This window comes from Diospyros lotus, chromosome 9 (assembly GCF_014633365.1).
Source record: "Diospyros lotus cultivar Yz01 chromosome 9, ASM1463336v1, whole genome shotgun sequence".
Classification (NCBI taxonomy): Eukaryota; Viridiplantae; Streptophyta; class Magnoliopsida; order Ericales; family Ebenaceae; genus Diospyros; species Diospyros lotus.
This window is the reverse complement of record NC_068346.1, coordinates 13,160,996-13,221,943: the sequence shown is the minus strand read 5'-3', so window position 1 is coordinate 13,221,943 and position 60,948 is coordinate 13,160,996. Positions and strand designations below refer to the sequence as shown.

The 60,948-nt window shown below is 35.4% G+C and overlaps 1 protein-coding gene across 6 annotated transcripts; it reads right to left on the bottom strand.

Annotated features, from left to right (window-relative positions):
- Window positions 1-1,674: 1,674 nt before the first annotated feature.
- LOC127809959 (uncharacterized) lies at window positions 1,675-41,102 on the bottom strand. 6 transcript variants are annotated; one of them, XM_052349164.1, is made up of 22 exons: window positions 40,956-41,102; window positions 40,600-40,857; window positions 39,513-39,598; window positions 39,320-39,421; window positions 30,133-30,239; window positions 29,948-30,048; window positions 29,571-29,658; window positions 28,477-28,565; window positions 28,023-28,162; window positions 27,754-27,919; window positions 27,545-27,680; window positions 27,345-27,441; window positions 26,850-26,979; window positions 21,467-21,526; window positions 21,205-21,323; window positions 20,986-21,116; window positions 9,585-9,809; window positions 8,279-8,439; window positions 7,509-7,672; window positions 2,719-2,801; window positions 2,545-2,630; window positions 1,675-2,029 (listed from the first exon to the last, which is right to left on the bottom strand). In XM_052349164.1, exons 2-22 carry the CDS (start codon window positions 40,813-40,815, stop codon window positions 1,886-1,888), a joined length of 2,631 nt encoding a protein of 876 aa, XP_052205124.1. In that variant the 5' UTR covers window positions 40,816-40,857; window positions 40,956-41,102; the 3' UTR covers window positions 1,675-1,885. The 6 variants fall into 6 exon arrangements, with proteins under 6 accessions (XP_052205124.1, XP_052205120.1, XP_052205121.1 ...); XM_052349160.1 differs by having other exon boundaries at window positions 40,600-40,852; window positions 40,956-41,095; XM_052349161.1 differs by having other exon boundaries at window positions 20,986-21,110; window positions 40,600-40,852; window positions 40,956-41,095.
- Window positions 41,103-60,948: the final 19,846 nt, after the last annotated feature.

Below are 60,948 nucleotides of genomic sequence, written 5' to 3'. Positions count from 1 at the left end.
ACTTTTATCCATTCTTTATATATTTCTTTTTCAACAACAATCAATTTGTCTTTATCATTCTAGCCAAATCCACTAGGCCGCTAATATATATAAAACAGAGCATTACATATGCACATGCACAAAACATTACATATGTATATGCATAATACGTAAAAATATATATAAAACAAAGCATTACATATGTTCATGCATAATACGTAAAATATATATATAATAGAACATTGCAAGTGCTTAATATGGCCAATTGATTGATGCAGCAGTAATATAAAATCTAAAAAAATTAAATAAATAATTTAATGGATATGACATAACATATTTATTGAATATATTATATATCATATACAAGTTACACTATTAACAAAATTGAGATGAAAGAATATATTATATACATGTAATATATTATATCTATTGAATATATTATATACATATAATGGTTAACTTTCACTGTGTTTGATTCTTTAACTCACTCAAACGGAGGAAGAATAAATGGCTGATAGGTTAAGATGGAAAGACGGAAGGAAAATTGCAGGGGAAACGCCCATGTCGTAGCGTCGCAACAAAGGAAACGTAGAAGGAAAACACAGATTATAATAGTGGCCGATTAGGGTAGAAGAAGAACGTAAATGGGGGCATATATATGCGTGGGGGAGAGGGTTATAAGAGGGTGGGTGTTTTAGTTTTTTTATTTGTTAAAATTTTTTTCTTGTCCATGAGAATCTAAGATTTTCAACCCCTTATGAAAATCTTTTTATAGCAAAGTTGATTAAAAATAATTCTTAAAAATGCTATTTTCTCAAAATTCTTTTTTAAAAAAATTATACCTGGGAATATAGATTCCCAATCCAACATTCCCAAGAATGTAAAAATTTCTCCCATACCCAACACCTCCTAAATTCTGAATTATACTCCTCACCTTTAAAATCTAGCAAAAAGATATTCTTGACATTTGAAAAATGACAATTTTTCCTCTTAACTTTAAAACTTTAATTACAGTTTTCTCTGATCATTGTTTAACTAGTTAGTATAATGAACATATCATCGTGTTTCTCTTTCCTCTTTCTATCTTTATCTCTTGTTTAGCAAATTGGCCAAATTTTGACAATTTTTCAATTTCTTCATCTAGTTTAACGAGGACTAAATCATTATTAAACTAAAAAGAGAAAAACCACATATAATTGAATTTTAACTAATTCATGAGAGAGAGAGAGAGAGAGAGATGTAAAAATATTTTAGTCATATAAGGTTTATATCATTTCTAAAATATTAAAAAAGTCTTTATCTTTTTATTAAACTTCAAAAATATTAAATGTAATTTACCATTTAAATTATGTAACTTAAAAACTCTTTGGAATAACCAAACATATAACAACTTTTGTGGGGCCTTTTGTCTAGTTTGGTTAGATAATCAAACAAGTTCTAAATTAACGATAAAATGTAGTAGTCCTATTTTATGTTCAACATTCCAAATTTAAATGAGATATAATCTTAAAATAATGCTTATCTTATGGTTAACTTCAACTTCGCCCCCAACAAACTTGACTTCAAACTCCTTAAGGATTGCTAATAGCACTCCAACACAAAATGTGTTGTGTTGAGTCCCAGCCTCCCAGGCTGGCTAATGGCCCATGCTTAGCAGAGCCCATGGGCCGAACAAGCACGGACTATCTGAATATATTAGATAAAAATATATTTTTTTATTAATTATCATGTAAGGCACAATATAATTCTTACACCTTATTCTATCAAAATAACATTACTAAAAGCATTAAGCATGTATCCATCTCATCAAAATGGTTAATACAAAAAGGAAACGAAAAAGTTTTCTTCTATTTTTCTTTTTCCCCCAATCTTTAGTCTTTACAAAATGGAAAACTGTAGAAGAGTATTAAAAGACGTAACTTGACATAAAACTCGTATAGGCAATGACATCCATCCACTCTGGAAAAAGACCCTTCAACTTACTTGCTGACTCCCACAAATACTGGTCTAACACAGCAACTTCAATCCTTATAGCTTCTGAACTGCTTGCCTGAAATTTCCCAATAAAACTAGCCGAGTTATTTGTCCACAAGTCCAGAAAATAATATCCAAGATGTTACATGTCTAGGCCATATTTTGTTGAACTGAAACCTGGTTTGGAGAAGATGGGCGTTTTCTTGTTATTTGAGATTATGTGCAGTTCAGTGTTGGGTGACTAGAATGTGGATTTACCAGTTTTACGTTGTTTGGCTTTTTTAATGAGCCCTAGTCGATAATTTGATTGCAAATCCCATCATTTTTAAGAACTCTTTCCGTGAAAAGGGTGACCTTTATTCAAGTGCTTTTATCCCACTAGCAATAATGCAAATATATTTTGGACTCGATTAAGCATTTTCCCAATCACTTAGGTCTGCCATGTGTGCTCCTTTCCTTGGGACGACAATGCAAAAGATCAAATTGGTATTGTGAGGCTAGGAAGTGAGCACACGAATTAATACGGAATGATGCTTAGGAGGGAAAAGAAAAGAAGAGCATTTTGATATCTGGAAGCAAAGGTCTCTTTACCTCTAACCAAAAGGTCCAATTATCCTGGCTTGCTCCACTAAGTCTACACATATACGAAGGAGGACCGCCATTCAATCTTTCAGGGGCTGTAAAACAATTTCAGAAGGCATTCATTATACAAGGATAAAATACTTAAAACTTGTACCAGGAGAGAAATGAAGCTGTATTTGTCACCTGGAAGCACATTGTTTGCTAGTGACCAATTAGATAGAGGGCCAGTAATGTTGAGGACTGCCACCCAAACCTCCTTTAAAGACCTGGAAGGGAAGTAAAGAACATAAAACATCATCTTTTGATTTTTTAGAGTAGACGGGATAAATGTGATACATCTTGCTGCTAATCAGCTATGATGGCATTTTCACATGCTGAGCTAATCATCATCTATTCTGTGAAAGGAATTGTTTTCAACCTAGAGGCTGTTGCAATAAATGCTTCCAAGCTTGATATGACCAGTTTCAGAAATTCCTATCAAGACTCCCTGCCTCTCTTACCAAGCTTGAATATGAGCAGTTCAGAATTTCCTCATCCAGACTCTCTCTCTCTCTCTCTGTGATTTTCATTGGTCGGGCGAACCAATTCTAGCCTTTTTTAGTCATGATATCCTATAGTGGTATTGCATCATTATAAGAACATCACAATGTTGTCTACGTTTAGTTGATACATATTTAAAGCAGAGATACTCATTCTGCATGAGGAAACATACAACAATAGTTGTGAATAGAGGTAAATAAACCAAGAGACCATCAACCTGCTCAGAGACAAAGTAAACAAGTTCTGCATTTTTAATGTAAGAATTTTAGATCAAATTGTCACGACCAACAACAACAACAACAATATATCCAGTCTTTATCCCACTACGTGGGATCGGCTACATAAATTCTAGACTTCCATACATTTCTATCTTTTGTCATATCTTCATTTAGGCCCATACACTTCATATCAAACTCTAATGTCTCTCCCAAAATATTCTTGGATCTGCCTCTATCTTTTTTTTTTTTTACTAATTATTCTATTTCATCAACTCTTCTCACAGGGGCATCTCTTGGTCTCTTTCTCACATGACCAAACCATCTTAGTCTAGTCTCTCTCATCTTCTCCTCGATTGACACTACTCCTACCTTATTACGAATAACCTCATTTCTAATTTTATCTTTTCTTGTATGGCCGCACATTCATCTTAATATCCTCATCTCCGCTACGCTTGTCTTTTACTCATACTGGTATTTAACTGTCCAACATTCTGAGCCATACAACAAAACTGGTCTTATAACTATCTGTTGACTTATCAGAATGTTAAGAGATCTGCTTAGATTATGAAAGATTTCTAATTATCATTTAAGAATCTTTCTTGATTATGTCCATATGTATCTTAGTGTATATTTTCTTCTTTGTGTTTTAATTTGTTCCTTAGAGATAGTTTCCATTTTTTATGGAATCTCTCCCTCTATAAGAAGACTGTTGTATCCATCAGAATTTATTATGAAAGTATAATTCTGAATTCCTACATTGTTCTATAGAATTTTCCTTTCAATTTTAATGGAATTTTACCATCACATAGCACCCCTGATACATTTATCCATTTTAGCCAACCTGCCTTAATTCTATGCGTGATATTCTCATGAATTTCTTCATCTTTTTGAATTATTGATCCCAAATATCGAAAATGATCTTTTCTTTGTAAGATTTGGTCTTCCAATTTTATTATAACATTCTCCACACTTGCATTCTTATTAAATTTACACTCCATATATTTTGTTTTCCTTCTACTTAATTTAAATCTCTTAGATTTTCCTTAGATTTTAAATTGTTTCTCTACAACTCAAGCTTAGTGTTTACTTCCTCCTTTGTTTCATCCACCAATACTATATCATCTGCAAATAGCATACATCATGGCACCTCTATCTAAATGTGTTTAGTGAGTTCATCAATTACTAAAGCAAATAAATATGGACTTAGTGCAAAACCTTGATATAATCCCATTATAATTTTAAACGGTTCAGTACTCTCTCCGCATGTTCTAACATTTGTCTCTGCATCGTAATACATGTCCTTAAGAGCTTGTATATAGGCTATTCAGACTTTTTTCTTTTCTAAAACCCTCCATAATACTTCTCTAGGGACCCTATCATAGGCCTTTTCTAAATCTATAAACACCATATGCAGGTCCTTCTGATGATTCCGATACCTTTCCATTAGGCGCCTCAGTAGGTATATAGCTTCCATTGTTGACCTACCAGGTATGAAACCAAACTGATTTTCCGAGACATCTGTTTCTTTTTTGAGCCTCAGCTCTATTACTCTCTCTCAGAGTTTCATAGTATGACCCATTAACTTAATTCCTCTGTAATTTTCACAGTTTTGAATATCTTCTTTGTTCTTGTATATAAGAATCAAAGTACTCTTCTTCTACTCATTTGGCATCTTTTTATGTTTGCCTTATTTCATTTGAACTTATGCGTCGATAAAATGTATAGCTCACGTTCCCTTTAAAGTTATTAAGATGTCCCAACCTAACTCTTGTGTCCCCACCATCATTGAATAATTTTGTGAAATACTCCTTCCATCTCTCCTTAATCGCTCCCTCATTCACTAATACATTTTAGTTTTCATCTTTTATGCATTTCACTTGGTTTAGATCCCTTGTTTTTTTTTTTTTTTCTCTTGCTTTAGCTAATTTATATATATCCTTTTATCTATCTCTTATATCAAGTCGTTTATATAGATTCTCATATGCTTTTGACCTTGCTTCACTAACAGCTCTTTTTACTATCTTTTTCGCTTATTTATAATTTTTTAGATTTTCTTTATTGTTGCACTTATATAAAGCCTTATAGCAAGTTTTCTTATTTCTAATTTTCAATTGTATCTCTTCATTCCACCACCAAGACTCTTTAAGGTTTGGAGCTCTACCATTTGTCTCTCCAAAAACTGCCTTTGCCGTGCTTCTCAGGGCAGTAGTCATTTCCCTCCACACTTGGTTTGCCTGTCCTTCTCCATTCCTTTCCCTTTTACCCCTTAATTTTTCTTTGAAGATTAGTTGTTTCTCCCTTTTTAAATCTCACCATCTAATTTTTGGATTTTATTTTATGTGATTTTTTCTCTTCCAATTTCTTACTTGGACGTCAAGTATCAAAAGTCTATGTTGAGTAGTCAAACACTCCCCCGGTATCACCTTACAATCCTTACAACATAACTGATCCTCTTGTCTCATGAGAAAGTAATCTATTTGGGTGCTTGATGCGACATTTTTATATGTGATTAAGTGTTTATCCCATTTTTTGAACCTAGTATTGGTTATGATGAGCCCATATGCTATAGCAAAATCTAGAATAGACTTACCCTCATTATTAATTTCCCCGAATCCATACCTTCCATGTACCTCTCTATAGCTGCTTCCGTCTCTACCCACGTGACCATTTAAGTCACCTCCTATAATCACTCTCTCTCCTCTTGGTATCATTTGTATGAGTCCCTCTAGATCTTTCTAGAATTTTGTTTTTATCTCCTCACCTAACCCCGCTTGTGGTGCATATTTACTAAATATATTCATAGTCATTCTTTCTAGACCAACCTTCATCATAATAATCATATCCCCTATTCTCTTTACATCCACTACCTCATATACTAAGCTTTTATCCATAATAATTATCACACCATTTTTTGCTCGATCATTTCCTATATACCATATTTTATATCCAGTTTCTGATAAAATTTTTGTTTTTTTCCCTACCCATCTCGTCTCTTGAATGCACATAATATTAATCTTTATCCTAATCATCACATCTACCACTTCCATAGCTTTGCCTGTTAATATTCTTATGTTCCATAACCCAATCCTTGATCTATGATTTTGGTTTTGGCTTTGAATTTGATTTTGTTTTTTATTTTGATTTTGGTTTTGATTTTGGACTAGCTTTTTTATCCACATCCGTCCAAGCAAATGCGGGGACCTTTGTTCATTTGTCACTACATCCGAGCGCCGATACAGCGGCCCTAGCTCACTTGACACTACACGCGGGCAGTGTAGCGCATCGCTATGAAGGGTTGCGCTCCAACGATTTTTCATAGTTTGTCTAAAAAAACCAGGACAATTAATTTATTTTTACAACAAATTAATTTATTTTACAGAAAAAGTTAGTTATTGCTTTTATTTTAAGATTATTATTGGTTATGGGTAATTTAGGAGTAGTTACATGTAGTGAATGAGTGGTAACCACTTTGTACTATGGATAGCTTATATATAAAGCTATACACTTCATTGCCGAGATTATGGTGGTTGCTGTGAATTAAAAGTCTTCTTTTTCTCTACAATTCTCCTACTTTCTCTCGATTTCTCCTTACTTTATGTCTATTGCTCCTTCATCTCTCTCAATTTCCCTCTTATTATGTCTGATTCTCCCCCATTTCTCCCTATTGCTCCTACTCTTTCAATTCTATCTCAAGAAAATCAGAAGTTAGGACCAGGTCCTGACACAGATGTACTAATGCATAAGAGAGGTCAACAATAGCAGTAAAAGGGCATCCCAATGCACCAGGCTCTAATAGGTCAATAATAGTAGTAGCTCAAGGAATCTAAGAGGGAAAATAGAGCAAACATGTAATAAGATGATGCATTTTACTAGGATCCTTTTACAATTGAAACATGGCTATGAAGCAGTGCTAATAACAATGTTCCTAGGGTTATTTGAAACCATCATGAAAAGCTCTCAAATTTAATCTTGAGATCAATGCCAAAACCACTAGTTAATTCCTGAAAAATCCTTTTAATTTGAAATCCATAAACCTGAACACAACCTCACATTTAGTTTTAGCTATAATTCAACGGAAATGACATGTTTAAAAAAGCATATTTTCAATGTATGAATTCACTGTTATCATTTCATTGTTTTCTGAAATGGATGTGTTAATAAGGAACCACTATGGAGAATGATCTACTAATAGGGCATGCATTACTTTGTACTCACCCCAAGGATAACTCCAGGTTTAGTTTCCGAGGTCCCTGATCAGAAATAATTTGAGGCGTATAACTTGACAAATGGGGGAAGTATTTGTATTGTTTCAAGGTATCATCATGTTTTGCAGGGAATTTCAAGCTTCTTGAAAACAAGTAAGACACTGGGTAAATTACCTGCAGAAGGAACATGCTAACCCATTCAATTTCATTAAAAGAAGCAAACAAAAAAACTAAAAGCAATTGAATATAAAGAATATGATAAATTCCAAGCAGAAAATAGCTTAGAAAGAAAACGAAGTTTTTTTTTTTTTCTTGGGGGGGCGGGGTGGCACAACATGATTTAAGCATCTTGATGACTAAGCTGTTATCACAATGCAATAATCCACAAATTCAAGCATCAGGGTAGGTGGGTCAATTACAAGAATGAACAGTATCAGGGATAGAGTAACAGACATCAGCTTCCCCAGTCAATTTAATTGAGAGTCTCTTTCTCATCAGATCATTATCCAACACATTTTCAGAATATTTCCAAAATTGGATCTAGGTTATAGAAGATGACTGCTTTTCTTCCACTTTCATTAGACATAAAAGGGCCCTACTGCCAGAGTCAAAACTAGCTTGCATGACCACATGTTGATCCCACTATTAATATACAGATTTCATTATTATAAGATGAAAATAGTTTTTATGTCCTAAACAATGAGTAATAATTTCTCAATAAAGCAAGAAAACAACAGCTCAATACATGACAATAGAATAGCATTGGCTTAAATCGCTTACCATCCATTTCTCTTGGTGAGATAAATTAGCAGTTTCCAAAGCTAGGTGCAAATCAATACCCAATTCCTTTGCCACTTCAGGTGCATGCTTGAAAACAAAATGTAAAGAGTTTGAATCGACTACAGAAAAATCATGACTGGAATCCTCTATACGACTTGCATCTGTCAATTCCAGAATAAAAAGACTGGCATAAGATACAAGAATGAGGGACATTTTAAGCTCCAAATCTAAAACTAAGATCGAGCTCAACAACATGAAAAGACTGTGCAGGAAGATAGAAACAAAATATTTCCCACAAAATAGACTTCAGAAATAGAAAAAAAAAAAGAGGTGGATGGAGGAGGCAGCTTCACCGTGCAGCAAAAGGTTAGAAATATATGAATTTTTAAATTATTCGATGAAGTCTAGTGATGCAGCAGAGTAACAAAGTCATTGACAATTGTCAATAATGTCCGGAGAGTCGCAACAACTCCACAAAAGTATACCACAGCCTACTTTAGTTGATCCATGGGCAATAATATATAAATGTGCTTACTTAAAGTGCAGAGAATGACAATGGAAAGAGAAGAAACTCTCAGAAAAGCTGAAATTAACTCAAAATTTAATCAATATGATCTATTGCCTCTATGACGAATGAAAATCACATAAAGTAAGAATCTCAAGTCTATTGAAACCTCCAGCTTGTGCAGGTTGTAAAATTCTTCTATTTGATCACTTCAACATTGTGAACTCACATTATGACTTTAATACCACAACTATACTCAAATTAACTGCAATAAGACTTATCAAATTTACCTACCCCTTTCTGTTGTGACCTAAGGCAATAAGGCCATCAAGAAAAATTCAGTAAACATGAATACCAAAAACAAGATGTCTCCTAGGGCATCACATAAGCTAATTTTGATACAATTAACAATCATTAGAAGAAGAACAGTTTTCACACCAATTTGTATCAGAATCCAAAAGAGATCAAATATGAAATAGTGGAAACCATCATGACACAAAAAACATCCCAAGGTGTTATTTAATGAATACTCTAAAGAGGCACCACCTAATAAGCTAGAAATGAAATATTAATGGAATTTAGACTTCAGAAGATTCTCATAAACCTCTCAAACAAGACTTTACAATTTAGCAAATGAAACCAAGGTTGTGACTGCAAGATTATCACTCATCAAATAGGAGTTAAAGCTTTAAAAATGTCAATTGACACAAGATCAATCTTAATCTTCAGACTAGGCCAGAAACAACAATATATAGCACCAAAATAGCAATGGAAGCATTTAAAGAGTTCTTTCTTCAATACCTGCAGTCAAAATTGTATGCTGGAAAACAATCCTTTTAGGAGCATCAATGCTATAGGGAAAGAATTGCGATGACAGTGCCAAAGCAAGCACAGTAAGATGCAACAAGAATAGCATAATGGATGATCTGGCTAACCAATTGCCAAGGACAGGTATAAGAGGTCCAACGCACCAACCAGTTACAACTCCAACAACTGCTGCTACAACAATGTCAGGAATGAAATACCCTGCAACATACAAAATGGTGATGCCATATCTTGTAAAGATATATATTGAAAAAATGGTATTTGGGCAATATTATGGCCTTTTAATATTGAATAAATACAATGGGAGGATCACAAATTATATATGAGTGGAATAAAATATAACTTGATAGCGCACAAACACATTTTTCAAAACTGAATATAAGGAGAATTACCATGGAGATTTGCAACTAGATCAAACAAGTATTACAAAAAAATATATCAGATACAAAAGGCTTACAATCCATTCCCAATCGCTAGATATCACAACCTAAGAGATTTTCCTTCTTTTTCACTAGAACTTGTAATACTAAACCAAGTGCCTTGTTAAACATAATCACCATCTTGCTAGAACCCACAAAAGCAAGAGTAAATCTCCAGAACATTTTAACCCTCACAATGAAGCACTCTCTTGGAAATTGAGAGCACCCTTACAAAAGTCTGTCTTCTTCTCTTGGACATGTATCTTTGTATCTCTCTATATATTGAGCTCTAGTGGCTCATTCTTTCATGATTTACATTTTCCACAAATGGATCAAGTGTTGGAACAAAGAGCAAGCTGTTTAGAGGCTTGGTGCATGATTCCTGGGCATTTGTGTTGTATTGTTGAAAAGCATGCTATATTTGTCATAGAGGGAGTTGAAGACTTGATTTACATATGATGTTGTTGTTGTGGTACGCTGTTTAATGATTGTTTTTAAGGCCTATGATGTCAGGCAAAGATGATTGGGGGTTGGTATTTATGATTTTTCATACACTAAAATGTGTTTTGGTGATATTTGGGTCAACGTATGCATGAAATGTGACTGGGTAGGTGAGTGTGTGTGTGAAATAAACCGAGAAACCAAATAAAAAACGAGTACAAGCATGCCTAAAGATGGTAAATGAACCCCAATATGCTAGCATGGAAGATAGAAAAATATGAGAAATAAGCCTAAGCAAAATGGGCTAAACCATTAGAGTGACAGTGTAGGATACTCAAGGAAGATAGTCAAGTGTCAGGTCAACTAAAAGCTTGGACCTCCAGGTTAACAATCGACTATTGGGTCAACTGAAGGAGGTCTAGGTGTTCAAGGAGTTGACTAAAGATGGTCAAGTTGTTGAGGGGTTGCTAGATCATCGATTGTGTGAGGGTGATAATCAGTTGTATGCCGATTATTCGAAACAATATGTCTAGATCATTGTTGACAAACTCGCAAGTCAAGTCATACGAATTTACGAGTCATGTAAACTTGCTTTTAAACTTGGATTTTCATAGAATTGGAGTTGACTCACGATTCAATATTGTAAATTCAGTGGTAAACTCGATAAATTTTAAACAAGTGATAGCAAAGCCCCAACTTTATTCCCCATATGAGCTACCAAATCTGCCAGACTGCCCCATCAACTTCCAGTATAGGGGTTGACTCACTCTTATGGTCTTCCTTGTCGATTTAATGAAATCATATTCTCCTATGTTAAAAGGATGAAAAAATAATCTCCAATCTTATTCCTTAAGGCTAAAGCACCAGTCGATATATACACATACACGCCTATCATAATAGGCAACATTCCTAAGTCTAATTAGGAATTTTCCTAATTAGATGATATCTAGATTACATTGGGAAATATATACAAAAGGAAAAGAATATACAATTGAACAAAGCAATCAAACAAATAAGGAAAGAGCACCTAAGGAAATCAATCACATTGATCGTGCATAATATCAATGTGCACTAAATTAGGAAAGAAGAATAAATAGGAACCAATAGGAAAGAAGTAGTTGTCCGCCAACACTCCCCCTCAAGCTAGTGAGTGTATGTCATACATTCCCAACTTGCTCAAAAGTTTGTGAAACGCTTGGCTTGATAATCCTTTGGTCAAAATGTCAGCTAGTTGTTCGCCTGTAGGGACAAAGGGAGTACATGTCATACCACTTTCAAGCTTTTCTTTGATGAAATGCCGATTTACTTCCACATGTTTGGTCCGGTCATGATGAACCAAGTTATGGGCTATGCTGATTGCAGACTTATTGTCATAATAAAGCCGCATAGGAATTGTCCACTTAACCTGCAAATCATTCAACACAATTTTTAACCACAATAGCTCACAAACACCAGGAGCCGTAGCTCTAAACTCAGCCTCAGCACTTGATCTTGCAACCACATTTTGTTTTTTACTTCTCCAAGTGATAAGATTCCCCCTTAAGAATGTGCAATAACCAGAAGTGGATCTTCTATCCATAAAAGACCCAGCATAATCTGCATCAATGTAGGCTTCCAAAGTTAAGGTTTCTTGCTTCTTAAACAAAATTCCTTTACCTGGTGTGTCCTTTAGATAGTGAAGGATCCTTTGTACTACCTTTAGATGACTATCCCTAGGATCATGCATGAATTGGTTGGCCACACTTACAACATAGGCAATGTTCGGCCTAGTATGTGACAAATAGATAAGACTCCCAACCAGCCTTTGATAAGAGCCCTTGTCAACTATACTTGTGTCAAGATTAGCCCCAATCCTATGGTTTTGTTCAATAGGAGTATTAGCAGTCCTTCCTCCAAGTAAGCCGGTTCCTTTCAATAGGTCAAGTACATATTTGTACTGAGAAATAAAGATCCCCTCCTTAGATCTTGCTACTTCAATACCTAAGTACTTTAATTTTCCTAGCTCCTTGATTTCAAACTCCTTTGCCAAACACACTCTTAACCGATCCATCCCTTCTAGGTTGTTTCCGGTTACAATAATGTCATCAACATACACAAGAAGCAATGTTATCATACTTGTAACCGAGTGATAGATAAACAAGGTATGGTCACCTTGACTTTGTTTGAAGCCTAACCCAAGCATGACCTTGGTAAATCTCCCAAACCAGGCCCTAGGTGACCGCTTTAGCCCGTGAAGGGCCTTTTTTAATCTGCATACAACATTTTCCCCTTCAATTTGTAGCCCAAACCCCAGGGGAACCTCCATATATATCTCTTCCTCTAACTCCTCATGTAGGAAGGCATTTTTTACATCAAATTGATGTAATGACCAGTCATAGTGAGCTGCTAAGGACAATAGTACCCTGATAGTATTTATTTTTGCTACTGGGGCAAAAGTTTCTAAGTAGTCCACCCCATAGGTTCGAGTATACCCCTTAGCCACCAACCTAGCCTTAGACCTCTCTAAAGACCCATCAGATTTGTATTTGATTGTGAATACCCATTTGCATCCTACCAACCACTTTTCATTTGGAAAATCCACCAACTCCCAGGTTTGATTTTTCTCAAGAGCTTCCATCTCCACTTTCATGGCATCCTTCCAATTCTCACTACTTAAAGCTTCAGACAGATTCTTTGGAATAGGTATGGCATCAAGGCTGGTTAAGAAGGCTTTATCTTTAGGAGATAAATGAGAATATGTCATAAACAAATGGAGAGGATGCTTGGTAAAATTCCGGGTCCCTTTTCTAAAGGCAATAGGGATATCTAGCTCATTAAACTCAGTTTCAGATTGAGAGTTAATACTTGAGTTAGAATCTACCATGGCTGCATTAGAAGGCTGCACTTGTTGAGTTGGTTCATCATTAGAATTCTAGGATTCAGAACTCAGTTCTAGTGATTTAGCATGTGTAGGTTGAGTATTTGGAGTCTTTCTTCTTGAATAAACCTTTAACGGACAAGGCAGAGATTGATGTTGTTCTCCATGTAACTTTTCTAGTGACCTGTGAGGAATATCCCGAGGGGAAGCAGGAGAATGATTTGAGGAAGAGGGAAAAATAGGAAGAGACAAATCCCTATTTTCCTCTTCTAAGAAATCAGTCTCCCCTTGAGGATAAGACTCTCCAAAATAGGATTTTTCTTCCATAAAACTTACATCCGCTGAGATAAAAAAACATTTAGATGGAGGATGGAAACATTTATAGCTCTTTTGAGTAGAGGAATATCCAACAAACATGCACTTAAGGGCTCTAGGATCTAATTTTCCTCGAGTAGGTGAGTGATTGTGAACAAAACTCACACATCCAAACACTCTAGGACAAAGACCATTATAAGTCATGAAATATGTAAAAACTTTAGAAAGAAACTGAATTGGGCTATTTGATTCAAGATTTCTAGATGGCAGCCTACTAATTAAATAGGTTGTTGTTAAGGCTGTTTCTCCCCAATATTGTTTATGAACATTATTGTGGAATATCAATGCCCTTGTGACAGCAAGAATATGCCCATTTTTCCTCTCAACAATCCTATTTTGCTGAGGAGTATATGCACACAAAGATTCATGAATTATTCCCTTTTGAAGAAAGAAATGAGAAAAGGTATGACTAAAGAACTCCTTAGCATTATCAGCTCTAACCCTCTTAATTTCAACCCCAGATTGAGTTTTAATCATGTTGCAAAAATTGAGAAAAATGGAACATATTTCAGATTTAGCTTTTAGAAGATAAAGCCAAACTACTCTTGTACAATCATCCACAAATAACACAAACCATCTAGCCCCAGACAGATTAGGGATTGGAGATGGGCCCCATATATCATAGTGAACAAGGTCAAAAAGAAGGGAACTTCTCTTATTAATAAGAGGGAATGAAGCCCTTTTAAGTTTAGCAAGTTCACATACATCACATCTCAAATTTCAAACATCAAATCCCTTGAACAAAGAGGGAAACATAAACTGAAGTATTCTAAAAGAAGGATGCCCTAACCGGAGATGATGAAACCAAATTAGGTCTTTATTAGGTTTAACTAAAGAAGATGCAGGAGAGAACTTTCCTTTTCCTGAAATTCACAAAACAAGGGATAAAAGACAACTCAGCAATTAGTATCCTTGGTTAGCTTTTGGATGGAAATTAAATTGGTGAACAACTTAGGAACATGTAAGACATCTGTTAAGATTAGGTAGGGATTGATCAATATATCCCCTTGTCCAGCCACCGTTGTTAAAGATCCATCAGCAAGAATAATTTTCCTGGTACTAGGCCAGGGTTTGTAGGACAAAAATTGGTTGGTAAGGGTGTCATGTGGTGTGTAGCACCGGAATCAAGAATCCAAGTTTTCCTAAAAAATAAATCTGAAGCATGAAAGTTAAATGAGTTGGAGGTAATACCTGTGAAAGCCAAATTTGAACTACCTGTCCCTGGGATTTTTTCAAGAGATCTCAACAAGTTTCTTAATTTTTCAATTTCCTCTTGATTTAGCCCCATTGAATCAGGCTGTTTAGAGCCTTTCTCTTCCTCACTCTGATGGTTGCTGGCTGCAAAAACTTGGCCTTTGGACTATCCTCCAAGCTGTCCTCCTCTAGCTGGCTTGCCATGAAGCTTCCAGCACTTGTCCACTGTATGTCTAGGCTTCTTGCAGAAAGAGCACCGTAAGTTGTCTCTGGTAGATGGTTTCATTGGATCCAAGGGCCTCCTTTCTTCTCGAACCCCTCTCGCCTTACCAAGCCCCTTCGAAGTCAGCAGTGCTGAACTTTCCGTAGAGTTTGGTTCCAGCATCACTCCTCTTCTACCTTCCTCTGCTCGGACTATTGAAATGGCTTCATTTAATGATGGCAACCTAGATTTACCAAGTATTTGAACCCTAATAGCATCATATTCTACATTGAGGTCTGCAAGGAAATCATAGGTCCTCTCCTTTTCCACAAATTTCTTTTGGATAGCAGCATTCTCACTACACTTCATTTGGATATACTAATAGTGATCCAATTCTTGCCATAAGGTTTGCAAAATACTTGCATACTTAGTTATAGATCGAGTACCTTGTTTAGTGGCTGCTACCTTAGTCCTAATTTCATAGATTTGGGTAGCAGCATTTACCTTAAAATATCTCATCTTTACAGTATCCCAGATTTCCTTGGCCATGGAAAGGAACATAATTGTGTCACTGATCTCTAGAATTATTAAGTTCCAGAGCCAGGACATCACAAGGGAGTCTTCATCATCCCAAGACATGTATAATGAGTCTACTATTTTTGGTCATGTTCCAAGCAAGTGGATGATCTTCCCCTTGCCTTTCAGAAAAGTCTTGATTAGTTGTGACCAATTCTTCCCATTTAATCAGTAGGCAGCTTGAACATTCTGCAACTCGTAACTGGATATAGTCCCTCCATTGGTACTGCTTGTAGCAAAAGCCTCGCTAGAACTTCCGGACTCTAGGGTTTCAGACATGACTCAAGTTGAATGAAGGAGATTGGATCAATAGAAGACAAGTCAGGGCATAGGTTTTGGTTTCAAACGCTAGGAGATCGAACCCAGCTCTGATACCATGTTAAAAGGATGAAAAAATAATCTCCAATCTTATTCCTTAAGGCTAAAGCACTAGTCGATATACACATATACACGCCTATCATAATAGGCAACATTCCTAAGTTTAATTAGGAATTTTCCTAATTAGATGATATCTAGATTACATTAGGAAATATATACAAAAGTAAAAGAATATACAATTGAACAAAGCAATCAAGCAAATAAGGAAAGAGCACCTAAGGAAATCAATCACACTGATCGTGGATAATATTAGTGTGCACTAAATTAGGAAAGAAGAATAAATAGGTAAGAAGAACCAATAGGAAAGAAGTAGTTGTCCGCTAACATCCTACATTAATCAATTTCCACTCCACATTGTCACACACTAGGTTAAGCTATGGTGTGAAAGGGGATTTTGGAAGAATAATAGAAAAGACCATATGGGAGGGAGAGAAACAATAGACGAGATAAGGAAGGGAAGATACCGAGATAGAAGAAATATTAAGAGCGAACAGCAGCAAGAAGAAGAGGAGACGGAAAAGAATTAGAGAGAATTTAGAACATTCATCAATTCCATTCCTCCTCCAACGTAGGTTGTGGCTTCTACTATATATAAGCTCACAATCACAGCTCCCCTCCTTAGCTACAAGACAAGGCATTGTTACTGCCTTAGGCCCTTAGCTATAGGACAAAAGGGAAAAGGACGAGGGAAAAATATCTTAACAACCACTAGCTATAGGACAATTAACCCTAACAGAAATGGAAATTAAAAAACAGAAAACCAAAATTACAAAAAACCAAAAATACCCTTGGAATGTGACACACATGAAGTTAGATGTTTAACAATGTGTGTTGTTTTTATTTATATTATGTTATGATTGACTTATGAGAATTTACATTATATATAAATTAATATTTGAAATTTTAATTATGGCTAAATGATAGACTTAATATTTAGACATTTCATATTATTTGGTATTTTTGAAATCAATAGATGAAGTTATTTTGAAATAGGTACACACATGTATTTTATTCATAAGGAATACAGTTGCAAATTGCAAAAATCATGTTATTAAGCAATATTAATTACTTTTTTATAAAATTATGTTATTCTGAAAATATATTTACATACATTAAAAGGTATTTTTAATTGTTTCTAAAATCTTACGATTTTACGATCCAAGTTTACGATACAATTTTATGGACCATTCTTCGATCCCATCGTAAAATCTCAAGTTTAATAACCTTGGTCTATGTAAAACTTAGAGAGATTGGAAAATATTTTCATATCTTAACTAATAGAATGTACACCTATTTATGCAAAATCATTCATATGTCATGACATAAACCATGACATAAGCATGACATAAGTCATAACATAGGGCTAACCCTGAGTCTAGAATACACACATAAGTGTTATCTTTATATACAACTCAACACTCCCCCTTAAACTAGTGCATATATATCATATGCACTAAACTTGTTATATATATACCCAATTCGAGGACCTCTAAGGGATTTAGTAAAGAAATCTTCTAACTGGCCATTTGAATTGACAAAAACTGTGGTAATACAATCAGATAAAATCTTCTCTCGAATAAAATGACAATCTATCTCGATGTGTTTGGTCCTCTCATGAAAGACTGGATTGGAGGGAATTGCCAGATCCTCAAGGATCTGGCAATGATCAATTCAGAAATCCTCCAAATTGATGATGAGAACGGGAGATTCGGGAGAGTTCCTTTGAAAGTAAGAACGATTAGAGTGAGAGGGAGATCAGAAAGATAAGAAAAAGAGAGAGAGAGAACAAAAAGTTGGAGAGGAATGTAGAAAATGTTCTATTGAATATTTGGATGCTTCTCGTTGTGGGATGGGTTTCAATTTATACCCATGCCCGAGTACAAGTTGTCTTTCCCACCCAAGGCTAATTACAAATAGCCTAACTACCTTCTATTATTTACTTTCTACTACTCTACCACTTGCCTTATTACATTTTACTTAAGTGCCCTCCTAGCATGTAACATGAACCTAGTATCTTGGAAAAGCAAAAGGCAGGATGTTGTTAGGTCAAATGCAAAAGCAGAATATCGCATTATGGCCTTGGCAACAAGTGAACTTATCTGGTTAAAACAATTGCTTTAGGAACTCAAGTTTGGAGAAATATCACAGATGAGATTAATTTGCAATAATCAAGCTGCGTTACACTGGATAACTATGTGAAATAAGACAATAAAATGTAAGGTCAAGCGTCCGAGATAGTGTTGTCGTAATGTTGATTGGAGTGAAGATGAGGGCTGAAATAGAGATATAATGGAAAGGAAATAATGAGTAAAGGTCCGAGGTGATTGAATATAACTTATGGATAATTCAAAAACCAATATAAGGTTTGTCAAAATATTAACTTTATATTAAAATTTACTGTAACCTTACAAAAACCTACTTGGACCATTTTTAACCTAACAGAAACCTACTTAAGGTCTAAATCTTCATGGAAGAAAATTCTGCAAATGTAGCCAGCATAGTTTCCAAGAGTAGCGAAAAGTGTTGATAAAGTTGCAAGTCCAAAAAAAAAAACATTTGAGGATTTCTAGGTATAAAAAGTCAATTATGAGAGAGAGTTTAGAATCGTTTCAAATGGAAAAAGGTCAAAAACCAAAAAATTGGTCTCAAAGGCTTAGGAAAAATCTGTGGAAATAATCTATAAAAACAGTACAAGACTCAAATGTCATTTAAGAGCTACTAACAAGGTTTCATATGAGAAAGAATGAGGATCTAAATCTATAAAGCGTGGACTTAAGTTTCTGTAAGGTAACAATAAGGCCCTGTTTGATAGCCATTTTTTTCCAAGGAAATAGCATATTTTCCACCCAATTTTCTAGTTGTGCAGTGTTTGATAGCTATTTTTTTCCAGGGAACCCATTTTCCCACTTTTGCTCACGTGATGGGTTTTTCCTTCAAATCAAGGAAATCAAATTCCTTGGGAGGGAGGAGCTCTGATTTTTCAGGCAATTGAAGCAGCAAGCGAGAGAGTCGGGTCGAGACCAAGAGAAAGGAGAAGTTGTGCGCCTTGCTGCTTTACATATATATATATATATATCGCATATATATTTGCAATGGATTTAACAGACAATAGAAGAAGAAGGAAAGAGAAGGACGAAACAGAGGGCGTGCAAAATCGGGAAGAAGGACGAACGACGCTTACAGGGCATTGAAAATTAACGTAAGGGAGAGAGAGAAGATGAGGAGAAAGCTATTCACCATCTGTGCATCCAACGCACTGGAGAAAATTGGGAGGAAGAAGACCACCCATGTGCATGAAATCCAATCAAAAATTGGAATGAATAAATCGCTCAAGTCCAGCTGCCAAACTGCCTTGCTGCTTTTTCAATTTCATCCTTTGCAATAATGCTAGATGCACAATTCCCTTGACAATCTACGGTGAATGTTTTTTTTTTAATAGGATTTAATGTTTTTTAATATATTTTTAGTATTAAATTTTATAAAAAAATGTGTTATTTTTTATGAAAAATAATATCTATCAAACACGAAATGCCAAAAAAATAACCAAATTCTATAGAAAATATTACCAATCAAACACCAAAAGATAGAAAATAACATCATTTTCCAAGTAGAAAATTATACCAATCAAACAGCTTAAATTTCTAATTTTCAGGAATTCATTTTCCCTGCAATTCAATTCCCTGGAATTCATTTTCTTTCCACCTAAATTCCACCCTTGCAATCAAACGCACCCTAAGTTCAATGGAAAGCTATTATTATGGCAAATCTTAGGTAGGTTCTTGTAATTATCCCTATAACCTTAATGAGTTACAAGGTACTACCTATAAGAACCAAATGAGTAAGAAGACCACATTTTCCATTATGCCACCATCCATGGAGGATGATATCCAGCCGAAACATGAATTAAAATTTGAATGGCATCAGAGCAATGGATGAGAACTAATTTAAAGAAACCTGAACAAGATTGGGTGTTTATTTGATTAACAAGGCACGAGCCTGACATATAGCACTTCACTTTTCAATTTTCCTTCATAAATCTGCTTTGCAACCCTTACAGGTCACAAGATATATATTTAGAGACCAAGTTTTCTTCATAAATCTGCCAACACCAAAAATCCTTACAAGCATATGCACACACGCATATATAGTGCTAGCCTATGTCATTTCACAACCACCTTTGTGTTTTAAACATAAACCTCCTCACAGACACCAAAAGAGAAGTATAAAAAATACACACGCAAATACTGCTTAAGATAGGCCAATTTGAAGTTTCATCGTGCTAAAGGCAAACTGGTGGTGGTCCAGGTGGATTAAAAAGTCAATTGCCTGTTTAACAGATTAAAATATTTCTGATAAATATTAGAAAATTAAGCACATAACTGATGTTTCCATTTATGAAGATAGGGTTTTTCAATAAACGGAGCTTAGATCTAACAATCTAGTTTTAAACAAACACAAAAAAATTTCAATCCTGATGATCAATAGTCCAATAAAACTTGCTGAGTTCAATAAAAGACAATTATTTTAGTAAGTAATTGCCTGCTATTTCTTTTCTTATTCCCAAAGATGGGGAAAAATACCACACGCATTTGCCATGAATGACCAAAGGAAAACAAAATTCTAGGACAAGAATAAACCACTAGAGAAAAAAAAAAACATTTCAATTATAGAGAAGTAATAATGATGAAGAGGGTGAGCCTTGGTAGTATTAGTATGGTTGATCCTCTCCTCTATGACTGGAAGGTTACAGGTTCAAGTTGTGGAAATAGCCTCCTTGCAAAGCAAGGGCAACTTGACAAAGCTGTGTACAAGAACAACCTTCTGATCCTTATAAACCAAGGAGTCACGTGCAATAGGGGCCCCATTTGGTAGTAGTAGTGATGAACTAAAACCTCATAACATTAAAGTAGTTTTAGAAAATTTCCAGAAACTCACCATAAGGTGGTGGCAGAGAACCCATCATGCCCATTTTCTCAATTAAGAACTGTGCAAGAAATCCACCAAAGTAGACGGAGTACAAAAGGCAAGGTAATAGAGGAACCACATAACATGCTATTGACCTGAAACTAATGACACATCATGTTAGGATATATATTATCCATCAGGAAAAATACACATAATACTGGGCAAAAGAAGAATCTTTACAACTGGTACCTGAGTGATTGATGACCAAAAGAGTTGAATGATAGGCAGAAGCAGATCCATGCAGGAAGCATAAATACTGACACGGAAAGAGTCAAGAAACCTCCACTCAAACCAGCTACATGATAAGCCTGGTTCCATAAATTTTGACTTTAGCCTTTTCTAATAGTCTTTTGAAATACTTTAGAATACTTTAAAAAAAATACAAATAACTTGGAACACTTGTTGATTAATTTGTTAAAAAATATGAGTAAGTATAGGATCAAAAACATACAAAAGTCAAGAGGGCATAAAAGCCATATGCTCCCCAAAACCTAGCTTCAACAGCCAGTTCCTGCAAGATGCTCAGTTTGAAAGTAAAAAGTACAATCAGTATATAGATCTATTGTGATGTTTTTGGGGTTTAAATATCAATCTAGTGACTTTGCAAAGTGCAAATGCCTCTACCATGATCATGATTATCGTCAACAAAAAGACAGGAGTCTAGAAACAAAAGCCTAGAACACTTCAGCAATTAAGAAACTATTAGAATTATTAGTATAATTGTACATATTTTATGTGTGTTTTATTTATAATTATTAGGCCTTGTAATTAGCCATACGTTAAGCCCGTAGATTAAGGCTCATTATTATGCTTATTATAAATAGTAAGCTAAGAGAGTCTAATCTCTTAGATTTTTCTCTCATAATTATTTTCTCACATGGTATCAGAGCAACCGATGAGAAAAACCCTAAGCTATCACTGTGTATTTTTTCCAGCGGTCTCCAAACCCTAAAAAAATCCTCTTTTTCTCTCTCCTTGTCACCACTGTCAAGGCCAAAACTCCACTATCTGGCCACCGATTGTCAGCACCGCCACCACCATAGGGTTCGCAGTCGTCAAATCTGCCGACCATTGGAGACCCATCGCCGTTGAAGCTGCCACGGGCCAGTTGCCACGCGCTGGCACGTGAGAGCACGTGCATCACTGGAATTTTGTCATCTTCTCACCAGAATTTCGACAGAACCTCCTGAACCCATCCTCGATGTTTGTTTTCCCAAAAACCATCCCAATCTGTGTGTATCAATTACCCAACAGCTTTTTAAACACCAGAGTTTCAGTCTATTCACATGAACCCCATCATGTTGTCCTTGAGTGATTCCAACTCTATTCTTGGTGCCTCATCTACATCTCAGCCCTTCACCCTTTCCAACATAGGGACCCATGTTATCACCTCTAACAAGTTGATAGGTTCTACCAACTATCTCTCATGGGCAGCCTCTGTCAAGATGTGGTTTAAGGGGCAAGGACAAGCAAACCATCTCACCAAGAAGGTAGAGGATGTTAACGCAACCAACCAGGCTAAATGGGAATAGGTTGAGGCTCAATTGTGTAATATTTTATGAAATTCCATTGACTAATCTGTTTTGCAGCTCTTTCGGCCGTTTGAAACTTGTTATGAGGTTTGGAAGAAAGCCGCTAAGTGTTATACCAACAACATTCAACGTCTCTATATTGTTGTCCACTCTATCAAGAACATCTAGCAAGGTCAATCTATGGAATATTATCTAGGCTAAGTGCATTCTCTCATGCAGGAGTTTGAAGCTTTTCTTCCATACGCTGCTTCCAAAGCTGCTCATGATTCTCAACGGGAAAAATTGTTCATGGTCCTTACTTTATCTAGTCTCAAGCCCGAGTACGAGGTTGTCTGCCATCAAATCTTGATTGGGTCCACTAACCCTACTATGAAAGATACATACAAAAGATTACTTAATATGGTTGGCAGTTCTTCCTCTACTGGTGCTTTTACAGGTACCTCCCGAGGCCTCTACTCTTATATCTCAAACTTCAGGTGGTAATCAGAGTCGGTCTAGCAACCACTCTCACCCTCAGTGCAACTTTTGCAAAAAAGAAAGGGCATGAGGAAGACAAGTGTTGGAAGAAGCATGGTAGACCAGTTGCCCCTCTTGCATATCAGACATCCTGGGTGGCTCACATTGCATAGAGTGACCCTAGTCCAGCATCAGGCCCTCTGACGGTAACCCTGCCTGCTACTGACTATGAGGCTTTCTTGAAATTCCAGGCATCTTAGCAATCTACTAGTAATCCCATGGCTTGTGTTACTCAAAGCCCTTCTATTGGGCCTTGGATTTTGGACTCTGACGCCACCAATCACATGTGTGGTAATAAAAATATTTTCTCTACCATTACCTTTTTCGAACATTTACCAACAATCACTTTTACAGATGGTACCAAAACATCAGTTAAAGGGATAGGGAAAACCTCTTCTACCTCCTCTTTCTCTTTGAATTATGTCATTTATGTCTCACGTAGTCCTTTCAATTTGCTTTCTGTTAGTCAGCTTACTAGAGAACTAGACTGCTCAGTAATCTTTACTTTCACTTCTATTTGTGTGCAGGATCGAGGTACGAGGCAGATGATTGGCGTCGGGTGTAAGTCACGAGGCTACTATCATCTTGTTGTGCCTAGTTAGACGGTAGCTTGCACCAGTGAGGCTTCCCCAAACCTTCTCCACTCTCATCTCAATAATCTCAGGCTATCTAAACTGAAAAAATTAGTTCCTAGTTTGTCGTCATTATCCACTTTTGTGAGTCATGTCTGTTCTTTTTCTAATCGCGTCAATAATAGAGTTGAGGCTCCATTTTCCCTTATGCACTCTAATATATGGGGGCCCAGTTGAGTTAACTCTACTCTTAAGTTTTTCATATTTAATTACTTTTATTGATGATTTCTCTCATTGTACTTGGTTGTTTCTCATGAAGAGTCGGTCTGAATTGTTTTCTGCCTTTCAAACATTTACTGCTGAAATAACAACACAATTTGGAGTTTTTATCCGTGCTTTATGTTGTGATAATGCCCTAGAGTACTTTTTCTCTCAATTTACTGCTTTCATGACTGGTAATGGCATCTTGAATCAATCTTCATGTCCTTACACACCTCAATAAAATGATGTTGCTGAGCGTAAAAATCGCCATCTCAATGAAACTGCACGAACACTATTTTTACATACCAATCTTCCCACCAAATTTTCGGGAGATGTTGTCCTTACTACATGTTATCTGATAAATTGCATGCCATCTTTAGTGTTACAGGATAAAGTTCCACATTCTCTTTTGTTCCCTACACAACCACTTTATTTTGTTTCCCTTCATATATTTGGATGTATATGTTTTGTGCATTCTTTTTCACTTGGACAAGATAAACTTACTGCCAAATCTCTCAAGTGTATCTTTCTCGACTACTCCCAATTGCAAAAAGGCTATAAGTGTTACTCTCCTGAGCTGAATCGCTATCTTATGTCTGTTGATGTCACCTTCTTTGAACAACCATCTTTCTTCTCGGTTGATCAAACTGATTCATAGAGTCTTGACCAGGTATTGCCTATTCATTTTTCTTCTCTTCCGCTACCCTCTTCAAGTCCGTTTGTCTCCTCCTCTGTGGACCCCCCCCCCCCCCCCCCCAACTACCATCTTCAGGTCCACGTTCCACAAATCCTCCACTTCTTACATATCATCGTCGTCCTCAGCCCACTTTGGCGCCAGCATTCCTCCCGAACAAGACTCTCCTGACTCACTCTCTCCGTCAATGGTTCCTCCCACCACGGATCCTGAGCTAAATAGCTTTCCTGTTGCTCTCCGCAAAGGTACAGAGTCTACTCATAATCCATACCCTCTTTATAACTTTTTATGCTATAACCATCGTTTGTCACCTGCTTATAGTGCCTTTGTTTAGAGTCTTTCCTCTATTTCTGTTTCTAAAACCACAGGTGAAGCCATGTCACATCCTGGTTGACCCCAAGTTATGTTAGATGAGATTGCAGCCTTACATTCAAATAGTACTTGGGATTTAGTGTCTTTACCATCAGGAAAGATTCCCGTTGATTGCTGGTGGGTGTTCACTCCTAAAGTGGGCCCCGATGGATAGGTGGATTATCTTAAGGCTCGTTTGGTTGCCAAAGGCTTTATTATATCTATGGGCTAGATTACAATGATACATTCTCTCATGTTGCAAAGATGGCCTATGTTCGTCTATTTCTTTCTATGGCTGCCATGCGTCATTGACCACTCTATCAACTGGATATTAAAAATGCATTTCTCCATGGTGAGTTGTAGCAGGAGATTTATATGGAGCAACCACCTAGTTTTGTGACTCAAGGGGAGTCCAATCTAGTCTACAAACTCAAGAGGTCACTATATGGTCTGAAACAATCTCCACAAACGTGGTTCGGCAAGTTCAACACTGTGGTTCAAGCATTTGGTGTCACCTGGAGTGAATCAGATCATTTAGTTTTCTTTCAACACTCCTCTTCTTTATGCATCTACCTTATTGTTTATGTGGATGACACTATTATCACAAGGAGTGAACAAGTTGGCATACAGAAGCTGAAGGAACATCTACATCAGCACTTTCAGAACAAAGACTTGACATCTTAGAAGAAACTAGTATGGTAAACTACTAACCGATTGATGTAGAAGAAAATTAAAAATGTAGAAGAAAATTGAAAACTTGGTATCCACTTAATTACAATATATATAAGAGAAAGAAATCAATCAAATCCCTGTAACTAAGGAAAAAAGAAGTAATCCTAATTACATCAATTACTAATTTACATCAATCAATCAGTCCCAACAATTAAAAATGATTGTAATCAATCCCATAGATTGTGGGACTATTACAACCTTTAAACCTACAAAATATTTGACCAATCACACATAATCACAGCCTTGATTCATGATAGTTGACACTCCAATGGACCCAAATGTCAAATTCTTGCCAGGACAAGGGGAGCTCTTTTTAGATCTTGAAAGGTATCGAAGACTAGTAGGCAAGTTGAACCATCTTACAATCACTCGTCCTAACATTACTTTTGTTGCGAGGGTAGTTAGTCAGTTTCTCAGTTCTCCATGTGATTTTCACTGAGATGTTATCCGAATTCTGAGATACATCAAAAGAACATCGGGTAAAGGGCTACTCTATGAGGATAAGGGACACACACATATGTGTTGTTATGTAGATGCAGATTGAACAAGATCTCCTTCTGATCATAGGTCAATCTCTGGGTATTGTGTTCTTGTGGGAGAAAATCTAGTTTCTTGGAAAAGTAAGAAACAAAATTTTGTAGCTAGATCTAGTGCTTAAACTTATGATCTCATCTAGTTTAAGCAACTTCTACAGGAACTCAAGTTTTGTGAAGTGTCCCCTATGAAGTTTGTTTGTGATAATCAGATTGCCTTGCACATTGCTTCCAATCTAGTGTTCCATGAGCAGATCAAGCATATTGAAATCAACTATCACTTTATTAGAGAGAAGTTGGATGAAAGTGTTATTATTACAGAGTTTGTTAACTCCAATGATCAACTTACAAATGTCTTTATTAAGTCTCTAAAGGGTCATCGAGTAGAATATATTTGTAACAAGCTTAGTGTATATGATATTTATGCTCCCGCTTGAGGGGGAGTATTAGAATTATTAATATAATTGTACATATTTTATGTGTATTTTATTTGTAATTATTAAGCTTTGTAATTAGCTATAGGTTAAGTCCGTAGATTAAGACCCATTATGCTTATTATAAATATTAAGCTAAGAGAGTCTAAATCTCTTAGGTTTTCTCTCCTAATTATTTTCTCACAGAAACACTTAAATCAAACTTGTACCTCTTTTGATGTTTTAAGAGCTGAAACATCTTGAGATAGAGGAAAGCCTCTCCAAATAATCCTTGGGATCAGAAGACCGAGAAGTGAGCATGGTATAAACATCATGAAAGCCAAGAATGGATGAGCAAACCTGCATTTACAAGTAGGCAACTTGTGGAACAACTGGATGGATTCAATGAAGACAGGAAATCACAAATAGAAAAAAGAAAAAAAAAAATTAAAGCAAAGAAATGGTCAAAGCAATCATCTTCAACTTCAGACAAAGGTCAACTTTTGGCCAATCCCTAGGTCTCAATTATTGGATGGTGGTCTTTTGCTATTCAAAGTTTGAGAAATTGTTCAAGAGATCTGTATAATTGCTATTAGCATGCAAAGTCAATACAAGTACATGCTATTTGTAACAGAGAGTCCCTGGGACAAATTCATATCCATTCATATAAAAATCTAGATTAATGCCTAGTCAATATAATTTACTAGAAAGAAATGAACCCCCACCAATTCATGGAATGCTCAGAGAATAGCAATCTGAAGACAGAAAACATCATTGGAAGAGCAATTGCAAGTATGATTCCGATAGCGTGGAGCAAAGTTCCTGCAAAATTTATTGAACTGACTATGTTACACCAATACAAGAAGAAAACTTTAATATACAGCAATGAGAACAATTTTCCAATTACTCAGGCAGTACCATTTACCTTTAATGAAGTCATAGAATGTTGCAATCCAGCAAGAAAACCCAATATTTGTTAAGCGCAATAAAAAGGGCATAAAGAGATAGATAGAAACAGGAATGCTGTGAAGTACCACAGCTTGCCTTCTGGAGTAGAATATCTGAAAGGTTTCGGACATTAGGAGCAATATCTGTTATCATCATACATTTTGTTCTCTAATGGACAATGCATACCAAGAACCATGATAAATAATCAAAGAAGACAGCCTGTTCATCATTGGATACATCAGCAACAGCTCTAAGAGATTCTCGTTCAAAAGTATTCTGTAACATAGAAGAATTGGTAAAGGCTTTAATTATACTGAACAAATTGTCCCCACGGGTTTGGATACTTCCAGGTCTTGATTTACAGAGTTGTACATGCACATGAGAAAGAGAAGAAGTGAATGAAATGGCCATAAGCTTCCAATTAACTTAATGATAATAGCAGTACTAATGCTTACATTAACCTATCAATTGTATCATAAGAGGTGTGATAAAAATAACCGCCAAGGAGAAAGATCATATCCAGACCAGGAATCTTGCCATAATCATTGGCAAACATTCTGTAATCTGTATCTCCAGGAAAAACAGGAAAAACATCCTGCATATAAAGAGATATATACTCACTAGTTAAACGGTTGCAAGTCTAATAGTAAAATATATTGATGTAAATGATGAGATAATTAATTTGTGGCAGTTCCAACACGTTAGTCGTTGCAAAGGATAAAAAATCCCTGACAAGAACAATAATGATATAAACATGTTTAACTGAAAACTTTAAATTAAGAAATCTTAAGATTAGCAATAAAGCCTGGGCAGCAGTATTTGGTAAGGAATTTAGAGGAGTTGACCCTTCCATTGTAAAATGATATAAAGGAGTTCAGAAGAAATAAGAATTGAGGAAAATCCAAAAACCTGAGCTGCGCTATTTGCCATAGGGTATAAAGCTGATTGAGCATAGATAAGCGAAGGCCAGGACCCAGGTCCAGATTGGCAGATTACATCTGTTCAATGGAACAATAAACGTTACCAAAGCTTTCTGCTATACAAAAAAATCCAAGCACAACATGGAAAGAAAGTTGAAGTTTTAAACTCTTCAATAGAGAATACAGTTACAATACTGTTATCAGTTAGGATTGCCCACTCTTATTTTTTCTATTAAAGTTAAGGGAAAATTTGTAATCTACAATGTTTAGGCCCCCCTATCAATGCATCCATTCATCTGTACATTAAATGAAAATAAGAGGTTTAAACCTCATGGTCTCATGCAGAAAGCAAAAACAAAAACCTACCTATCAGAATGGTGTAATGCTAATACAGCTAATGACATGTCAGAAGTTGTTATAGTTAGCAATCAATTAACCATTTCAGAATCCTACCATATATTCATTACAAGTAAAAAAAAAAAATATTATTGCAGAGGGAGATCTCATTGTAGAAGACCTGTGACTAATTGCATTCTTCCTATATATTGTAGTAACCCACTAAAAGTGTAAAGAACTAGCCATAGAAAAATGCTCAAATCCATTACATGTTTGATTCTTATAAATAGCAACAATAATGCTATAGAAACCACCCAAATTCCCCATTCCCGTATATATTAATTTATGCCAGTTAGTGTGAAAATCTAACAGAAGCATACAATTAATTTTGGGCAATTACTTGTTTTTTTTATTCAGGCTGGAATGCATTTTCATAGAGCTTACCAACTATGAGTTAACAATCCATAAAGGTGGTTTTAACATAATTGGTATGAGACTATGAGTGTAATCAAAATAAGATGTAAAACAAAGAGACGTGCAGGCTCCTAGTATCACTGGTTTCTGGAACATATTCTCTATTTTTATTTAGTGCAATTATTTTTTATGAACTTTTTATTTACATTTAATGGAAGCTTGGTCATCATTTACTCCCTATGAATCAGGAAAAGGACAAGGTACATGACTACTACGGATAAGAAATTTAAGAACATGGGTAAGAGAATATGTAGGCTGCATACAGAATCCTACCAAGGCCTCCTGTTCCAGATGCTTCAACATTTACGAAAGCTCCAATTCTATCATGCCATTTGTGTGTTGTCATGAAACCATGTGAACCCTGAAACATTGGAAATCATCAAAAAAATCCAATGAGCTATAGCTGGAGTAACTGGGATTTCATTAACTTGTAACAGGTAACTATGCAAAATTATATGTTATCATTCACAGGTTAGAAATAGTTTGAATGTTCTAAATTAAAATTTGTGCTGATCCAGATAAACTAATGGACACAGCGAAAATTAATGGTCATAGCTATTGAGGGCTACAAGCCATAACTATTTGACATATAGAAATAACCACCAAACCATAATCATGCCTCCACCATAAATACTAGAAAAATTCCTTACCAACATAAAAAGTTCTTCCGCACCATTAAACAAAAATATAAGTGGTCGAGGAGGAACCCAGCCCGAATCAACTGTAAGCCTTGCAACTTCCAGCATGGATGCTTTCAAGGAGAAAGAGAACGATAATAGGAAATCTGACTTAGCAAATATCACTGGAAGGATAAAATATCATCTATAAAACCTACCAACACATGAAGCACAATCACCAGCGCCTGGAGAACCCAGTGGACTATCAAAATGGCCATTCACTAGAACTGATGGGTCTGTGTCGCTTGAACTTACAGCTGATATCCTGTAACTCAACTCAAGTTAGTTCAACTTGGATTCTAGACACCACAACTACATTCCATAACTGCATGGCAAGTAGAACAACAAAACATCTCAAGCTCAGATAAAAGAATAGTGTTGCATTAGATGGTTAGAACAAAAAAAACTATAAGAACTTTTAAGCATGGATTCTAGATACCATATTCTTTTGTTGAGGCATAAACCTCTATCGCTGCTAGTGACAATGGCTATCTCACTGACTTAGTATAAATCAGTGAATAGCAATATAAGAGAGAAAAGTTAAGCAGAAAAGAGGGAAGAAAGAACAGAGAGGAAGAGGAACAACGAGAGAGAGAGATATTAAATTTCAATGATATTCTCGATATCCTTCCTGGAAGGTCTAGGAGGGATATATATTACCTTCTAGCATGGGTGTTGCCATAGCAGATTCTCCCTTACAAGCGGTTATAACAATTGGTTTTGTCCTATTCTAGCCCATACATGTGGGCTCTCCCTAGAATATTCTCCTAGTAACAAACTATTACAGCTGGAAATTAAAACAACAACTACAATAAGCAATAAAAGTAATAAAGGAAATAACAATTACAACATTAAGGAAAAATTTTAAAAATAATAGATAATAAGTCGCCGCATGTGAGAATTCCCTCCCCCTTAAATCATTTCTTGTTCTCAAGAAATGCTAAGGAGGCTGGCAGACCTGGAAAATCGCTGGAGAAGACTTGGCAGGTATTCCCAAGTGTTGCTTCCCGTGTTTCCTTATTGCCATTTCACCAGCACTTGGATCAGGGGTACCCCTTAGTGGTAGATCACCCTTTTGTCCATAATGGCTTCCAGCTCCTCCAAATTTTCCTTCTCCTTAGGAATAGTGGGCAATGTTGGGTTGATCGGCTCAGCTCCAGTTGACTTCTTTAATAGGGAGACATGGAAGACTGGATGAATCTAGGATTCCTCAGGGAGTTGTAGACAATAAGCCACTTTCCCTACCCAGGCCACTATGAAATATGACCCAAAATACTTGGGACTGAGTTTGGACACCAGCCCTTGGGTGAGGGATTTCAGGTGGGGGTACCTCAATCGTAAATATACCTTCTCTCCAACTTCCAATTCCCTCTCACTCCTCTTCTTGTTTGCATATTGCTTCATCCTATTCTGGGCTGAAGTCAGTTCTTGCTTAAGTTGTTGTAGTACCACCCTCCTCTCCTGCATATACTCCTCAACAGCAGCAGTTGTGACATATCCCTCTAAAGCTAGTAGGATGGGAGGTTTGTAACCGTAGTTGGCCTCAAAGGGTGACATTTTCAGGGATGTGTGGTGGTTAGAGTTATCCACCACCGGGCCAATGCTAACCACGGGTGCCAACTCTTAGGTTGTAGAATGCATACACACCTTAAGTAGGTCTCCAAGCTTTGATTGACTCTTTCAATTTACTTGTCCGATTAGGGATGATAGGCTGACATATTAAGCTTGGTTCCCATAGACTTCATCAATTCCTGCTAGAACACACTCATGAAGATCTTATCACGATCTGATACAATGGTGCTTGGGACCCCATGCAACGCCACAATCCATGAATGCCCTTGCCACCTTTTGGGTTGTGTAAGGGTGAGCCAACCCTATGAAGTGGGCAAATTTAGATAGCTTGTCAACCACAACCAGTATACTATCATTCCCTTCAAATTTAGGCAACCCTTCAATAAAGTCCATTGACATGCTGGTCCAGCCTTGGTCAGGTATAGGAAGGGGTTGAAGGAGACCGGGGTAGGCCACATTTTCATGTTTACACCTCTTGTAAGTGTCGCAGGTCATAACAAACTCCTTAACATCAGCCTTTAGTTTGGGCCAATGAAATAACTGCCTTACCCTAAGGTAAGTATTTTGGATTCTCAAATGTCCTCCTACAGGAGATTCATGCAAGGACTGCAGAATCTTTCTCTTGAGGTTCCCACTGCTGCTAATGACAATCTGGCCATTAAACCTTATCGGCCCTTAACTTGAAGTGTAACCCTTAACCTCCTTAGATCCCATTGCTGGTCTTTCCAATATCTTCTTTACTTGTTCATCCGCCTCATAGTTGTCTACGACTTCTTGACACCACTCAGGTATTACAGTGGTGATTACTAACACATTTCCCTCCTCTTGGCACCTCGAAAGTGCATCAGCTACCACATTTTCTTTACCCTTCCAATACTGAATTATGCAATATAATCACATCAATTTTGCAATCCCTTTCTTCTAAAGTTGTGTTTGCAATTTTTATTGCAATAGATACTTCAAACTCTCATGATTTGTTTTGATTATGAATCTCCCATCTTCCAAATAATGGCATCATTTTTCTACAGCCATCAATACTGCCAAGTACTCCTTCTTGTAGATGCTCAATCCTAAATGCCTTGGGCTTAATGCCTAGCTTAGAAATGTCAATGACCTCCCTCCTTGTAACAGCACAGCCCCAATGCCTATGCCACAAGTGTTTGTCTCCAGTACAAAGGATTTGCTAAAGTCTGGCAAACCCAAAACAAGTACCCTGCTCATTTCCACCTTCAACCTTTCAAAGGCTTCTTCAGCGAGCGCCCAGCTAAAATTTTCTTTCTTCAGTGGGTCGGTTAAAGTTTTACTAATGACTCCATACCCTCTAACAAACCGGCAATAATACTCGATAAGGCTAAGGAACCCCCTTAGAGCCTTCACTGTTGTGGGTTTGGGCCAAGCTAACATAGCTTCCACCTTTCTATGATCAGTTCTAACACCCTCTCCTAATATTAGATAACCCAAATACTCGACCTAATCTTGACCAAAGGAACACTTAGACCTTTTGATGAAGAGCTGATTAGACCTAAGGACTTCTAGGGTAGTCTTTAGGTGATGTAGATGTTGGTTCAAAGTTAGGCTATAGACAAGGATGTCATCAAAAAATACAAGTATGAATTTTCTTAGGTAAGGTTCAAAGATTTGGTTCATTAGGGATTAAAAAGTAGTCAATGCATTGGTGAGCCCAAATGATATCACCAAGAACTCAAAATGTTCATGATGGGTTCTAAAGGCCGTTTTGTGGATATCATTAGGGTTCATTTTTTATTTGATGGTATCCTGAATGAAGGTCAAGCTTTGAGAAAAAATTGGCATTATGCAACTCATCCATTAGGTCTTCTACAAGGGGTATTGGGTATTTGTATTTGTCTTTGATGGTTAAGGCATTTAATTGGCGGTAATCCACACAAAAACACCAAGATCCATCTTTCTTTTTTACAAGAAGGATTGGTGAGGCAAATGGGCTCCGGCTAGGTCTTGATCAAGAATAAGAGGGATAGAGAAATGATTCCTATCAGGTAGGTCATTTTCCTGAGTATTGGGGTGTTTAAAATAAGGCTCATTTTAAGAAAAAGTCACATCTGCTGACACAAAATGTCTCTTTGAAGGAGGATGATAGCAATGGTACCCTTTTTGAGTAGTAGAGTATTCAATGAACACACATTTCAATGCTCGAGAATCTAATTTTCCTCTATTGATTGTAGGAATGTGAACATAGGCTACACATCCGAACACTTTGGGATTCCAATTGATAGTCATATGGAAATCAAGGAAATGTTTGGTTAGCAGTTGAATTGGACTTCGGGATTCAAGAGATTTTGATAGTAGTCTATTGATAAGAAAGGTGGTTGTCAAAGCAACTTCCCCCTAATAGCTTTTAGGAACATTCTGGTGAAATAGAAGAGCCCTAATAATAGCTAGAAGATGACCATTCTTCCTCTCGACTACCCCATTCTGTTGGGAGGTGTAAGGGCAAGAAGACTCATGAATAACACCCTTCTGTTGAAAGAAATCAGAGAGGGATTGGTTGAAAAAATCTCTAGCATTATCAAACCTAAAACGTTTTATTTCTACCCCAAATTGATTCCTAATCATGTTGTAGTATACAGGGAATACAATGCTGACTTCTGACTTTGATTTTAATAAGTATAGCCACACTGCTCTAGTGCAATCATCTACAAAGATAACAAACCACCGTGCCCCAAAAATGTTGGGAACACTTGATGGCCCCCAAACATCACTATGTATTAAAGAAAAAGAAAGATCAGCTCTTTTATTAGATAGAGGAAAAGACACCCTTTTGTGCTTTCCAAACTCACACATAGCACAATTGAAATTCCTAACATCTAGATCTTTAAACAATTCTAGAAATATCACCCTAAGAGTTAAGAAGGATGGATGACCAAGCCGGTGATAATGTAACTTGGTCTTTATTAGAATAAGCTAAGTATGATACAAGAGAATGGTTCTTCCTGTTGTCCTGCCCACTCGGTTCTTCAAGATGATAGAGACCATCTCTAACCCTAACAAGCCCAATCATCCTCTTCATGCCTTGTTCCTGCAACTCACAAACATTTGAATGAAAAATGACACTGCAATTAGTGTCCTCAATGAGTTTCTGAATAGATAGAAGGTTAGTACACAATTTAGGAACATGTAGGACATTTCTGAGAGTGAGATGCTTATCAAGAAGAACAACTCCTTAGCCGGCAATGGTGATTAGAGAACCATCTGCCATTTTAATCTTTCTGGAGCTTGGACAAGGATTATACTTGATGAAGAATTGAGAAAAAGGGGTCATATGGTCTGAGGCCCCTGAGTCTAATACCCAAGAGTTGTGGTTCATGATTTCTGAAGCATGTAAGGAAAAAGAATATGAATGAGTACCTGTGAGGACAAGAGAGCAGTTACCTTTCTCGGTCTTCTTGTCAAGGGACCCCAGAAGACCTTTTAGCCTTTCAATTTCCACCTTGTAAGGTTCAAGAGCTTCTCCTTGATCTTGATTTTTTGACCCAAGTGCAAGTTGCTGATAACTATTGGACATATGTACCTGCCCCTGTCCTTGATTCCTTGTTGGTGGTCCTCCTTTGGGTGGCCTTCGATGCAGTTTCTAGCACCTCTTTATGGTGTGCCTAGGCTTTTTATAGAAGGTACACCATAGAGACTCTCTATCCATAGCCTTCTTCTCATCTTTGGGTGGCCCTCTATTCTGATTGTGAGCCTTCAAGATCAAAAGGGCAGAGCTGTCTACTGGTGTAGATTCTAGCATCACTCCTCTTCTCCCCTCTTCTACACGTACTAGGGAAATCACCTCATTTAAGGAAGATAGATCCACCTTGCTCAAAATCTGCACTCTCATTGCGTCAAACTCCACATTAAGACCAGCCAGAAAATCATACGTCCTCTCATTCTCTACAAATTGTTTATGAAGTGTAGTATCCTCACTATACTTCATCTTCAAACACTGATAATGATCCAACTCTTGCCATAGAGTTTGCAATAGATTTGCATACTCTGTTATGGCCTTCGTCCCCTGCTTGGTCGCTACCACCTTAGTTCTTATCTCATATATCTGGGTCGCATCACAAACCTTGGAATAGGTGAGGCTTATTGCATCCCAAATATCCTTGGCTGATGTCAAGAATATTACCGTGTCACTAATTTCTGGAATCATGGAGTTCTAGAGCCAGGACATCACCAGGGAGTCTTCCTCATCCCACGCTACAAATGTTGGATCTCCTTCCTTGGGAGCGGTTCCTAACAGATGGCTGAGTTTCCCCTTTCCCTTTAGAAAGGTCTGGATTAATTGTGACCACTTCAAGTAGTTTTTTCCATTCAATCGGTAAGCTACTTGAAGATTCTGCAATTCTCCTCCTAAGTTCCCATTGTTAGTTCCAGTAAACGGAACTTCTGTCGTGTTGCTAGAATCAGCCGTGTCCGAGATTGGATTTTGGGTAGAAGACATGATGTCGGGTGAAGAAGAAGAAGATTGAATGAAGGAGAAAAAATAAAACCACAAAAGTCACGAAGAAATCAGCGACTAAACTCTTGTGGCTCTGATACCATGTCAAGAAAGAGACTTGGAAATAAAAGGATTCAATTGTTCTTATTCTTTGGAATGGGCCGATTACAAAATATATACAGACTTCCTTGCTGAATAAGGAAGTTATTTCCTAGCGAAGTTTCCAAATATGGTTTTGGAAACTTTGTACATAATATACAATACAACTCCTATTGGAAAGATTACAATAACATAAATATACAACAATCTAAAAGATACATCTTCTGTTTAGGAAACTAGAATCAATCATTCCCGAGAGCTGTAAATAGATTATATCTTGAAATGTGATGTGTAGAAGGTGCAAGCTTGAGACGGTAGCTCACCCCAGCCTTCTACAACATTTAGAAATTCCAGACCGTGCCTGGACCAACATAACAATGGATTTCATATAAGGCCTGCCGAGATCATAAGGGAAAGATTGCATTTTAGTGGTAGTAGACCGGTTCACTAAATTTGGCCACTTCATTGGGTTGTCACACCTGTTTACAGCACAAGAAGTGGCTAGGGCTTACTTGGAGAATGTAGTAAAACTACATGGCATTCCACAGTCCAGTGTATCGGACCGAGACAAAATATTCACCAGTCTCTTTTGGAAAGAACTTATGAGGATATTAGGCACCAAGCTCCTAATGTCTATTGCCTATCACCCTAAAACGGATGGGCAAACGGAGCGAGTCAATCAGTGCTTGAAAGGATACTTAAGATGTTTGAGCTTCTTACAACCTAGAGGATGGAACAAGTGGCTAGCAGTAGCACAATGGTGGTACAACTCGAGCTACCATAGTTCTATAAAAATGACACCCTTCGAGACTCTCTATAGCTATAACCAGACTTACTACCAACCTTGGGAGGACACACGACAGTGGCAGTAGTGGAAGCTTACTTACAACAAAGGCAAGATGTAATGAGAATAGTTAAAACAGAATTGGCCAAAGCCAGGAACAGAATGAAGCAACTGACGGACAGAAAGAGGAGTGAACGGATTTTTTCAATTGGTGAAGAAGTGTATTTGAGGCTCAACCAGAAACACCTCAAGACAATGACCAAACAGCCCATATCCAAACTGAATCCCTAGTATTATGGACCCTTCCTAATTTTGGAGAAAATTGGTGGAGAAAATTGGTGTTGTGGCCTATCGACTACAACTACCTGAAGATGTTAAGATACACCCCGTTTTCCACGTTTCCCTCTTCAAGAGGGCTGTGGGAACACAAAGATCGACCCCTACCTTGCCTCCTATGGTGGGAGAAGTACTAGAAAATGCTAAACTCACAGCTATTGTTGATAAAAGGGTGATCCACTGAAATAGAGTCCCTCTTATTCAAGTACTGGTCCAGTGGTCCTCTCTTTACTCGGATAATAATACATGGGAATACTTGCCAGAATTTCTCCACCAATTTCCTAATGCAGCAAGCCTGCTACACATTTCTTGTGGACAAGAAATGCTTTAAGGGGCGAGGATTGTTATGGTAGCTAGTTGAGTAATATAAATAAATGTGTAATTAGGCTACTAGAAATTGAATTTACGTTTAAGCATAACTGGTAGAATGTTCCAATATGTTGCAGCCAATTTGTAAGCACACATGGCTCAGAACTAACTGTTTTTGGCGCCCAAGTTGCCGGATCAGTATAAATAATTGATCAAGGCACTAAAGCCAGATATGTTGAATGAAATTGGAAATGAGTTTCCCTCCAATCCTCTCTCTAAACTTCTCTTTCTGTTATGATCTCTCTTTCCCTCCCAAATATCTCCTAATTCTCTCCCAACTCTCGTTCTCGATTCCTCGAGAACTCTATTGTCAGACTTGTAATCTGATAGGTACCTTCCCTTGATGTATGATACCTACAAATGATATTGTCTTCTAGTAGAAAAGAAAAGAAAAAACATGTAAATATTAAGCTTGAGTTATGGAAGAACATAACTCACAATAGTCTTAAGGCAAAATTGTTAAAGTGGAACATCGCTTCCAATATTTATGTGATTGTAAAATCCCTTAAAAATTAAAAAGGAAGTCTTATCAAATAACTATAAGACCTGTTCAAAATATTGGATGACAAAGCACCAACATATGCAAAATACATAACTAAGTTGATCATGTTATGTTGATGAGAACTCATATAGAAAAGGACAAAAATTAGAAATTGGGTTATTCATAATAAGATTAAAATGACATTTATTAAAGATAAGATGCATGAAAAGCATTTATAAATTGGGTAATGTTGGAGTTAAAGCCCAAATTAATCACACTGCTCACTTGCTTGGAAGGTCAATCACGAAACTGATCATAGGGATAATTTTGGAACTTCATAACTTTTGAATGGCTTGGAATTATGAGGCGTGGCATATGTCAATAGAAAACTCAAGATCTCAACTACAACTTCCTATATTCATGGGCGCCTTTTCGACTTTCCAACTATATTTTATGACCGTTTCAAGTTTGGTGGTTAGTACTGAATGGGTGGAGTGCGAATTACGGATTTTTGGGCATCTTTTGAATATTTGTCCACCAAACACTTATGACTTTGAATTTGAACATTTTTCTTTGATTATTATGTCTTCCACATTTGAATTTACCCTTTTGCTTTAATTATTATGTCACCCATGCTTGGAAGGATGTTCCAAGACTAGTATTTATATGTGTGATCTTGTAATGTTTTAGGCAATAAACATTTTTATCAAGAAAGTGCATAGAGTATTTTACCCTAATTCTTATCTAAGCAATTCATTTGTTTAGTGGCGAATCTACCTGATTCTTATCACTCTTCCTTCTTCTATCTTAGAGTATGGCGAATCAAAACTGGTATTTTCTTGTTTGTGGCGAATTTTCTTATCAAACAAGGGGTGTTAGTATTTCTTTTGTATTTTGGGCACATCACAACCCTATCTACGGGAGTTAAGACTTGGTTTTACTGTTGTTATTTATTTATTTCGATGAAACCATGTGATACTTTTAATCTCTCTCTCTCTCTCTCTCTCTCTCTAGATAACAAGCTATGACCTGTGCATAAAAAGCCTATGACATCCTAAATTGAAGTATAAAATAAAATCAGCAGCATAATGTGATATAAAAATGCAAATGCAGCATGCCGCCTGCCTGCACTTGGCTGTGTGCAATAAAACCTAGAAGCTGCAAGCAATATAATATGATATTCCAAAAGTTGGCATGAGAATATGAAAATTTCATATAGAACCACCAAAAAATTATGTAAAGTACCTCATAATAATATTTATATGGTTTCTATATCCCAGAGACATGCTATAGCCTAAAAACATCATGTTGAAGGTGCCATTGACTATGGTGTCCTCAATCTCAATCCTGCAAATAAGAGAATCCGCTAATAGGTTCACGAGGAAAACTAGTAAAAAATAACTTAAAAAACTTGGGAATGTAAAATCATTTTACCAACCTAACATCAGTTCTAGACCGCTCCTTCATTATTTCAAGCTGCGCTTTGATGTATTTGGCAGCATCTTGTAAACCTTGACGCCCTTCCTATCCACAATCATGCTAAAAAATTACCAAGAAAAACAATGGACAACTTTTCCTCCTTCCAAACAAGCAACTAACATTATTTTGTATCTCAAGTACAGAGCTGAGCATAAATCCCCCCAATAAAGGCTAGAATCCCAGATAACTTCTTCAACATCTGTTTCCTATACTATGAAACTCAGAGTCAAATTATCTGGATAGCTTCAGCGAGTTCGACCAAGTGAAATTTTCTTTTATCTCTTAATTTGAAGACTTTTGAACTCTATTCCCTCTCTAGCCTTTATTATCAGCCAAACATTACATAGTTAATCTAGACCTTCCATTCTCTAAACTGAATCAAAATCAATTATTTTAGCAGTCATTTTGTATATTATGGGGAAGCATTTTCTAATCTCGAGGCCCATCTTGTCAACAATGTGCCCCAAAATTACCGCAAAAAAGAATGAACAACATTTCCTTCAATCAATAAATTGAATCTTGTTTTAAGCTTTAGAAACATAATTAGTGATTGTTTTACGCATTAATCCTTCAAATACAAGATCCAATCCTAAAATAATTCGTCCCACTTCTGTATGCAACATTTTGCTAGACATTAAGTCAACATAGCCTAACCCTTGTTTTTTTTCTTTTGTTGGTAGCAATGAGAACTTGTGACCAGTACCCTTTAGATGCGTGCCACTACCAAGTAAACTTAAGGGTATGCAATATAACCCGCAAATCACCCGTATTATGTAAACATACAAAATTTATGTGTGGACTTGCATCAAAGAGATTATAGCCTCTTAGCAAGCAACCCTTTGGGGTTCGCCCAACCTCTTCTAGTGAGTTCTGAAGTGAAAATTTCTCTCCTATATTTAAAAAAAAAATATTCCGAATTCTATCCCCTGCCTCCCCTTTCTCGTCAACCAAACACCCCCTAATCAAACCAAACCGAAGTCGATTGCAACGGCAATTCACGACGAAAATACGTATACAGAGACAGAAATGGAGAAATTAATACTGACCTGGCGACCACCGATCTCTTTGGCGAGAACTCGGACGTGCTCGACGGCCCTGGCCTCCGAGAAGCGGTCAAGCGGAGCGTCCAAGCCGAGGGGCTGGACGAACTTCATATGAATGACGAAGTACACAAGCGTAGACATAAGAGCGTAGATAATCGCTAAGCAAAAGAGCAATTTGAAACCGGCGAAATCGCCGGAGTTCCGCCTCACCGGCGCCATTCTCTGAATCCGACCTCTACTCGAAGGGGAGAGATTTCTTTCCTTCGTCAAAACGTATGAATGAATGAAGGAAGGAAGGAAATGGAAACTAGCACAAAATAAAATAATAATAATAATAATAATAATAATGATAGGCTTACTTGCTATTGGACCTTGGCGTAGTTGTAATGGCGTTTGATTTGAGAGAGAGATTCCGGAAGTTGGAAGATGCTTGGTTTTGTTGGGTCATAGGAAGCTGCCGCTCTCACGTCTCCCCAGACAGCTTCTCAGATTCGGGCGTTCCCACGGCACTACTTTAAAACTATTTATTTACGGAATGCGATATACACATATATATATATATATATTGCATATGCTAAGTTAGAATGTGCTCAATCACTTTTCATAAAAATGTTTATGAATGACGTGTCTAAATAAAAAAATTAAGCTACAGAGATCTATATATTTAAAAAAATGTTTAAATAAAATATATCAACTTCTAGAGACCTTTTTAAACTATTGGTATCTCCTTACAAATAAATGATCCAAATCTAAGTGAATATGAAAATAATTTAGGGTAACGTCAGCGGCAGAGCCACCTGAGGCCCAGTGGGGGCAGTTGGGGGCAGTTGCCCCCACTGGGCAGATTTTTTTTTTATAATAATAATTTATAATTAAAAATAAAAATATTATATTATATTTTATTACTAGAAATAAAAAAATAAGTATTGAAAAAAAGAAGTACATAATGGCCTAGTAGTAACCATCACAATATTTTTTGTTCATAATTTTATTTTTTTACAATGATGATGCAAATAAAACTAAGTATTAAAGAAAATTGTGAAACAAAGAAAGTAAATATGGAGGAAATTTAGATTAAAGAAAATGAATAAATTAATAAAATAAGTATTGAGCAAATTGATGTTGCACAATTTTCTATGGATCCGAGACTAAATACTACAATAATATATTATAATGTTAATTTTTAAAATCAAATTAGAAAAGTCTATTTGTAAAGAGGTCTATGTCAACCTCGAAATCAAGACAATTCATTCCAGCTTGATTTAATGTATTTGGTGATTGATTGGAATATAATATAAGCAAAGATGTCTCATTTTACTTATATTGTTATCTTTTTAAAATAAATAATGAGAAACAAGGAGATGTTGATTCTTTCATGAAAGAAGAGTTTAGTAATTTAAAAAAAAAAAAAAAGATAGATTTTAAGTTCATGTTAGAGATGCTAATAGTGCACATAATTAAATTCAAAACAACTATGAAACCTTAATAAATCAAGAACAAAATATCGAGATAGTTTTTTTCAGACAGTTAGAACAAATATTGTGTGATTATCGAATTCGTCTAAATGTGTCAATTAATTGTGTTCGACTTCTTCTACGGTAAGAACTAGTCTTTTGTGGTCATAGCGAGTCTAAAGATTCAAATAATTAATATAACTTTCTTGAACAATTGTAATTTCTAGTATGAAAAGCTATAAGAAACAATTATAAAAAAAATAATAATATTATTATTATTATTCTTATTTTATTTTTAAAATTATATATTTTTTATTTAATTTCATCCCCACTAAACCAAAATCCTGGCTCCGCCCCTGGGTAACGTTATTTTGAAGATGATGATGTGTAAGAAACATTAAAAACACTTACTTTTAAAATAAGCACATTTATTATAATTAAATATTTTTATTAATTAGATTTAATTTTGACCATAATAAATATATTTATTTTAGAATAATATTAGGAGTCATAATTGATATCATAAGTCATGTGACATCTCTTCGCTAGAACAGGTGCTAAGAGATTATTTATTATGTATCTCATTTGTCTAGTTCCTCTTCTAATAAGAATGCGACACATCATCTTTAATCATAACTTCTAATGTACTCTATATTTTAACACTAACTCACAAAAATGTATAGACAAAAAATAATATATAATAAATATCTATTGTTTGAAACTATTGTATTTAGAGTGGTGATTCGCATTAACCTTGTATCAATTTTACTACTTGGCACAACACAACAGTAATATTTATTCCATGGAGTGGACGAAATGACTGTATTAAATTGTACGATAATACCAGCAATTAAATTAAGTTGAAATAACTGCGGCCTGAAGTCCAATAAATGGCGAAATTAGATGACAAACATGAAACATGGACAAAGCATGCTCACAAAACGTATTGGTACGTTTGATAGGTACAACGGCGGGAAGTTTCTTGGGCTCACACTTTGGACGCTGATTGATAATCCCTGGGAATTGAAGATTCGGGGTGTTGACGGGGAATTAAATCCCGTGACTGAATCTCAAATTTAGTTTTTGTGGAATTTGAATTTGAATTTGTCTTAATACACTTTAGATTAATACATCTCCTCCGACTACATCTCTCCCAACCTCATATCTTTCTCTTTTGTGTCTTCTCATCTTTCTCTCCATCCGGTATCCCTTTTTTTATCTGGCTGCCTCTCCTCAACTCTTTCTCTCTCTCTTCATCGTTACTTGATATTGAGGACGAAGAAGAAAATGATTATTCACAATCAATCATGTATATTGTAATACCCCAATAGTTTAAGGTCAGATTTAAGAAGGGACTTTAGAGAAACTAGTATATATATCGAGGATAATAAGAAAGAAAATACACTAGCTGAATACATTTTGGGCTGAATGTGGATAAAGAACTCTAGTATTAAGCATGTTTGACTTAGGATAATTTAAGAATGGGTGACCCTTAGGAAGTTCATGTAAGCTCATCAAGTTAAGTTGATCCGACCCTTCTTATCGCTCGATACTGGATATTACAAGTGATATCAAAACTGACCCTCGGAGAAAGTGGTCCAATGAGGACGGGGAGTGACGTCAGGGTGCGAAAGCCTGAGCAAGGGGCGGCTCCTAGCAGGCTTCTAGGATGACAGCCTCCAAATGGGAGAAAATCTGAAACTAGTTATAATGTCATACGATGAGAATGTCATGTACTTGATGAGGAGAGAATATAATACCCCAAGAGTTTAATGTCAAGTCTAAAAAGAGATTCTAAAAAAATTAGTATATATATCAAAGATAATAAGGAAGAAAATAACACTAGTTTGATATCTTTTGAGCTGAATGTGGATAAAAAACTCCCTAGTTAAGCGTGGATAAGTAATCACTGAGAAGTTCGCGTAGACCCATCAAGATAAATTGACCCGACTCTTCTTATCGCTCGATACGTAATGTTACATGTGTATAGTTCAAGTAACTTTGTGTTTTTTTTTCCCTCTCCTCGTTTCTGTTTCTTTTCAAAATTCTTTTCCTCCTGCTTTATGTTAGTTACATGTATGTATAAGAACTCTGTAACTTTACAAAAAAAAAAAACAAAAAGGAGTTGAGGAGATGTCGAGGGCGAGAGGAAACTTCGAGAGAGAGAGAGCGGGAAAATAAATTAATGTGGCGCTGGGAGCATAAAATGGTGAAGCAAGGCAGGTCGCTTAATTATGAAGATCCATCGATGCCGTGACATCTTATTCTTGCAATTATAAATGTATGAATGTTAATGAATCTCTATGTATATAATTCGATATGAATATTTCGTATATTATTAGTTCTAATTAAGAGAAATACTTAAAAGTCAATAATATATATATGCTTTAAATAAATACCAACCGTATTTATTCATTGAGGATTCAACTTCCCTTGATGTAACCACAAATTAATTATTATAGTAATATTATTATTATGATGATACTTTTTGTATAATAAATTCATAAAAATATTATTTTCTTCGACAAAAATCTTGTGATGTTATTTTTATCATGAAGATTGCTCATATTTTAATAACTAGCTTATCACGCGTGCAATATACAGATTATTTTATATATAAATTTTATAAAATAATTTATAAAAGTTGACTGATATAAAATATATGATATAAGACAAAATGAATACGACATGAATCTAATTCTCTAAGCTCAAAGCAAAATTAATGCAAATTTTGAAACTTCATAGTAATACGAGGCTAATTAATGCACATAGTTTGTTTGTTTAGGTTGATGTGTTACTTTATCTAATTATAATTAATTTTTAATTGACTATATATGCTGTCTATGTGTTAAGTGTGTTAAAAACTGTGACAGTTGAATTTCCAATATTATAATTAGTTACATCTTATATTACTAATTAACCCAAAAATAAAAATATTAAATTTAAAATATTTGTACATTCCTAATAAATTATTATGATTCTTCTTCTATAAAAATTATTATAAATCATAATTTTCATTTTCAATTTTTATCAATTATTATGATTATCAATTTTTGTTAGACTACTTTTTATTAAAGATTAAATGTTCAATAGCTTGAATACAACTTATTATTTGTTTACCATTGTCATCGTAAAAAATACAACAATTAAAATTTATAATGTGGGGTTCGCTCGAGCTCGGTGTCAATGAAGTAAGATTACCGTGAGAGAAGTTGTCTCAAGTAACCTTGCCACAAGGATCTGTTTCGCCGCAAGGATTTTGCCACAAGGATTTTCCTCCACCACAAGATCTCGCCGCTAGGTTTTGTCTTCGCCGCAAGGATTTACTTTTGCCACAAGATCTCACCACAGGGATTTACCTCCACCGCAAAGTCTCATCGCAAGGATTTGACTTCGCCGCTAGGATTTACCTCTGCCACAAGATCTCACCGCAAGGATTTACCTCCGCCGCAAGGTTTTGACTTTGCCGCTAGGTCTCACCATAAGGATTTGGCCATGTTGATACTCAGAAATAGGTTATAAGGCTTGTTAAAATCCTCGCCCACGACAACTCTTCGATGCCTAAGTCGGTACCGGATCCAAATAACTATTCACGAAAATAGTGAAAATGCAGTCATGGTGTAAAAAATTTATCGAAATCGGAAGTCATGTTCATTGTCTTGTAGCTGGGTTATTTATAGGGTGCGATTATTAAGGATGCTTGGTGCTAACACGTGGCGTTTGCCGAGTGGAGTCTTGGCCTCGCCTAAAGGTCTTTTGGATTGCTATGAGAGTATTTGTAGGAAGGCGCTTGCGACAAGTTGTGGCTCACTGTCACAAGGCCGCATGCCTACCGATTTCTTATGAGCAAGCATTCTTCTTTAATAGCCGACGATCTTGAGTATGAAAGTATACACTCCTAGACACCATGATATTTGGAAGACAAAAAGAAAAACTCATAAGAGGAAAGATACAAGACTTGAGATGATCCTAAAGGATTTCAAGAAAAGAGGAAGGAAATGAAGAAGCTAGCGGTAACATGGCTCACAGGAATAAAAACGCCAACTAAGACAAATAAAAACAAAGAGCACAGCAGACCAAGATTTATAGTGGTTCGGCTTTCTAAGCTTAGTCCACTACCTTACCTGCCTACTAAGGATTTTGAAATAACTTCACTATCAACTCCCTACTCAATACAAGCAGGTCCTCTAGTCCTTGACTAGGAAATGTACAACCCTCCCAATTTAATGGGCCCTCTAACTTATGCTAGGAAAATTATAGTAATTGTGAGAATGAGAGTCTAAGAGTATAACCCTTAGTTACAAGCTCTCTCGAAATAAAGAATTGAGGCTTAAAATAAATGTAACAGAGTAGATACAAAAGCCTCAGAAATGAAAATACAGAGAGAGAAAAAAATTAACGCTCGATGTAACAGTCAAAACTCGGTGGTTGAAGATATACAATGTGTTTAGCAACCACAATCAATTCTCTAAACCTATATTTATAGTTGATGGTGGATAAGTTTAAATTTTGAACCGTTGTGGGTAGTTGGACGAGTATTAATTGCGCAAAAAATTAGCCGTTATAAGTTTCTGAGAAACAAAATGTCGACATACATAATTGGTTAGTCAACTATATTTTCAAATAAAACAAGACATAGTCGACAGACAAGAAAACATAGTCGACTATTGTCTAACAAAGTCTACTAATAGTCAACAATCACATTCACACAATCGACAGATCTAAAAATATGAAGAAAATTTTGAATATCATATACATACATAGTCGACAGAAAAAAAAAAAACATAGTCGACAAAACATCAAGCATAGTCAACTATCTTTAGGCATAGTCGATTATCCTCAAGCACATAGTCGACTATTGACAGGCATAGTCGATAACCCTAAAACACATAGTCGACTATCTATTTAGAAAAATTGAATACTTAACATATCCTCATTTTGATTCTTTTGAAAGCAAATTGAGACTACAAAAAACATTTTTATTTTAAATTTAAACACACTCAACCATACTCAACATTTCTCCTATATAGATTTTCATAACTTTGCTTCAAGGAGGTTTAAAGATTGATTTTCTCATTCATATAGATTGTTTAAAAAATAAACTTATCCATATAGATTTACTCACTCATATAGATTTAGAGATTGATTTTCATATAGTCATTATCAATACTATTTTATTATCCAAGAGTAAAATATCAATCTCCCCCTTTTTGATGATGACAAAACAAATATGAAAATCAATTCATTCATTTTATCTCCCCATTTTTGTCAATATCAAAAGATTAAATACTTCCCTTTTTTGGAACACACTAAGGCTTCCCCTTAAGCCAAAAACCTCATAGAATTCATTCAACTATTGAAGCATGCAGTTAGATTTAAACATATATTAACAAGACTAAAATGTCAATACTTAAACATTCATTCATAAAATGTAGTTCAACAAAACATATGATAAAAGAAATATTCAAGACTACCAAGATAAGCATACATATATCAAAAAGTAAAATAGAATGTATGATGAGGGCAGCATCTAAACATCAAGAGAGATGGACGAGAGAGAAAATTGAACTGAGGAAGGAGAAGAAGCTGATGGTATATATGGAGATGCAACAGGATGAGGGAATTGAGAAGAGAGCATCTAAATAAGGAGTCCCATTTGAGATTAAAGCTCTTCTTACTGCCTATGGAGACTCTGCAAATCTGATCCGACTTCATCTCTAAACTCGGTCAAACTTGCTTCAACCCTTGATATATCCAATTTTAAATTTGTCATCCCTTAAACTACTAACTCATCGCGAGACTCAGGTTGTGATGAAGATGGTCCTTCTGATCTTCTCTTTTTCCTAGGATTTTCAGGTTTGTCAACCTTAACCCATTCTCCATCCTTACATGCATAGCCAATCCTTATGGTTGTTTTATCACTAATGTGATGAGAAGAGCTAAGATAAACTTTCCTGACACTTTCCATTTGACCCACTAAATTATCCAATAGTTCACTGATTGTCATACCATAGGGAAATGACCTAGTCTTTGCTGAGAATGATTCTATCATTAGGTTGATCATCAGTAGGCATAGATTGGGCATTCTCTTAGCCTTGATGCATTGAAGTAGCCAGAAGTCAAGTCTAGTAATAAGAGAAAAACTGCCACTATAACACCCTACTTCCACGGGCATGTTATAACTTAGGAAATTTTAACTATATATATATTTTTAATAACTCATCATGATATAATTTCAAAATTTCCCTACTACCTGTCTATCATTAGCTTACTTACTCTGTATATGTTAGGTTAGGTAATCATCAATAGTGGAAGCAAGAATCGAACCTTAACATACCTCAAACATTAATAATATTACATGATCGCCTCAACGAAATTAGTAACACAAGATTATTCAACAATAGTACTTAAGTCCTTCAACATAACATGAAACATGACATAAGTTTTTTTTTTTTCCCAACATAACTTGAAAACCTAACATATCATAATTTAAAGCATAATATAGCACAACTGATACATGATCGGGTCCTTATATAGGAAACTAAATGCAGAAATTAACTTCATAATGCCTTGCGTCTTTACAATTCATCCGCTTCTATGTCTTCGCTACAAACCTCACCTAGAACGTTTGAATGCTCCAGGGGCAATGCCCACATTAGATGATGAATCATCTAAGTAAGAGTACATCATAATACATATGTATGAATGCAATGCACATAACATCATAACTCTCATGTTTGGGTCGACTGCACCTTAAGATTACCTGCTATTTTTACAGTCTCCCTGCCAGACCGGGGTGTATGGGTGCACCCTTGGCAAAATCAACAGCGCCAGTACCTAATCTCAAACCCATGCAACGTATGACCGTGAATCTCATCATGCTCATATGCATACTTTGTCATCAATACATGTAAATGTCATCCACAAGACATATTCACATCAAGACATGACAACATGATGAAAATATTTACATAAAATCAGGTTTTGGTGCAACCACTTAGAAGCCATTTTCATAAACTAAATCCAATTGAATAGTACCACTTACCTTGCAAAAGATAATTTTGCCCCTAGCGTAATTTTGTCTCAAAATTTGCGTCGGACTTCCAATTGTACTCAATTATGAAGCTTAGCATACCCTAGGCATCATAATTATTTAAGAAAATTAGATTCTGATTTTCTCTAATTTTTCTCATTTCCTCCTATTATTTCCTCAAAATTATGAAATAAATACTTCCTTATAAAATTTTTTCAATTTCTCTTCTCAATAATTCCTAAAGCAATATTCCTAAGCCCCAGAAATTTTCTTATAATTTTCAGAATCCATGTTCTATTTATTTCTCATTTTCTCTTTGATTTTCAAGGATCTATTGCCTCAAAAAATCCATAATAAATACCAATAATGCATTTATCTTCCAATTTTATCATCAAAAATTCTAAAATATCATTCTCATATTTCTGAAATTTGTGAAGAAATTTTTGAAGATAACTCACCTTCCTGCGGAGCAATTCGATATTCTTCAGTACTGCGATGAAACCTCAAATTGCGTATCCAACAACACCTTCTGCCACAAATTTTTACACAAACTACTAAACCCAACCTATATGATTTTTCTAGGAATTTTTTGGTATTTTCTCTCTATTTTTTTTTCTTTCTCTTTTTCAAATCTCTCTCCCTCAAATCTTTCTTTCTTACAACATTTCTCTTTCTAATCTAAGTACTCAAACCTTTCAAGTTTCCTCTATTTATAGAAGGTTGTGTTAAGCTTAGCATATAATTGTAGTGACCCACTATCTTTAATTATTTTGTCACATTTTTTAATTATTTTTCACTAAATCTCACTCATAATCTTTAATTATTTATCCACACCCTATTTTGTCGCTCACATTTCTCAATTATTTCACTCATTATCTTTGATTATTTGTCTACACCTTACTTTGTCTCCCACATTTCTCAATTATTTCACCCATCATCTTTAATTATTTTGTCATATTTCTTAATTATTTTTCACTAAATCTCACTCATAATTTTTAATTATTTGTCCACACCCTACTTTGTCTCTCACATTTCTCAATTATTTCACCTATTATCTTTGATTATTTGTTCACACCCTACTTTGTCTCCCACATTTCTCAATTATTTCACCCATCATCTTTAATTATTTTGTCATCTTAATTATTTTTCACTAAATTTTCTTTTGAATAGATTATTCTTTCATTTAGTTTATTAATTTTAAGCCCACTTTCTTAGCCTACTAACTTAAGCCCATTTGCTTAGCATTTCCCTTTCTTTTTTTTTCTACTTAGCCCACTAACTCTAAGCCCATTTACTTAGCCTTTCATTTTTTTAACTTAGTCCACTAACTATTAGCCCATTTACTTAGCCTTTCCTTTTTCAACTTAGCCCACTATCTCTAAACCCATTAGTTTTTTTCTTAATTATAATCACTAATGGATGTCAAAAAAAATTAATTATTATTATTCTCAAAATATTATGATATTACAGCCACTTCTAGGGTAAATCATCTAACAACAAATGAGATGAAGAATTCTAGTGTTCAAGTTCATACTTGTTGTGTCAGTGCTTTTAGATGTAATAGAGTCATCTCCTATGACTTCTTTACTAGCCTGAACATAATCTTGAGTCCAAGAGGCATCATCCCCACCCTCTAACGGAATTCCAAATCAATTATGAATCAGTGTCAAGGTAACTTCTATATGAGAATCCCCAATGTTGGTCTTAAACTTTTTATCTGACTTCCTCTTGTGATGCGTATTATCAGCATTTGAATAAAAATCCCTAACAGCATCTTCATATATGCATCGATGAATCGTTAGGAAATCCCACCAGCCAAAGTCTTTAAATGTTTGAATATAGGGAAAACCAATGGATTCTAGAAATGTTAAGTCCAAGTAACAACCTTCTAGGACTTCTCGAGAATCAAAGTGAATGGAATACCTTTCTTGTTGACCCTCAGAGTTGAAAAATTGGATTTGAGGCCTTGGTTGAGATGGAGGACGGCTTGAAAAGGCTGGTTCCTTTCCTTTTTCCTTGCCCTTGTCCGAGTTCTTCGTTCGTGCGATAGGAAATAATGTTTGAAGATGAAGCCAAGAGAGCGAGAAAGAGGGATAACCGGATATGATGGAGAATATAGAGGAAAATAAGAGATGAGGGTTCGGTACTTTAAGAGAAAAAAGAGCGAAGAAGAAGAGAAAGTGAAAGAGAGCACTCAGCCACAAAACAAATGTTAGGGTATAAAATGAAAATTGATAGTCGCATGAGATTTAAATAAATAGGATTATATAGTCGACAGATGAGACGGCTTTGTCGACTATCATATTAAGTATCTAGGGTATAGTTGACAAGTGCGAGGGGTATAGTCAACTATTATAGAGAAAATCAAAGAAATAGTCGACAGATACGATATTGTAATCGATTGATTTAATTTTAAATATAGCACATAGTCGACTAGGCTAGGCCTTCTGTCAACTATCTTGGCAACCTCATAGCACCTTAGTCGACCACAGAATGATTGTTGTCGACTATAGAATAAGAGAAATTTAATTTTACAGAGATGTGCCCCAATCATCACTTATAAATTTTGGCCGAAATGCATACTGTCAATAGATTACTTCATTTAATTGGCAGATTTAAATGCCTGGCCTTACAACAGGAAACTCACAAAAAAAAAAAAAAACATCTAAAAATGTTTAATAAACCAGTGATAATGTCTAGGCAAATAATATCATAGACAATCATGTAATAATCGATCCTAGCTCACTCCTAAAATATTCAAACTTTTCTCTATCAAGAGGCTTTGTAAAGATATCTACTACTTGATGATTTGTACCTATGAATTCAAGATTTATGTCTCCTTTTTGAACATGGTCTCTAATGAAGTGATGTTTTACTTCTATGAGTTTAGTTCTTGCATGAAACACTGGATTTCTTGTTAAAGCTATAACACTAGTATTGTCACATTTTATTGGAATGTTTTGAAGTCTTATGTCATAGTTTTCTACTTGATATTTCATCCATAATATTTGAGCAGAACAATTACTAGCTGCAACATACTCAGCCTCAGTAGATGATAGGGCTATTGTGTTTTGCTTCCTATTTGACCATGATACTAATCAGTTTCCTAGGAATTGATATAAGCCACTTGTACTTTTTCTATCTATTTTAATCCATCATAATCAGCATCAGTATAGGTTATTAGATCAAAGTTGTTTGATTTTGCATAAAATAGTTCAAGATTTGCAGTTCCTTTTAGGTATCTCAAAATCCTTTTAACTGCTTTCAAGTGTGATTCTTTTGGATTAGATTGGAACCTAGCACACAAACACACACTAACATAATGTCAGGTCTGTTGGCTGCTAAATAAAGTAAAGAGCCAATCATACTTCTATAAAGCTTGTTATCTACAACATTCCCTAATTCATCTTTATCTAAACTTTGAGAACTACTCATAAGTGTATCCATAGGTTTACAATCTTGAACATCAAACCCCTTGAGAAGATCTCTTGTGTATTTTTGTTGAGATATATATATACCCTTATCTTCATGTTTTATTTGTAATCCTAGAAAGTATTTAAGCTCACCCATTATGCTCATCTCAAATTCTCCTTGCATAAGATTTGTAAATTGATCGCATAGAGATTTATTTGTAGATCCAAATATGATATCATCCACATAGATTTGAACTAATAGAATATCAATGTTATGACTTCTTATAAATAAGGTTGTATCTATTTGTCCTTTTTTAAATTCTTTATCTAAGAAAAATTTACTAAGCCTTTCATACCATACTCTAGGGGCTTGTTTTAGACCATATAAAGCTTTAGACAATTTGAACACATAGTCTTCATACTTGTGATTTTCAAAGCCCAGGGGTTGTTCTACATAAAATTCTTCATTGATGTACCCATTTAAGAAATCACTCTTAACATCCATTCGATATAACTTTAAGTTTTTGTAACAAGCAAATGCTAATAACATTCTTATGGCTTCTAACCTAGCAACAAGGGCATAAGTTTCATCATAGTCAATACCTTCTTCTTAGCTATAACCTTGAGCCACTAGCCTTGCTTTATTTCTAGTTACAACACCATTTTCACCCATTTTATTTCTAAATACCCATTTTGTGCCTATAACTGAATAATCTTTTAGTCTTGGAACTAGTTTCCAAACTCCACTTCTTTCAAATTGATTTAATTCTTCTTGCATGGCAATAATCCAATTTTCATCTTCTAGAGCTTCTTTGAAATTTTTGGGTTCAACTTGAGATAAGAAGGCAGCATACTGGCATTCATTTCTAATGAATGATCTAGTTCTAATGCCTTTGGATGGATCTCCTATAATTTCATTCTTTTTGACATATTTCCTTTCTCTTGGAAATGTTGGTTTTTTTTTCCTCTTGATGCTCTTGTTCTCCCTCAAAAGGATCATTGTCTTGAGTATTTGATTCAGTTTGCTCTATTGAAAGCTTTTCAAAATTATGGGTTACTTCATTTTCACCATATTCTCTAAGTTTTGGAACTTCAATGCTTATATCATCAACTATTACTTGAATTGTTTCCTCTACTACTAGGGTTCTTTTATTGAATACCCTATAACCTTTACTTTGAGAAGAGTATCCTAAAAATATACCTTCATCACTTTTAGCATCAAATTTACCTAGAGATTCTTTTCCATGATTGAGAATATAGCAGGTACTTCCAAAAACATGAAAATAACTTATGTTAGGCTTTCTTCCTTTGAATAATTCATATGGAGTCTTTTTCAATATTGGTCTTATTGAAATTCTATTTAGAATGTGATAAGTAGTATGAACAGCCTCTGTCCAAAAATATTTAGGAAGATTTTTATCACAAAGCATTGTTCTAGCCATTTCTTGTAAGGATCTATTCTTTCTTTCTACTACACCATTTTGTTGAGGAGTCTTAGCACAAGAGAAGTTATAATCTATTCCATTTTCTTCACAAAATAGTTTAAAGGATTCATTTTCAAATTCTCCTCCATGATCACTTCTTATTTTTGAAATACAAAAGCCTTTTTCTCTTTGAATTCTCTAACTGAATATTTCAAATGACTTAAAAGTTTCATTTTTGGATGCAAGAAATATTACCCATGTGAATCTAGAATAATCATCTACTATTACCAAAACATATTGTTTACCTCCTAAGCTTAGAGTTCTCATTGGACCAAACAAGTTTAAGTGAAATAGTGTTAGAGGTCTAGATGTTGATACTTCATTAGTTGGTTTGAATGACACACTAATTTGCTTACCTTTCATGCAAGAGCCACAAATGTGATCTCTTTCAAATTTAAGCTTGGGCAACCCATTTACAAGATCGTGCTTTACTAACTTGTTTATTAGGTTCATACTAGCATGCCCTAACCTATTATGCCACAACCAAGAGTTTTGAGATGAATTTGCAACTAAATAGTTTTCCATTTTAGATGATTCTAGAAATGTGAGATAAATGTTCCCTACTCTATTTTCTTGTAATTTTATTTCTTTTGTCTTAGAACATATAACTTTACAAGAACTAGCATTAAAACAAACTTCATAGCTTAAATCACACAATTGACTAATACTAATCAAATTATGTTTAAGTCCATCAACAAGAAATACATTTTCTAATGTAATGTTTTCAAAAGAAATGGAACCCATACCTATGATCTTATCTTGAGAGTTGTCACCATAGAAAACCTTACCTCCTTCCTTGAAAACGATGTTGCTGAGAAGATCTTGATCTCCTGTCATGTGTCTTAAGCACCCACTATCAAGGAACCACTTGCTCCTTGAATCATTTGAAACCAACGCAGCCTACACAAAGAATCATTCATGTTGTTCCCTTTGGTACCCACATCATCTTGGGTCCATTCTTGTTAGAAGATACTACATCTTTAAGAACCCAAACTTGTTTGAATTTTTGAGAAAAATTTCGTATAAAACATTTGTTAACTAAGTGACCACTTCTTCCACAATAGTGACGGTAATACCTCTTTTTGAAAACTTTGGTTTGAAGGATGGTTTTCTTTGAATAAATTTTTGGTTTGAAGTTTTTACAAAAACTGTTTTATTGGAGCTTGCATGGAATGGATCAAATCCAATTCCTTGTTTGTCTCCAAAATTTCTTTGAGCTCCAAGGATTATTTCTAGTTTCTTTTCCCTTCAACTAATTTTTCTGAGGATTCCTTCATGTCTTTATTTTCTTTCAAGAGATTCTCTTTTTCAATAATCAGACTATTTCTTTCATCTTCCAACATTCCTATTTTATTTTTCAGATCATTTACCTCGTTTTCTAGTGAACTTAATTCCCTTTTTAAATCAATGTTTTCTCATTCATATGCTCACATTCACTTAGCAAGTCATTGAATGCATTATGAAGTTCTTCAAATGTAAATTCAGAGATTGAATCAGGATGTTGAGAAGTTATCTTGTCTTCAATATTAGCCACAAAACAAATATTGACTTCATCATCTTGTGATTCATCACTTGATGAGAACTCATCTTCTCCCCATGCAGCTAGGGCATTCTTCTTCATTTTTCTTTCCTTGCGATCCTTCTTTTTCAATTGAAGGTAGTCACTTTTAATGTGACCTAGCTTCTTACATTCAAAACATTGAAGCTCATTAGATGGGTTAGTCTCTTTTTGATCTTTCTCTTTTCGAAAGTTTATCCTTTGATTAAATCTACCATTCTTCATAAATTTCCTAAATTTTCTAGCTAACTGTGCAAAATTATCATCTTCACTTTGTGAGTCTTTATCTTCATCCTCAATTTTAAATGCTACATTTTTGTTTTTCTTGGAGTCATCAACTTCATTTATTTTCATCATAATTTCATGTGTCATAAATGAACCTGGCAAGTTGTCAAATGGAAGTGTATCTAAATCTTTAGCCTCTGATATGGCAGTGACCTTGGATTCCCACGATCTAGGTAAATTTCTTAGAATTTCTCTAACTCTTTCTCCATTTGTAAATGTCTTACCTAAAGCTTCTAAGGTAGTAACAATATCATTGAATCTAGTGTACATATCTTTTATAGACTCATCTTCCTTCATTGAAAATAGCTCATAATCATGGACAAGAAGATTGATTTTCCTTTCTTTTACCTGATTGGTTCCTTCATGTGTTACCTTTAGTTTGTCCCAAATTTCCTTAGTTGTTTTGCACATTGACACTTGGTTGAATTCCTTTGAGCTCAGTGCACAGATAAGTGTATTCATAGCTTTTGCATTTATCTCCATGTTTCTTCTTTCTCCCGCTGTCCAAGTCTCAATTTTTTTCATATCAGCTAGCTTGATATCCTTATAAACAGCTTGCATTAAGCTTGAGTCTTGCATTAAATAAATCTGCATTCTTGTCTTCTAATAGTTATAGTTAGTTCCATCAAAGAATGGGGGACGAGTGGTGCTTAGACCCTCGGATTGGGATGAGGAGGCAAAATGTGTCATTCGATAAGATCTTTTTCCCAAGGTTGTTAGACTGATAAAAACAAGGGAACCTCGCTCTGATACTAATTGATAGAATTGAAAAGATATGACACACACCAAGAGTGGGGGGTGAATTGGTATATTAAAAATAATTTTAGAAAAACAGAGAAGTCGTATGTTAAGACTACGGATTCGTTAAATCTCAAGACCTTGAAATGGCACGATGAGGTATCAACCATGTAAAGACAATCTCGTTTTAAAAAAAATGAAATCTTATGAATGAATAAACGAATTAAGTAAGAATAAAAACGCCAACTAAGACAAATAAAAACAGAGAGCACAACAGACCAAGATTTATAGTGGTTCGACTTTCCAAGCCTAGTCCACTACCTTACCTAACCACTAAGGATTTTGAAATAACTTCACTATCAACCCCCTACTCAATACGAGCAGGTCCTTGTCCTTGACTAGGAAATGTACAGCCCTCCCAATTTAATGGGCCCTCTAGTTTATGCTAGGAAAATTACAGTAATTGTGAGAATGAGAATCTAAGAGTATAACCCTTAGTTACAAGCTCTTTAGGAATAAAGAATCGAGGCTTAAAATAAATGTAATAGAGTAGATACAAAAGCCTCAGAAATGAAAATACAGAGAGAGAAAAAAATTAACGCTCGATGTAACAGTTAAAACTTGGTGGTTGAAGATATACAATGTGTTCAGCAACCGCAATCAATTCTCTCAACCTATATTTATAGTTGATGGTGGATAAGTTTAAATTTTAAACCGTTGTGGGTAGTTGGACGAGCATTAATTGTGCAAAAAATTAGCCGTTATAAGTTTATGAGAAACAAACTGTCGACAGACATAATTGGTTAGTCGACTATATTTTCAAATAAAATAAGGTATAGTCGACTATTGTCTAACAAAGTCTACTGATAGTCGACAATCATATTCACATAGTCAATAGATCCAAAAATATGAAAAAAAATTTGAATATCATATACATACATAGTCGACAGAAAAAAAAAAAAACATAGTCGACTATCCTTACATAATAGTTGACAGAATAGAATATAGTCAACAGAAGTCATACATAGTCGACTATCCTTAGGCATAGTCGACTATCCTCAAGCACATAATCGACTATTGACAGGTATAGTCGACAACTCTAAAACATATAGTCGACTATCTATTTAGAAAAATTGAATACTTAACATATCCTCATTTTGATTCTTTTGAAAGTAAATTGAGATTATCAAAAACATATTTATTTTGAATTTAAACACACTCAACCATACTCAACATTTCTCTTATATAGATTTTCATAACTTTGCTTCAATGAGGTTTAAAGATTGATTTTCTCATTCATATAGATTGTTTCAAAAACAAACTTATCCATATAGATTTACTCACTCATATAGATTTAGAGATTGATTTTCATATAGTCATTATCAAAACCATTTTATTATCTAAGAGTAAAATATCAAAAGCAACTCAAAGAGAAGACTTGCAGCAAAGAAAAGCTCGTGGCAGAAAAGACCTAGAGTCAGGGAAAAAGCACAGTAAAACCCTACGGTAAGGGGTATTTATAGGAGTGTCATAAGACCAATGAGCGGGGAAGAAAAATTACCCCGCAGGTAAGGACAAGGCTAGCAGCAGTGTGCCTCTAACCCCTTACTTTCTGTTAAATTTTTACTCTTCCATTTTGCCTAAAGACAAAACAGAAGAATGGAGGGCAATTGTTGTGCCACGAGAATCGAGAGAAAGAAAATTGAGAATTTTTAAAGAAAAAAAAAATAGAGAAGATTGTTGCGCCAAGTCTTGTGGCTGCCTTCGCATCATTGTGTCACATGGCCTTGTGGTAGTATGCCAAAGGACCTTGTGTCCAACCTGTTCTGCAAGACCTCGCAGTAATGTGCCGTGAGACCCTTGCAGCCGGTCTTGCGGTGCTACCGTAAGGCGGTCTTGCAATAGTGAGCTGCAACACTTTGCGGCAGTAAGCCGCAACTTGCCACAAGCGCCTTCTAGCAAATACTCTCACAATAATCCAAAAGACCAATGTGCGAGGCCAAGACTCCACTAGGCAAGCGCCACATGTTAGCACCAAGCATCCTTGAGAATCACGCCCTATAAATACCCAGCTATAAGACAATGAACATGACTTCTGATTTCGGTAAAATTTTGACACCTTGACTGCATTTTCACTGTTTTCATGAATAGTTATCTGGATCTGATACTGACTTAGGCATCGGAGGGTCGTCGCGGGCGAGGATTCCCGTGAACCTTCTAACCTATTTCTGAGTATAACAGGGTTAAATCCTTGTGGCGAGACCTCGTGACAAAGATAAATCCTAACGGCAAAGTCAAATCCTTGTGGCGAGATCTAGCGGCGAAATCATAATCTTGCGGTAGAGGTAAATCCTTATGGCAAGACCTCGTGGCATAGGTAAATTCTTGCAGTGAAGATAAAACCTAGCGGTGAGACCTTGTAGTGGAGGAAAGTCCTTGTGGCAAAATCCTTGCAGTGAGGAAGATCCTTGTGGCGAGAAAGATCCTTACGGCGAGACAGATCCTTGTGGCAAGCATCTTTGGGGCAATCTCTCTTGAGGCAATTTCTCTCACAACAACCTCACTTCACCTGACACCGAGCTCGAGCGAACCCCACATCATAAATTTTAATTGTTGTATTTTTTTCAACAACAACCATTTTTTAATGTTTTATGTTTATTTTTGTTGTATTGTATTATCATTATAACTAAGCATTATAACAATTTCATTGATTTTATTTTTTTATTACTTGAAAATTAAATTCTTTAATAGATAAGTGATTATTCTACTTAATAAATGAAAGAACTACTTCCAAATAAAATAAGAAAAAAATTCAAATTCAAATTTTTTGGTTTTAGGATTAGGGTTATTTAAAGTATTAATCACACTATTATATAGAATAATTCTTTAAGATATAATAATTTATCAAACTATTGACAAGTAGTTTACTTATTATATTATCAAATAAAAAGGATAATTATAGTTAAATAAACAAATAACACAACAGATATTTTGAGGATTTTAAGAACGTTGCTCATTTCATACTAAATATTTAGGACAATCATAATTAATGAAAATCAACAAAGTAAACATCATTTGATTGTCACAAATAAGGTTATAGGCTTTATTACAAAAATACGAACATCCTCAAAATTATAACCTTAACTCAAGAATAATCTAACGCAATTTAGTCGATCATAAGATATTTCATGAGTAAAATAAATTTCTTTAAACCCAAACCCATTTTCACAATTAAGGTAATTTTAGCATTTGAATGACCAATTTCGATATTCTTCTACTTTTTAGCTATATTGTCAGCATTTCTTTGCATGTTAACAAAATCATCTTCACCTAAAAAGTGCAAATTATAAATTTTTAATTATTTGCCGTTCAAATAAACAATATAGAAACATTCATTTGTGAATTGTAGAACAATATGTATACCTTAAAACAAAATTCTTCCAACTCATTTAACTCTTTACCTTTCTCATTCAATTCCTTCTCCAATTTTGTTACTAGTTCTTTCCTTCAATTCTTTTTCCTTTTTCAAGTCCAAAATATGGCTCTTGATCATCCCTATTGTCGACGTTGAGAATCAGTCAACCGTGATTTATTTGCCCATACTGAGAAAATAAATACGATTTCAATAGAAAAAGAAAGGAGGAAAAAATACGCAAATAAATTTTTACGTGGTTTGGCCTGAATGATGCCTAGTTCACGACTGTCATTCTGGTTATTTTGGTAGAGTAACAGTATATTCTATATAATGGCTTTCAACCCCTATTTATAGTATAAGGTGTTTATAATTTAAATAAAATCCAAAATGGAAGGATAATATCATGAAGAAAATATTTTCTTATCAGATTCACCTAATCATGAACGGATTCCGCATTTGCAAGGATTTGATTTGCCTTAGATTAGGAAGGTTAACTTCTTCTATATTCGTTTCCGATAAATTCATTATCCCTTCGTGATGTGAGTTGAATAGCCTGACGGCGTGTCTCCCAACTTAAGACATTCCACAATCTGAACCTAGTCAAAACGACCTGCGACTTTGATCTGATGTCCTCAACTCGAGACTTACTGGATTTCAAAGGATTGGGTTGATCCACTGGACCGTTTCCAACCCATATAGTGTGGTCTAAAAAATACTCGTAGCACCTATATACAAAATATGAAAAATAAGTTATTCAACTAAATAACTGAACAAGCTACCAGAATCTCAAATTAAAAAAAAAAAAGTTTTACTAAATAAATTTTAATAAAAAATTTTAGATATGTAAGATTTAATTGGGTATGTGGTGCTCTTATTCAATAAGTTCATCCTTTCCTTTTTATCTGATTTTTCATGGTTGAAAATACTAAAATTTTGAGATCGCTAAGTGTAGTTTATCTTTTTTTTTTTCTC

Coding starts and splice junctions, on each gene's coding strand:
- LOC127809959 (XM_052349160.1), bottom strand. CDS start 41,044: ATGACCCAACAAAACCAAGCATCTTCCAACTTCCGGAATCTCTCTCTC. Junction 40,853..40,955: donor ACGCCAAGGTCCAATAGCAA/GTAAGCCTATCA, acceptor GACGAAGGAAAG/AAATCTCTCCCCTTCGAGTA. Junction 28,566..29,570: donor ATCTGGAACAGGAGGCCTTG/GTAGGATTCTGT, acceptor TCCATTGAACAG/ATGTAATCTGCCAATCTGGA.